The 70402-nt window shown below is 54.7% G+C and overlaps 2 protein-coding genes across 3 annotated transcripts; both read right to left on the reverse strand.

Moving 5' to 3' along the window:
- Window positions 1-29612: 29612 nt before the first annotated feature.
- On the reverse strand, window positions 29613-42555 carry IFITM10 (interferon induced transmembrane protein 10; the record flags this gene model as incomplete). Of its 2 annotated transcripts, none has more annotated exons than XM_079709041.1 (2): window positions 29613-29762; window positions 42403-42555. In XM_079709041.1, the coding sequence occupies 2 exons, from the start codon at window positions 42553-42555 to the stop codon at window positions 29613-29615; spliced, it is 303 nt and encodes a 100-aa protein (XP_079565167.1). The 2 variants fall into 2 exon arrangements, with proteins under 2 accessions (XP_079565167.1, XP_079565166.1); XM_079709040.1 differs by having other exon boundaries at window positions 42313-42555.
- Window positions 42556-47582: 5027 nt separating this feature from the next.
- Window positions 47583-57749, reverse strand: CTSD (cathepsin D). The gene is made up of 9 exons (XM_079708841.1): window positions 57630-57749; window positions 55374-55533; window positions 53261-53384; window positions 52655-52773; window positions 51046-51272; window positions 49261-49383; window positions 48767-48911; window positions 48572-48670; window positions 47583-48491 (listed from the first exon to the last, which is right to left on the reverse strand). Exons 1-9 carry the CDS (start codon window positions 57701-57703, stop codon window positions 48324-48326), a joined length of 1239 nt encoding a protein of 412 aa, XP_079564967.1. The 5' UTR covers window positions 57704-57749; the 3' UTR covers window positions 47583-48323.
- Window positions 57750-70402: the final 12653 nt, after the last annotated feature.

Raw genomic sequence — 70402 nt, forward strand, 5'->3', positions numbered from 1 at the left:
GCGTCTGCATTTCCCAGCGGCTGACTCCCAGGCACTGAGCGGGCACACCTGGGCGAGGCCCCAGGCACAGGTGGAGCAGGTGGGATTGTGACCCCTCTGTCCGCCTGTCTGTCCTGCCTGTGGCCACGACAGAACACCCAGCCAGCGCCGAGGGCCTCGGTTTATAAAAGGCGCCGGGAGGGCAGAAGAGGGACGGGGGCCTGGGGGACATGAATGCCCTCTGCTCTGGGGGTGGCGGGAGGTGACAACTCACAAATACCCTGGACGTCTCTCCATTTGGGGACCTAGATGGCGGGGAGGTGGCGGCACGGGGCGCCTGCCTGGGGCTCGTGTCCCTCCTGGGCTTACAGGACGTACAGGCTGGGCTCGGCCGGGAGGCTTCCTTCCTGGGCCCCATGGCCTCCAGGTGTGGGAAAGGTCAGGTCTCTGGAGACCATCAGACTTGGGCCTGGAGCCCCCACGCCTCTCCCGGGCTGGCTGCAGGCTCCCCGTCCTGCCCTTCCCGCTCAGTGAGGTTTCCGAGGCCTTGGGAGGGCCATGCCACAGGAAAGGCAGGCGTCCCCAGGGCTGTGGGGCTCCTTGGCCACTCACCAGGCCAGATGCCAGCGGCTTGCGGGCAGCCCCGGGCTGGACTTCAGGCCTACCGAAGCCACTGCGAATCTCAGCCACCCCACGAGGAGGTGGTACCAGAGGCCGCAGAGGACTGTGAGACTGTCTCCCCATATCCCCACTCGTCCGCCCCGACTGCCCTCCCCGTGTTTACCCAGAGCCCCCCGTCTCCTCTCGGGGCCCCGTTTAGCCCTGGGATCACCGGGATAAAGACCTGTGTCATCCCAGACCCCTCTTCGTCACAGCTTCTTCTCTCTGACCCCAGGCCCAGCAAAGGGCAGGCGAGGCTGGGACAGGCCCCCACAGGCCCCAGCGAGGACCTCGGCTGGCCAGTGGCACCTCCTCCCCAGGCCGCCCCTGACCCCCAGGGGTCAGTGGTTCCACGTCCCCGGGGACAATCCTTGGGAACCAGGAGGGCCTGGCGCCTTTTGGCCTGCGGTCCTCGGCCAGGAACGCTCCCTGCCAGCTGGAGGTGCCCACTGCTTTCAGGGCACTCAATCTAATTTAGTGCTTCCCTTAACAGGAAAACATGATTGAAAAATAATAATAATAGCTAACTTTTACTGAGTGTCATGTGCCACGTTAAATGTTAACCGAGTTAAACATTTTATATACCCTCATGTGCAAGCTTAAACGTTAACCAAGTTAAACGTTTTATATACTCTATCCTAAATGTATAATTAAAAAACAGGGGACCAAGAGGTAAAGGAATTTGCCCCAAGCCACAGAGCCAGTAAATCCAGAACCAGGGTCGAACCAGTGTCACTTTGTTCCCAAGGCCTGATGCTGCCCTCCTCCCTTGGATGCTGTTGACTTACCCAGAGGGCACAGATTATTTTACAGCAGAAGTTCAGCAAGAATACGACCTCCCAAAGGAAGGAAAGAGGAGAAGCACAGTGACCTTGCATCCAGGTCCAGGGAGATGAGAGCCGGAGAGCCCAGCTTTTGCTGTGAGCTCCCAGCTCCTTTCAAAAAGGGAAAGAGGAGTCTCACAGGCCTTGTCACCTGGGGGAGGGAGCAGAGCGGTTTGCAGAAGCAGCACCCCTGTCCTCTGCAGAGGGAAGACTTACGTGGGGTGATGGGCCCCAGAATAGAAGCTGCCCTCCGGGGCAGAGGGTCCCCGCGGCTGCCTCAGTGAGACTCAAGGGACCAGTTCTCAGACCTGATTGGGAGGTTCTGCTCACCAAGTGTAAAAGCTCAAGTAATTCACACACGGTCAGCAAATCTGAAGTTCATGTTCAGGGAAAGCGTGGCCGGTCCTGTGTGAAGCAAGGGTAGGGCTCATCACATCCCTGTCGGCGTGGCTGGGCCACGGTGCCCGGGTATTTGGGCAAACGTTATTCTGGATGTTTCTGTGAGGGTGTTTATGGATGAGATTTGCATTTAACTTGGTAGATTTTGAGCGAAGCAGATGGTGGCCCATGATGTGGGTGGACCTCATCCAATCAGTTGAAGGCCTGAGCAAAACAAAAGACTGACCTCCCCACGAGCAAGAGGAAATTCTGCCGGCGTATGGATGGTCTCTGGGGTCTGTCTGCAGCATTGGCTCCTGCTGCTTTGCCAGCAGACTGACTTCAAACTCAAACTGCAACCCTGTCCTGAGTCTCTGCGCCCGCTGCCCCCATTCGATTCTGGACCTGCCAAGCCTCCATGATGGCCCGAGTCAATGACTTAAAGTTAGCGTCCTTCTGCAGATGCATATCCTGTTGGTTCTGTCGCTCTGGAGAAGCTGAGCGGCACGCTGACCGCCGGCTGCGGGGACGCTGCCCGCAGATGCTCGTCCACACCTGGTAGTTCCAGGCCCTGCCGAGCCCCCTCAGCATGTTGCCATTTAGGACAACGGAGCCCAGAATTCAGAGAAGACCTCTGAATTAACCCATCCTGGGAAGATACCTCGCCATCAGAAAGGCTCCAGCATTGAACCGAAGCAAGTGCACACACGTCCTGGCCCCATGCCGGGGTCTGGGCCGGCCAAGCATGTTGCTGCGTGTGTGTCGGTTTCCTTCTTTGAGGACCAGGCCGCACAACCTGGGGGGGGGGGAGTAATAGATGCCATAAAACAGTAGAAAACCCACGTGAGCCGCTGCCCGCCACCTGACACGAAAGGGCAGGATGGGGCGGGGTGGGCGGGAGAGGGTGAGGGCCCCCCGCCTTGAGCATCCCGGGTCCTGCACGCGCTGGCCTGGCCGGGAGCCAGTCCTGTGAAGTCTGAGGGGGCGGCCCCTGCCGGCTCTCACCTGATGGGCTGTGTGGTTTCTGACCTTGAATTCATCCTTGGAGGCATTCCAGCTCCAGACATGCGAGAAGGTGCATGACCCGGAAAATTCCTCTGGCTGAAAAGAAATGGAATTATTGGGTAAAAGAAGGAAAGTCCTTTTCAATGTGTAGCTGACTAACAAACACCAGGCCGGCTGTCACAGGACTAGTGAGGGGGCCCTGGTGACCGCTGTGAAGGGCACTGGGCAGGGCTGCCCCACTCTTGCCCCCAGACTCCCAGCAGCTGCTTCTCCTTCCCGGGACACGTCGCACTGAAAGGAAACCACAGGAAAGGGGACACACGTGCACATAGACCTCAGTAACGGCACAAGCCGACCACCCTGCTACAACCAGCCCTCAGATCGAGACATAGAACATTCCGGCACCTGAGGGACGCCCACTTCTAGTTGCTGTCCCTCGCCGCCCCTGAGGCCCCACTCTCCTCAGCTCTCCAACCAAATGAGTCCTGTTACCAAGGGTCACACAAATGCCATCACACACTATGTAACCCTTGTGTCCTTTTGCTCCAGGGTCCTTTCAATCCAAGTGTGTTGGTGGGTTCTACCCACACTGTGCAGGTGACTGGGGTCCACTCACGGCTCTGCCACACCACACCCCATTGGGTGGATGTACCACCGTGTCCTCGTGCATTCTGGGACTTTGGTTCTACGAGCTAAGTGGGCGGTGGGGCCGCATGGTGGGTCGTTAGAGCTGAGACTCCTAAAGGCTGCATCCCCTCAGTGAGAGGGGCCCAGGGAAGCCCCCCCATCGTCTGAAGGAGGGAGCAAGGAAACATGCTTCCTGAGTCTGAGCAGTGGGTGATTAGAATGACTCCCCTGGAATTCCCTGGCAGTCCAGTGGTTAGGACTCTGCGCTTCTACTGCAGAGGGTGCCGGTTGGATCCCTGGTCAGGGAAGTTCCACATGCCACAAGGTGAGGCCAGAAAAAAAAAGAGAATGTCTCCCCCGAGAAGTGACAATCCAGGCTGCCCACCCCTTACAGAGTTTGAAGCTCAAATTGACATTAATTTTATGGTCCAGAAAACCACAGGCTGAGAAAGTCATGTGGAGCGGCCTTGGACGGGGAACAGCCAGGCAGAGGCAAAGCGAGACTTCAGAGAAGACACTGACTCTTCCGGGCCTTCGGGATTCCTGCCAGAGTCTGGGTGACCCCAGTCCACTGCAGAAAACCACAACACACGCGAGGAAGAAGGCACCACAAGTGAGAAGCAGCAGACGCGCCGGACGGATGCTCCCAGGAGGTCCCAAGAGAAAACACCACGGGAACATCTCACGCACGGGGGCTTTACCCACAGGCCTTCCTGCCAGGGAGGGCGCTTCCTTCCCTCAGGGTTTCAGGTAAACCCGGCAACACAGCTGCCTCTCTGCCCACACGTACCTTCAACAGCTAAAATGAAGTGGACCAGTTTCTGGATGGGTGAACCACCAAGCTCACTGGGGAAGAAATAGATTATCTGAATAGTCTTACATTTATCAAAGAAATTGAAATCATAGTGAAAAAAAAACCTGCCCTCACACACGAAAATACTCCACTCCAGATGGCGTCACTGGTGAATGAGACAAAAGCTTTAAGGAGAAATCGTGCAAATTTCATACACTAGTTTCCAAAAAATATGAGGACAGGGCACTTCCCAACTCTTTTGGGGGACCGGCATTCTACTGATACCAAAACACATTTCAAGAAGAAAACCACAGACCTGTGTTCATCACCTCAAACTCAACCAAGTATTAGCTCATCAAATCCAGCTGTTTTATATATATAAATATATATGTATATGTTTTATATAATTTTAGACACTATATATAATTATATATATTATAAATATAAATATATGTAAGTTGGTGTGTGTGTTTTGTGGTAGAACAGAGAGAGGGAAGTAGAGATTTTCATAGAAACTGAGTTAAAGATTAAATACAAGAATCCCCTTCAAATATATATATACACATCCATACATATATATAAAAATATATATTATGTAAAATATTTAAAATATAACATATAAATACATTTATGTGTAAAACATATACTTTAAGATTAAATACAGGGAATACCCTTCAAATATATATATAAAATATATGTTATGTATAATATTTAAAATCTAGCATATAAATATATTGATGTGTAAAACATACACTTCACACCTCTCATCCATCTATATCTGTGTACCTGCGTATCTATCTGTCGGTCCGTCCTCCAGCTACACCTGTCTATCTACCTGTCAGTCATCTACCTCCCGCCGGCCGTCAGCATCCGCCTCCCGGTGCCCCCGCACCAGGGCAGCACGCCCACTCCACAGCCCACCAACCAGAGCCGCAGTCCCACCACTGCCACCAGGTGGCGTCTGAGGGCCGGCCACCGTCCCTCTTCCTTAGGGCCACTGTTCCACTTTTTCTTCTGCTGTGTGACTCACCTTGTGGAGATTGTGGGGCATTTTGAGGTCTTTCTCTAACGCATATTTTGTTTCGTGCCCACGCCGGGCGCTGGGAACACCAGCAATCAGACTGGAGTGAAGCTTTGGGGGAAAATCCAAGAGGCACCCGGGCTGCCTTGCTTTGTTCCCTGGCTTTCGAGATGGTGCCCCGAGGGTGCTCATGTCCCTTAGGACAGGAGTTCGGGGGCCGGGGGGGGGACGCACCCCACCAGTGACTTCCTAAGAGCTCCCCGCATGCTGGGAGGAGGAGACAGGCCTCCGCCCACCCTCAATCTTCCTCCTGGGATGAGAAGCTGGCATGGGGGACACCCTTGGGAATGGGCTGCTCCTGGCCCGACCCTCAGAAGCGCCGGGGCTGGTGAAAACCTAGTTCCTTCAACAGGAGAATTTTATCCTGTTTCTTTTTTTTTTTTTTTTTTTTTTTTTGCGGTACGTGGGCCTCTCACTGTTGTGGCCTCTCCCGTTGCGGAGCACAGGCTCCGGACGCGCAGGCCCAGCAGCCATGGCTCACGGGCCCAGCCGCTCCGCGGCACGTGGGATCTTCCCGGACCGGGGCACGAACCCGTGTCCCCTGCATCGGCAGGCGGACTCTCAACCACTGCGCCACCAGGGAAGCCCTATCCTGTTTCTTTTGGTCGGTTGTTTGGAGACATTCTCGGATGTGGTTTTGTCAGTTACAATTTAAAGCTACTTTTTTTTTTTTTTCCAGAAAACAAAAACAAAAACAAAACATACAACACCAAGAGTGAACCCTAATGTACACTACGGACCTCGGGTCATGATGCCATGTGGATGAAGGTCCATCAGTTGTAACAAACACACCATCCGGTGAGGGTGTCAGCAGTGGGAGCCTGTACACACAGGGGGAGAGGGTCTATGGGGAATCTCTGCACTTTCCACCCAGTTTTACTGTGAACCTAAAACTGCTCTAAAAAATAAAAATCTACTTTAAAACAAATAAATAAATCAAGGCTATTTAAAAAAAATAGCCTCAGAAAATGAAATGTTTAGGAATAAGTTGAATAAAACACATACGGAACCTGTGTGCCAAAGCACTGATGAAGGAAACCAAGGAAGACTCAATAAACGCAGAGAGGGCATTCATGGATTGAAGAGTCAAAATAGCAAAGACTGGGCTTCCCTGGTGGCGCAGTGGTTGGGAGTCCGCCTGCCGATGCAAGGGACGCGGGTTCGTGCCCCGGTCTGGGAAGATCCCACATGCCGCGGAGCGGCTGGGCCCGTGGGCCATGGCCGCTGGGCCTGCGCGCCCGGAGCCTGTGCTCTGCAACCAATGGGAGAGGCCTCAACAGTGAGAGGCCCATGTACCGCAAAAAAAAAAAAAAAAAAGCAAAGAGATCAACTCTCCCAAAACTCATTTGCAAATTTAATGGGATTCCATTAAAAATCTTAGCAGGATTTTTTGATAGAGACAAAATGAAATTTTGTCTGTTTGTGAAATTGGAAAGGCAAAAAAATTAAAATGGCTGAAACAAATTTGAAAAAGAGAAATAAAGTTGGAAGCATGGTATTCCCTTACTGGAAGACTTATTGGCATATTATGTGACTTTTACCACAATAAAAAAAATTAAAAAAAAAAAAAGACTTATTGGAAGGCTCCTGTCGTCTGGACAGTGTGTTGTCAGCAGAGGACAGGCATGTAGCTCCGTGGAAAAGCGCTGCCTCTGGACGTAGGTGAATACAAAGAAGACCAACTGATTTCCGTGAAGGTGCAAAGGTAGCTAACTAGACAAGGGACAGTCTTTTTTTTTTTTTTTTTGCAGTATGCGGGCCTCTCACTGTTGTGGCCTCTCCCATTGAGGAGCACAGGCTCCGGACGCGCAGGCTCAGCGGCCACGGCTCACGGGCCCAGCCGCTCCGCGGCATGTGGGATCTTCCCAAACCGGGGCACGAACCCGCATCCCCTGCATCGGCAGGCGGACTCTCAACCACTGCGCCACCAGGGAAGCCCGGGACAGTCTTTTAAAATCACCAAAAATCACCAAAATTCAAAGACACTATTTAAACATCCACAAATAAAATATTTTATTTATTTTTCAACAAACGGTGTTGGAACAATTGAATAGTCATAGTTAAAAAAAAAAAAACCTTCACCTAATCCTCATACTTTGTACCAAATTAACTCTGGATCAATCAATCAAAATGCAAAATATGAAGCTACAAAACATTTAGAGTAAGCATAGGAGAAAGTCTCTGTGACCTTAAGTAATACAAACAAGTGTATATTAGAGGTAGATAATAATGTATTTATTACAGTTTGGATGTGCAGGGTAAGGTCATAAAATCCTGTTACACATGCCAAGAAGGGAAAGCTTGCCAGTGGGTAGTGGTCGATGGAGGAGAAGCAAGTGGAGGGTCCCTTTGGAAGGGACTTTTTTTTTTCTTGCGCCATTTTTCATCAAGTGTTTAGCCTTTGGGGGGCTCATGATAATCTTAATTCAAATTTCACTGCATTATAAAGCGACAGGGACATCCTGCTCTCAGCATGACAGCCAAGGAAGCTCTGCAGATCCACTCAAATGTGAAGCTGGAGAAAATCAGTTTTTAAAAACTGCAAATAGCCATTCTCTGGAAATGATCCTGAGCCATTTCACTGAAGAAACATTTATTCCGTAGAATCTACCAGAACTAGGTAAGAACTATGAGCGTCTGTGGTCTTTGAACAAAGGTGTGTGCCCTCCTTCCCCACTCTGGCTCAGTAGGGCAGAAGCCCACCCCAGGCTGGGGAGCCATGCACACAGGGACCCCCGCTCCCGGCATCCAGCTGCCGGGCCATCTTCCCGGGAGGGCAGCGTGTCAGCGTCTCTCATCCTGCTCCCCAGAGATCTGTGTTTGGGGCTAAATCCTGAGTGAGTGTGGCTGAGAGGTGGGGACTCCCTTCTCTGGCTCAGACCCCCTCGTGGGAGCAGGCTGCACGTTGGGCTTAGAACCCTGAGGATGCTGGTTCCCTGTTACCCTTGCTCTGGCTTGTGGCAGGTGGGGTGGTCCATGCAGAGACCTGGAGCTGCTGTCCCCCAACCCACCAATCACTCATCTTCTAAAGTGGGGGTGAGGGCTTCCCTGGTGGCGCAGTGATTGAGAGTCCGCCTGCCGATGCAGGGGACACGGGTTCGTGCCCCAGTCTGGGAAGATCCCACATGCCGCAGAGCGGCTGGGCCCGTGAGCCATGGCCGCTGAGCCTGCGCGTCCAGAGCCTGTGCTCCGCAACGGGAGAGGCCACAGCAGTGAGAAGCCCACGTAATGCAAAAAAATAAAAAAAATAAAATAAAATAAAATAAAATAAAGTGGGGGTGAGACGCTGCGAGCCCTGGTTCCTGCCCCCAGTATCAGGACTGTGGCTCAGAGAGCTTTCCTGGGGGAGAAGCAGGCTGTAGGACCCAGGGCTCCCAATTCTTCTGCAAAGGAACTGACTTCATTTGCAGCAGAGTGAAGTCAAGCCCAAGGGCGCTCTCAGGACCAGTGGGAGGAGACTGGGAGGAGACTGATAGATTCTTTAGAGACATAGGGTAAGAGATCCAGAAAGAGAGGCAGCTGTTAGGAGCCTTCCTGGGGTCAGAACAAATCTCAGACACCTGTCCCAGTAGCGGAGAATAATCAGTCCTGCACTCAGCATCTTCCCTTGGTGACTGATAGGACATGGATGGAAACTAAGCAAGGATGTAGAAGACTTAGGGTCCAAGGGCACCCACAGCACCTCCACCCGTGACAGATACACATTCATTTCAAGTACACGTGGACCGTTGACTAACCAAGACCACTTTCTGGGCCAGAACACAAGTCTCAACCAATTTTTAACGTTTCAAGTCATACAAAGTATGTTATCTGACCAGATGGAATTAAATTAGATATTAAGAGTAGAAAGAAATCTTTACGATACCCATGTATTCGGAAACAAAATACCAAACTGCTAAACAATCCACAGATCAAAAGGGAAGTTGGAAGGTAAATTAGAAATTATTTCCAAAGAAAGAAAGTGAAGCATGTCACTTTTTGAATCTGTGTTTTCACAATTTAGAACAGTAATGTCCATATTAGAAAAGAAGTTCTCAGTGAAGGACCTCAGTGTCCACCTTAAGTAATTAGAGAAAGAAGGAGTTAAAAACAGAAGAAAAATGTAAAAGAGCAGAGTGGAAATCAGTGAAAGAGAAAATAGAAAAGCAATAGGGAAAATCAATGAAAACAAAAGATGGTTCTTTGAGAAGAGGAATAGAATTGACGAACACTTAGCCAGACTGACAAGAAAAAGAGGGAAGACAGAAATTACCAGGATCACACATGACAAAACCATAATCACTACATATTCCACAGATCTTACAAGAACTGGAAGGGAAAAATATGAACAGCTTTATGTCAATACATTTGATAATTTAGATTAAATAGACAAAATCTATGAAGTACACAACCTCCCACAGATCACTCAAGAAGAAATAGAGAATTAAATAATTTTGTATTTATTACAGAAGTTAAATTTTGGCTTAAAAACAAAACAAAACGCATCAAAACAAAAAACTTCCCACAAAGAAAACTCCAGGCCCAGATGGCTTCATGGGTGAATTCTACCAAACACACAAAAAAGAAATAATACGAATTCTACACAAATACTTCCAGAAAATTGAAGAGGAAGGAAATACTAAAATAGACACAGAAATGAAAAAGGCCTGGATTAAACAAAATGACTTACGAAAAGAAGAGGACTTATACCACCTGACTTCAAGGCTTGTTATAAAGCTACAGAAATCACGGTAAACCTGTGGTTCTCTGCTGGGCATGATGTGTCCAGGAAGGACATTTGCATCTGGCTGAACTGTGTCCCAAATCCCTGCGTTAGAGTCCTGACCCCCAGCACCCCAGAATGTGGCTGCCTTTGGAGGTGGGGCCTTTAAAGAGGAGATGAAGGTAAAATGAGGCCACTAGGGTGGGTCCTAATCCCACAGGACTGGAGTCCTTGTAAGAAGAGGAGGTCAGGACACAGACACACACAGAGGGTTGGTCCACACGCCGGGGAGAGAGGCCTCAGGAGGGACCAGCCCTGCCCACACCTGGATCTTGGATTCCAGCCTCCAGGACTGGGGACAGTGATTGTCTGCTGTTTAAGCCCCCTGGTCTGTGGGCCTTTGTTATGCCGGCCCTAGAAAATGAAGACAGCAATGTCTCAAGATGGTTTTGGTTGTCACACGGGGGTGTGGGTGGGGATGCGGGTCTCTGGCACCCAGTGGTCTGAAGCAGGGATGCTGCTAACACTTTACAGTGCACGGGGAGCCCCCATGACAAAGAATTGTCTGGCCCCAAATGATAATGGTGTCAAGGCTGAGAAACTGTGAGATTGATAAATAAATCGGGGAAACGAAGTAGAGAGTCTAGAAATAGACCCACATACAAGTGGACGACTAATCTTATCTTCTCAACAGATGGAACGACTGGATATCCTCACCGAAACAGGGGACTTGATTCATACTTCACACAGCAATTACTGTGATTCACCATACACAGCAATTACTTCCAAATGGATCTTAGATCTAAATGTAAGATATAAGCGAAAATCTTTGTGACTTTGGGTTGGGCAAAAATGTCTTAGATATGACATCAATAAAAGAAAAAAATTGATAAGTTGGATTTCCTCAAAATTAAGAGATTCTGTATTCAGAAAGTCATTGTTAAGAGAATAAATGAGAAGATAATCCAAGGATGGGAAGAAAATATTTGAACGCACATGTCTGATCAATGACTAGTATCCAGAATGTATCAAGAATTCTCAAAGCCGGGCTTCCCTGGTGGCGCCGTGGTTGAGAGCCCACCTGCCGATGCAGGGGACACGGATTCGTGCCCCGGTCCGGGAGGATCCCACATGCCGCGGAGCGGCTAGGACCGTGAGCCATGGCCGCTGAGCCTGCGCGTCCGGAGCCTGTGCTCCGCAACGGGAGAGGCCACAACAGTGAGAGGCCCGCGTACCGCAAAAAAAAAAAAAAATAAAAATAAAATAAAAAGAATTCTCAAAGCTAAGAAAAGAACTAAATATCAAAAATGGACAAAAGATTGAAACAGACACTTCACCAAAGGATATATACAGACAGCAAGTAAGCACATGAAAAGATGCTCCACATCACACGTCATCAGGGAAATGCAAATTAAAACCTCAGTGAGATAACACTACGTACTTTTCAGAGTGGCTAGAATAAAAAAAATAACGGGCCGTCTCAGGTGCTGACAAAGATGGTAGCATCGGAAGCTTATACACTACTGGTTGCAATGTACAATGGGGCAGGCCCTTGGGGAGTGAGTTTGCTGATTTCTTTTTTTCTTTAAATTTATTTAATTTATTTATTTTTGGCTGTGTTGGGTCTTTGTTGCTGCGCACAGGCTTTCTCTAGTTGCAGCAAGTGGGGGCTACTCTTCCTTGAGGTGCGCGGGCTTCTCATTGCGGTGTCTTCTATTGTTGTGGAGCAAGGGCTCTAGGTGTGCAGGCTTCAGGAGTTGTGGCACGTGGGCTCAGTAGTTGTGGCTTGCGGGCTCTAGAGCGCAGGCTCAGTAGTTGTGGCGCACGGGCTTAGTTGCTCCGCAGCATGTGGAATCTTCCTGGACCAGGGCTTGAACCCATGTCCCTGCATTGGCAGGTGGATTCTTAACCACTGCGCCACCAGGGAAGTCCCTGGTGATTTCTTATAAATTAAGCATGAACTTACCATACAACTCAGCAATTCTACTCAAAGTCATCTACTCAAGTGAAATAAAAAATCTGTGTTCACACAGAAACCTGTAGGTAAATGTTTTTGTTTTTTGGTTTACCTGACCACGCGGCTTGTGGGGTCTTAGTTCCACAACCAGGGACTGAACCTGGGCCCCAGCAATGAAAGTGCCGAGTGCTAACCACTGGACCGCCAGGGAATTCCCTAAATGATTTTTTGTAATCGTGAAAAGCCAGAAACAGCCTAAACTGACCCTCATCTTGGGAATGGGCAAATGGGTATATCTACATATCGGAGCACTGCTTAACAATACAAAGAAGCAAACTCCCATACATGGAACAGTGTGAATGAATCTCAGACGCACCATTACCACTGAAAGAAGGTAGACTTGAAAGCATACATGTTATGCGATTCCATTTATGTGGCATTCTGGAAATAGCAATATCATGGGAACAGAAAAAAGATCAGTGGTTGCCAGGGCTCAGGGGGTGAAGAGAGAGTTTCATTGCAAAATCGCATGGGGGAATTTTATTGTGATGGTGGAACTGTTCTATATCTTGATCTTGGTGGAGGTTATATGACTATACATTTGTCAAAATTCAAAAAACTGTGAATTTTACTGCATCTTACTTATACCTCAATTTTTTGTTAATGGGGAAAAAAAAAGTCCAATCCCAAGGGCACTCCCCTGGCTCCTGCCAGGACCTGCCAGCTGGTTCTTGCAGTTCTGTAGGTGTGCAGTGTCTTTCCTGCCTTGGGCCCCATGTGTCCCAATTGGATTAGATTGGGCAAGGCCTTGGGGGAACCCTGCTGCTGCCTTCTTTGTGGGAGGAGGGCCAGGCCTCCCAGGACCTAGCCTGCCTGGGAATCCCAGTCATGGCTGAAGGCAGCCTGCAGCTTCAGGGCAAATGGGGTGTTGGATTTCAGAGCACAGCTGCTGGGGCCTTCGATCAATTACAGTCCCCCAAATGAAGCCAACAAGTACACACAAGATTTGACATCACAATGAAGAAATTTTACCTACAAGTCATATAAAGAGCCCGACACCGACACTGTAAAATAAATATTTTTTCAAGGACATATGCTACATTAACAAAAGATTGACCATAAAGTAAGCATGTAAACACTTCCAAAGATTGAAGTCGTATACAGAATATTCTCTGCCCACAGTTCAATTATGCTAGAACTCCATGAAAAAAATTTAATTAGAATATTCACTGATAGGATATTGAGAAACGTATTATAAATATACTATGGTGGATAAAAATACAATGTTATAGGGGAAGTATTTTTATCTGAAGCTAATAATGTTACTAATCCATTCGTAGGCTGAAAGTAGGAAATTACTAATATTTAGCTGTTTTTACCATGAAAGCAGCAATTTCAAATGGTTCAATGAAATAAAATGAAAACAAGACAAGGAGACTGATCAGTAAAGCACTGAAAGAAAAAAAAAAGTATGATTTAAATGCAAGAGTACCTGACCCAAGGAATTTTTTCCTGAAAATTCTGCCACTTGTGAAAAATCAGTAGACAAGATATTTCCATTAACTTTAATGTGAAAAACTATGATGTGTTTGGGTGTGGTATCATCACCCAAGATACCAAAACTACTTTAGGAAACTTGGTTTAATTGAACAATGTAAACAATTGGAAATGAATTCAGTTTGTGCATGAAATGTGATGAAGGTTCATGTTTTCCTGTATTTTTTCTGCACCGTTTTCTTCAGCAATTTTTCAACCAATTTGTCACAGTTATCCTGCACTCAAACTGCTATTAAAAATAAAATGATAGCCCAGGAAGAGAGCTGAAGGGCAAAATAGGAGCTAAACATGAGAGCATCTTTGAACATGTATATAATAGATGCGAGAGGAATAGAGCCTGCACCCAACCCTGTGCCTCCCTCCCGCCTGGTGATCTGTGCACAAAACAAAACAAAACATCGTGGGTTCATCCAAATGCGGTACATACTTCAAATTGTATGGCGATATTGTCTGATTAACACTGTGTGTGAGAGTTTTAAAAAAGTGTCTTCATCTGAAACCATAATGACGAAGTATCACTTCTTATATTTGTTTATTTAACATATTTGGGGAAGAAGAAGTCACTACACTGAATGAAAAGAAAAGGTTGTTCTAGAGGTCGTACAAACTCTCCATAGCCTTTATGGCAAAGCGTCACAAACTGAACGGTGGTTACATCTGTACTTGAAAACGAGAAAAGATAAAATAATAATAATAAAAAAAGAAAACGAGAAAAGATAAAAATTAACAAGTTAACACAGACACAGAAACAAACTTATGGTTACCAAAGGGGAAAGGGGGAGAGGGATTAATTAGGGGTTTGAGATGAACAGATACACATGACTGTATGTAAAATAGATAAAGAGGACCTACTGTACGGCACAGGGAACTATATTCAGTACTTATAATAGCCTGTAATGGAAAAGAATTTGAAAAAGAATATATGTATATATGTAACCGAATCACTTTGCTGTGCATCTGAAACTAGCACAACATTGCAAATCAACTATACTTCAATAAAAAAATTTTAAACTAAAATTAACAAGTTAAGCATTTAGTGTGAGATATTGGAGATAAGAACAAATAAATAAGGCAACAAATAAAATAGTAACTATTAAAGGAATTGAAAGGAAGCCTTCCTACTTAAAAAACTCTAGGGCCACGTGGCTTCAACAGCTGCCGGGCCACAAAGACGACACACACACACAAAAAAAACCTTGAAATAATTCAAGACTAACAGAGCTTTGCCACCCAAACCTAACAAGGATGGTGTGAGAAGGAGAACTTGCAAGTCTGTCATCCTCCTGAACATAAAGGCAAAGAAAAAAATCACGACAAGCAAAGCAGCATTTTAAAGTAATAACACAGAATGGACATCTTAGATTTATTCCAGGCAGGCAAGGCTGCTTTGCTATTGGGGGGAACATCAAATAAAGTAATTTGCAACATTAAGGTATTAAAGGAGGAAAATCACATAATCAAATCAAAGGAGAGGGCTTCCCTGGTGGCGCAGTGGTTAGGAATCCACCTGCCAATGCAGGGGACACGGGTTCAAGCCCTGGTCCGGGAAGATCCCACATGCCGCGGAGCAACTAAGCCCATGTGCCACAACTACTGAGCCCACGTGCCGCAATTATTGAAGCCTGCACTCCTAGAGCCTGTGCTCCGCAACAAGAGAAGCCACCGCAATGAGAAACCCATGCACCGCAACAAAGAGTAGCCCCAGCTCGCCGCAACTAGAGAAAGCCTGCGCACAGCAACGAAAACCCAATGCAGCCAAAAAAAAAATCAAAGGAGAAACATTATTCAATAACATTCAATATCAATGTAATAAATTTGAGCCATTTCTGTTACAATGTGGGTTCATAAAATGCAAATTAGCTCAAAAGCAATTAGTAAATAAAGAAATGTCAGTGTGGCACAAGAATAATGCTTATTTAGACCCATTTTCCCCAGCATAGTAATGATTTTAAATGATTGAGGTGGGCATTTTTTGTTACTGACCAAGGTTCTTGGCCTCCTTAATCAACAGAAATTGATCAGAAGCCAGACAAGAAATTCAGGCAAGGATTTATTGGGGCCCCTGCTGCAGCAGTGGGGAGAGAAAACAAGTAACAGCTTCCCTTGCTGGCTCACTCCCCTAGGTGGGGCGAGCTGGCTCCTCATATGGGAGGCGGGTAGGGGTGTGTCCTGGGGTCGGGCTGGAGGGGTGACTTAGGGGGTTCGCCCAGCCTTTTGGTGGTGTTCTGTGCAGGGGGCATGCACAGTACCCTGCTTTTGTTCAGGGCTCTTCAGAAGTGGCAGTTGGGGCCTTTGGTCTTTTTGTATCTTGTTGTCCAGAATATGCCCCAGCTGTGCATGCACACAGTTATTTTTAGTCTCTTATAGTTTCTTTGTATTTTGTTGCTCAAGGAGACATTTGTTCAGGTGCCAGCACTGCAGCAAATGGTCCCAGGTCCCAGCTCATCTCATTTTCACAATCATAGAGGAAGTCTTGGGAAATATGAAGGCCTGAAGGAAAAGCTGACAGCCCTGGAGGAGATTCTCCTAACACAGGAGCTGGCTGCCGAGAGCCAGTAAAGCGTCCACGGTGTTAAACTGTCCAGAGAAGCCAAAGCACAAATGAAAAATCTGGGAAGACGCTTTTCCCTGTGTTGAAAAATGGCTGAAAATGTCTGTGCTTTGGGCCAGGTGTTAGAATTTGCTGGAGATCTGGAGTGAATGCCTTTAAGGACCCAGTTGTTGAACTAAGTATACTGGGCCAAAGCTGACGGCTTCCAGGGGATAAGCAGCTGAGGCGCTGGGTGACAATGATGGTGGGCACTGGGCTTCGTGTTGTTCAGTCTTTGCTCGGGTCACAAGGCCCCACAGGTTTTGAGTTGTCTGCCCCCAGAATCCACTTTCCTGTTGGCTCGGTTATTCTAAAAGATATGCTTTTGCAGAGGGCAAAGTTGTTCATATTTATGGCATTATGGCAAAAATGTCAATATTAGCATATTTTGAATCACAGGGAAGTTCCTTCAACTAATAAAAGATTTCTACAAATACTGAGAGCAAATATCATCCAAAATTATACAGCCGGAAAGATTTATCTTTGAGATAAGGATTACAGAAGGAAATCCTGCCCTCAGAACCTCTATTTCACATTGTAAATGAAGTCCCAGAAAAATGTAGTAAGTCAATAAAAACAAATAGAATGTATGTGGATTAGAAAGGAAGAATTAAAACTGTAATTATTCAAATGATCACATGCTATGATTGTATATGTGGAAAACCCAGAACTTACAAAAATCTCATGAAAATAAAAACACTTATGGTAAGGATGTCCATCAGTCTTTAAAAGTTAATTGCAAAAACAAAAACACAAAAACAAAAGTCAACTGCATTTCTTTACATCAGCAATAAACACTTAGAAAAGAAACTATTTCAAGCTGTAACATATACAACAAAAATCAGTTACCTGGAAATAAATCTAACAAATTCTGTGTAAGACCTCTACACAGAAAACTATGGAGTTGGAGGCTTCCCTGGTGGCGCAGTGGTTAAGAGTCTGCCTGCCAATGCAGGGGACACAGGTTCGAGCCTTGGTCCGGGAAGATCCCACATGCCTCAAAGCAACTAAGCCCGTGTGCCACAGCTACTGAGCCTGTGCTCTAGAGCCCACAAGCCACAACTACTGAGTCCGCATGCCACAACTGCTGAAGCTCGCGTGCCTAGGGCCTGTGCTCCACAGCAAGAGAAGCCACCGCAATGAGAAGCCCGCATACCACAAGGAAGAATAGCCCCTGCTCGCTGCAACTAGAGAAAGAAAGCCCATGTGCAGCAACGAAGACCCAACGCAGCCAAATATAAATAAATAAATATATTAAAAAAAAAAAAAAAAACAAAGAGCAAATGTGCCCCAAAATCAAGCGATGACGGGCCAGGCACCGAAGCCAGGGCACTGGGAATGAACTAGGTGCGATCGCAGACACGTGTTAAAACAACTGCTGTAAACACGTGAGAGAGAACAGAGGAGGAGATGACGAAATGGACGAGAAGACAAAGAATCTCCCCAGAAAACTGGAATCCACAAAAAACCCAATAAACCTTCTTGAACTGAAAATACTATAACTGAAACAGAAAAAATACATTATATGTGCTGAATCGCAGCCTGGACACAACAGAAGACAGAATTCGTGACTTCCAAAAAGGTGAATAGAATATAGAAAAACAAGGCACTGAGAGAAAAATGTAAAAGTCAGAAAAGGGCAGACTGTAGAATTGGGAAGAAATCCGATGTTTAACATGCACGAGATTGAAGTCCCAGAACAGAGGGGAGTGAGATTGGGGCAGAGGCGAGATGGAGAGGAGGTGGTGGGTCTTTTCCAAAATGGATGAAAGACCTCAAACCACAGTGTCGAGACCCAAGAGGGAACCCGGCACCACGAATTTAAAGCCATAGCGGCAGCACCTCTGACAGCCAGAGCCTCAGGGTCAAACTGCTGAAAACTAGAATCTTAAATGTAGCCAGAAAAAAGGACATTCTTTCTGTATGGGAAGAAGCGCTCCCTTTGCCCCCGATGCAAGGGGGTCAGGGGAGGACCTCCAGGGAGTCCCGTGACCCCAGCCTCATACTGTCCACAGAGCTTAATTCAAGATGGATCCTAGACCCACAAGCAAAAGAAGAACACGAAGCTATTACAGCAAAACAAAGAGAACAACTTCAGGACTTTGGAGTGAAGAAAAAGTTAAAAATCAGCAGGACATTCATCACAGTAACAAAAACATTAATCCTACAAGAAAAAAGTTATAAATGGGACTTGAAAACTAATAACTTAGGTTTATCAGACATAAAGTTCAGAGGTTGACAAGGCAAGCTGCAAAGTGCGAATATTCATATCTGTTCCTTCCTTCTCCTGGCTCCTGAGTTTGGAACCGTTCCTCAGTCTTCTGTTACTCCCATGACCTTGATACTTCTGAAGGTCACAGGACAGCTACATTTTTAATGTCCTTCAATCTGGGTCTGCCTGGTGCTTGGTTATGTGTTTCTGGCGGTGTCTCAGTCAGCTCGGGCTGGCCCAGAGCTTCTGAAACCCTTGTGATTTCCTAAGAGATACAAGCCCAGGAGCTTCTTTTGTTCTAATATTTGTTTTTGACCCCATTACCAAGCTTCTAAATCCCTTGGGATTTCCTGGGGCGATAGGAGTGTCCTTTCTTGTAACAGGTGACTCTGGTGGGCTTCTGGGTGGCGCTGGTCACCAAAAGACCAAGCAGTGATTAGAAGCTTGGAGTTTGAAGAGGGGAGCAGTCTGGAGGCTGAGTTAATGATTGTTCATGCCACATGGTGAAGCCTCCCTAAAATCCCAGAAGTATGAGGTTTGGAGAGCTGCTGGGTTGGTGAACAGGTGGAGGTGCTCGTTGGGTGGTGCACGCATAGAGGGCATGGGGGCTCCACGACTCTTCCCCACAGCTTGCCTTGCTCAGCCCTCCCTGAGGAGGTTCGCCTGTATCCTTTATCACACCCTTTCATAATAAACTGGTAAGCAGAAAACTGGTTTCTTGGGTTACGGCGTGAGCCGCTCTAGCAAACTAACCGAACCCAAGGAGGGGGGTCATGGGAACCTCTGATTTGTAGCCAGTCGGTCAGAGGCAGAGACGACAACTGGAGTTTGCCATGGGTGTCTGAAGTGGGACAGCCTTGTGGGACTGAGCCCTTCATCTGTGGGATTGGTGCTGTCTCTGTGTAGACAGTGTCAGAAGTGAGTTAAAGTGTCGGACCCCCAGCCGGTGCCGCGCAATTGCTTCATGTGGCAAAAACGCCCACACGTCCCATGTCAGGAGTGTTGTGAGTGTGGGAATCGTATGAAAGCAAAGGGGACTCACAGGACCAGTGCAGGTTTTCTTTCCAGGCTGCAGTAGAAGAACACTGCAGAGCGGGCAGCTTAAACAGCGGACAATTATTCTCACGGTTCTGGAGGCTGGTGGTCTGGGATCAAGGTGCCGCCAGTTTGGTTGCTGGTGAAACCCTGTCCCACTGTGTCCTCACATGGAGGAGAGGGGGCCCTGCTCTCTTCCTTTTCTCATAAGGGCACTAGTCCCCCACGGGGTCCCACCCTCGGGACCTCATCTGACTCTCATCACGTTGGGGCATTTGAATTTGGGAGGCACAGGCACAGACAGTCCACGGCAGGAGGGATACACACGAGTGAGGCTGAGTTAGGCTGTTCCCGGTGCATGTTCACCGGGTCATTAGATCGAGTAGGACCTAGAGAGTCCTCCACCCGTGACATTACCCAGTTATCCCTCTGTAATTAGAATTATTCTTCAGGATGGTTCTTTGAGACCAAAGATCCCAGTGTCCATTAAACCTCCAGCTGATTTATTTACTAATCTCAGTATGGACTCATGGTTTCCTATTTTATTCCAAGGATTATAATTGTTACTAATATTGTCTACTTTGATCCTCAAATTGTCCTGGATTTGGGAGGGGGTCCTGCACATTTTGGACACCACCCCCCCCCCATCCTTTAGCCCTTCTTGCTTCCTGGTGCAAGCTGGTCCAGGTCAGCCCTGAGCGTTCCCTGGAATCAGCCGTTTCCCAGGGAGCCCTGGGTCTTGTAGGTCAGCGGTCCCCAACCTTTCTGGCACCAGGGACTGGTTTCGTGGCAGACAATTTTTCCACAGACTGGGGGTGGAGGTGTTTTCGGGATGATTCAAGCACATTACATTTATTGTGCACTTTATTTCTATTATTGTTACATTGTAATATACAATGAAATGATACAACTCACCGTAATGCAGCATCAGTGGGAGCCCTGAGCTTGTGTTCGCTTGCCACTCACTGATAGGGTTTTTTTGTTTGTTTTTTTTTTTTTTGCGGTACGCGGACCTCTCACTGTTGTGGCCTCTCCCGTTGCGGAGCACAGGCTCCGGACGCGCAGGCTCAGCGGCCATGGCTCACGGGCCCAGATGCTCCGCGGCATGTGGGATCCTCCCGGACCGGGGCACGAACCCGTGTCCCCTGCATCGGCAGGCGGACTCTCAACCACTGCGCGACCAGGGAAGTCCCACTGATAGGGTTTTGATATGAATCTGCAAACAGTTGATTTATTATGGTCTCTGTGCAGTCAAACCTCTCTGCTAATGATAACCTGTATTTGCAGCCACTCCCCGGCGCCAGCATCATCACCTCAGCTCCACCTCAGATCATCAGGCATTAGATCCTCACAAGGAACACGCAACCTAGATTCCTCGCATGCAGAGTGCACAGTAGGGTTTGCGCTCCTATGAGAATCTAATGCCACCGCTGATCTGACAGGCGGTAATGTGAGTGATGGGGAGCGGCTGTAAATACAGATGGAGCTTCGCTCACTCGCCTGCTGTGCGGCCTGGTTCCTAACAGGCCACGGACTTGTACCGGTCTGTGGCCTGGGGGTTGGGGACCCCTGTTGTAGGTGGTGAAGTGTCACTGGGCACTGGATGAGCTTTTGCTGTTGGGATGTTGCAGACCCTCTCAGCGGAGAGAGCCAGAGGACACACATCCTCCTCCAATGCCACCGAGTGCCTCGGGTGCACCCCCATTTTATCCCTTTCCACATCTCCCACCCTCCTCACCAACACCTGACTCTGGTCAGCTGTGATATATTTGCTAATTTGACCAGTTCCCTTGTCTGTCACCAACCTCCCGTCATCACTACTGTCCCTCCGCATGAAGATGCCCTTCTCAACCCCCCACGTGGTCCCTTCCTCACCCGCCTTGAAGCTGGGCCCCCTCCTCTCCAACACCCCACACCTGGGTGCCCCTCCTACTTCTCTCTCTGTGTTTTCATTCACAGTAAAAATGCACAATATCCTGCTCATGTGTTTCCCTTCCCACTATCATTTTCCTTCCAGAGACACTCTATTCTCTGCATTGTGGTTATTTATGAATAAATACAAGGATAAACTCCCCAGGGGAATTACTTGAGTCCAAAGCTGTGCACATTTATCCTTTTTATTTTCATATGTATATGAAAGTATATGTTAATAGACATTAATTTCCCACTGATGACATTTAGGAATAATACTGCTATAAATATACATTTCTATAAACACATATATACGTATAAATATTTATACAGAAAAAAATTTATGTATACTTATAAATAAATATATATATCATACAGAAAACTTCATAAGGCATAGTTGTACAATCTTTTATAAAGCACATACTTGTGTACCCACCACCAGCATCAAGAACTAGAACCTTAGGGGCTTCCCTGGTGGCGCAGTGGTTGAGAGTCCGCCTGCCGATACAGGGGACACGGGTTCCTGCCCCGGTCCGGGAAGATCCCACATGCTGCGGAGCGGCTAGGCCCGTGAACCATGGCCGCTGAGCCTGCGCGTCCGGAGCCTGTGCTCCACAACGGGAGAGACCACAACAGTGAGAGGCCCGCGTACCGCAAAAAAAAAAGAAAAAAAAAGAAATAGAAACTTATCAGCACGCAGATGTCACCCATGCGTGCCTTGACTTGTCGAATGTATCAAAGTGGGTTTCTTTCCAGTTTTATTGACACATAATTGCATACAGCACTCTATAATTTTAAGATGGACACTGTAATGATTTGACTTACATACATCATGAAATGATGACCACAAAAGTTTAGTCAACATCCATCATCTCATGTAGATACAGCATTAAAGAAATAGAAAAAGAAATTTTTCCTTGTGATGAGAACTCTTAGGATTTACTTCTTAACTTTTGTATATAAAGTACAGCAGTGTTCCTTATCTTTACATGTACATTACATCCCTAGGACTTATCTGTTTTATCACTGGAAGTTTGTACCTTTTGATTGCCAGCATCCAATTCCCCTCCCCCTCTCCCTGCCTCTGGTAGCCAATATCTGATCTCTTTTTCTATGAGCTTTTTTTTTTTTCTTTTTTTTTTTTTGCGGTACGCGGGCCTCTCACTGTTGTGGCCTCTCCCGTTGCGGAGCACAGGCTCTGGATGCGCAGGCTCAGCGGCCATGGCTCACGGGCCCAGCCGCTCCGCGGCATATGGGATCCTCCCAGACCGGGGCACGAACCCGTATCCCCTGCATCAGCAGGCGGACTCTCAACCACTGCGCCACCAGGGAGGCCCTCTATGAGCTTTTTTGTTTTTGAAGTATAATTGATTTACAACACTCTATTAGTTCTTTTTTTTTTTTTACATCTTTATTGGAGTATAATTGCTTTACAATGGTGTGTTAGTTTCTGCTTTATAACAAAGTGAATCAGTTATACATATACATATGTCCCCATATCTCTTCCCTCTTGCATCTCCCTCCCTCCCACCCTCCCTATCCCACCCCTCTAGGTGGTCACAAAGCACCGAGCTGATCTCCCTGTGCTATGCGGCTGCTTCCCACTAGCTATCTATTTTATGTTTGGTAGTGTATATATGTCCATGCCACTCTCTCACTTTGTCCCAGCTTACCCTTCCCCCTCCCTGTATCCTCAAGTCCATTCTCTAGTAGGTCTGTGTCTTTATTCCTGTCTTGCCCCTAGGTTCTTCAGAACTTTTAAAAATATTCCATATATGTGTGTTAGCATACGGTATTTGTTTTTCTCTTTCTGACTTACTTCACTCTGTATGACAGACTCTAGGTCCATCCACCTCACTACAAATAACTCAGTTTCATTTCTTTTTATGGCTGAGTAATATTCCATTGTATATATATATGACACATCTTTATCCATTCATCTGCTGATGGACACTTAGGTTGCTTCCATGTCCTGACTATTGTAAATAGAGCTGCAGTGAACATTTTGGTACATGACTCTTTTTGAATTATGGTTTTCTCAGGGTATATGCCCAGTAGTGGGATTGCTGGGTCGTATGGTAGTTCTATTTTTAGTTTTTTTAAGGAAATTCCATGCTGTTCTCCATAGTGGCTGTATCAATTTACATTCTCACCAACAGTACAAGAGGGTTCCCTTTTCTCCACTATATTAGTTCTTGATACACAACACAGTGATTTGATGTTACTGTACCCTTCACAATGATCACATGATAAGATACAAAGATATTACATAATTATTGACTATATTCCCCACACTGTACTTTTCGTACCCATGACATTTATTTTGTAACTAAAAGTTTGTACCTCTTAAGCTCCCTCACCTATTTGTCTCCTCTCCCACCCCCTCCCCTCTGGCTACCACCTGTTTGTTCTCTGTATCTGACTCTGTTTCTGTTTTGTTATGCTTGTTCATTTTTTTTTTTTTTTTTAGGTTCCACATGTAAGTGAAGTCATATGGTATTTGTCTTTCTCTGTCTGACTTATTTCACTTAGCATAATGCCCTCTAGGTCCATCCATGCTGTCACAAATGGCAAGATTTCATTCTTTTTTATGGCTGAGTAAAATTCCATTATATATAACGCCATACCAAAGAGTGTTCTGCCTATGTTTTCTTCTAGGTGTTTTATGGTTTCTGGTCTTACATTCAGGTACTTAATCCATTTTGAATGTATTTTTGTATATGGTGTGAGAAAATGTTCTAATTTCATTCTTTTACATGAAGCTGTCCAGTTTTCCCAACACCACTTATTGAAGAGACTATCTTTTCTCCATTGTATATTCTTGCCTCCTTTGTCGTAGATTAATTGACCATGCAAGTGTAGGTTTATTTGGGGGCTCCTTATTCTGTTCCATTGACTTTTGTGTCTGTTTTTGTGTCATTACCACATTGTTTTGATGACTATAGCTTTGTACTATAGTCTGAAGTCAGGGAGTGTGATTCCTCCAGCTCTGTTCTTTCTCAAGATTGTTTTGGCTATTCAGAGTCTTTTGTGTTTCCATACAAATTTTAAAATTATTTGTTCTAGTTCTGTGAAAAATGCCACTGTATTGAATCTGTAGATTGCCTTGGGTAGTATGGTCATTTTAACTGTATTAATTCTTACAATTTATGAGCATGGTATATCTTTCCATCTATTTGTGTAATCTTCAATTTCTGCCTTCAGTGTCTTATAGTTTTCTGAGTACAGGTCTTTTACCTCCTTAGGTAGGTTTATTCCTAGGTATTTTATTCTTTTTGACATGATGATAGTAAATTACAAGGCAGAACATTCTTTGACATAAATCATAGCAATATTTTTTTGGATCTATCTCCTCAGGCAAGGGAAACAAAAGCAAATTATTCCCTTAATTTCTCTTTCTGATCTTTCATTGTTAGTGTATAGAAATGCCACAGATTTCTGTATATTAATTTTGTACCTGCAACTTTACTGAATTCACTGATGAGCTCTAGCAGTTTTCTGGCAGCATCTTTAGGATTTTCTCTGTATAGCATCATGTCATCTGCAGACAATGACCGTTTTACTTCTTCCTTTCCAACTTGGACTCCTTTAATTTATTTTTCTTGTCTGATTGCTGTGTCTAAGTCTTCCAATACTATGTTGAATAAAAGTGGTGAGAGTGGGCATCCTTGTCTTGTTCCTGATCTTAGAGGGAAAGCTTTCAGCTTTCCACTATTGAATATGATGTTAGCTATGGTCTTGTCATATATGACCTTTATTATGTTGAGGTATGGTTCCTCTATACCTACTCTGTGGAGAGTTTTTATTATAAATGAATGTTGAATTTTGTCAAAAGCCTTTCCTGCATCTACTGAGGTGATCATATGATTTTTATCCTTTTCACTCTGTTAATGTGGTGTATCACATTGATTGATTTGAGGATATTGAAAAATCCTTGCATCCGTGGGATAAATCCCACCTGATTATGGTGTATGATCCTTTTACTTATTGTTGAATTCAGTTTGCTAATATTTTGTTGAGGATTTTTTTGTATCTATGTTAATCAGTGATATTGGCCTGTAATTTTCTCTTTTTTTGTGTGATCTCTTTGTCTGGTTTTGGTATCAGGGTGATGGTTGCCTCACAGAATGAGTTTGGGAATGTTACTTCCTTTGCAATTTTTTGGAGTAGTTTCAGAAGGATAGGTGTTAACTCTTCTCTAAATGTTTGATAGAATTTGCCTGTGAAGCTATCAGGTCCTAGACTTTTGTTTGTTGGGAGTTTTTAAATCACAGATTCCATTCAGTACTTGTGATTGGTCTATTCATATTTTCTGTTTCTTCCTGGTTCAGTCTTGGGAGATTGTACCTAAGAATTTGTCCATTTCTTTCAGGTTGTCCATTTTACTGGCATATAGTTCCTCTTAGCTGTCTCTTATGATGTTTTGTATTTCTGTGGTGTCGGTTATAACTTTTCCTTTTTCATTTCTTATTTTATTGATTTGCTACCCCTACTGTGATGTGTGGAGATTTGTCAGTATTTGGGCTTCAATGGTCTTGAATTTGTGGCCTAATTGATTCCATCTTCTTTTCTACAGGCCCCTCTGGCAGCCCTCTCAGGAGCACGTCTTTCTGTCCTGGAAATCAGCCTTGAGACTCCCCTTAGGGGTCCCAGCCTCATCAGGTGGCATTAGGTGGCAGGGGGTGGGGGAGGGGATGCTGTGCCTCTTCTGACTCAGAAAAACCCCCCATACCTGTCCCCGCTGTCCTCCCACCCACAGGTCATGTGCAGAGGACCAAGCCTCGTGGGCTTGGGGTTTGTGGCAGTCAGGGACTTGCTCCTCCCCTCGTGCTCCCATCGGAGCCGGTGGTCACTATTCTGTGGGAGGGGGAGCACTCGGGCGACACCCTGAGCTCTGCACCCCTGCGGGGGAGATGAGAGCACACGATTGAGAAAGAATATTCTGTGGGTTTCCAAAGTCTGCAGAGTCAGGCTGGAGCGGGCAGTGGCTTTGCAAGTGGATGGGCCCTGAGGAATTCTGGGCAGCTGTGGCCAAGGCAAGGGGCTGGGCTGGCTGCACAGCGGCACCCCACCCCAACACACACATGCCTGCAGGCAGAGGCACACACACACTCACACATGCAAACGTGCCCACATGTGCACACTCAAATGCATGCACACACGGCCAGTCTCACCCTTTAGACCCGCTCCCCATTCAGCAACTTGGTCCCGATCCTTTTAGATTGGACTCTGGGCTGGGGGGGTCACAAGGACAGTGGCCAGGCCAGCCAGGGCAGCACGAGGGAGAGGGGAGGGCAGGGAATGTCACCTGATGCCCCCAAAGATGCAGAAAACTAGGGGGCACGTCCAGGAGGGACGGGAAGAGAGGGAGCGAGGACGATTCATCCGTACGTATTTATTATTTACTGAAAACTGAAAACCAAATAAAAATGGGGAGGGGAGAGTGCAGGGGGCACAGGGCCGGAAGGAAGGTCAGGGAAGAGACCAGAGAGGCAAAGACACAGGCCTGGAAGCCAGAGACCAAGGCACAGCCCGTGCCGCCTGCTGCCTGTGAGGGCGAGGGGTCCACCTGACCCACCACGGTCGTGGTGCCGGGGATGCCCGCCCCTCTCCGGAGCCTGACGGTGCGAGGCCGGCACTTCTGGGGTGGCCGCGTGCTCCACGCTGCCCAGGACCGGATACGAGCATCCGTGAGCCTTTGCTGGCTGCAGGGCGACTGTGCAGTTTCTCCAACAGGAGCCCGACGCCTCCGCTGCACGGGCACCGCCGGGGAGAAGCTGGCGGAGGCGGACTTAATGTGGATGCCCTTCCTCCTGGGACACGTCCCCGGCAGCCAGCCAGCCGCGGGCATCGAAGGTGGAGGGAGGATGAGCAAAGGAAACATTTCCCCTCCACTTTCAGCACCCCCGCCAGGCACCATAGAGCGCTAGGACGCCAGGGTGGCCCAGGCTGACCTCACGAACAGCGGCTCCCGTGTCCCGCAGGTGCCTGGGGAGCCCGTTGCGGGGCGGGGCAGGGACTCTCTCCCACGGCCGGCCGCAGCCCCTCCCGTCACTCCTCGACCTATTGCCGGCTCCTTCAGGGACCCATGGGCTGTCGTGGGCGCCTACCTGGGCCTGACCGCGGAAGTGTTGAGAGCGCCCATGACTGAGATGCAGTGGTCTGTCATCGTGTCCGGTTGCTCAGCCCCACCGCCAACTGCCCTCCCGGCTCCAGCCCTCCATGGAGGCCACCTGGAAGGCTGGCTGCTCCCCTCCAAGGGGTGGCCGCAACTCAACTCCGTACGACCTTGCAGGGCCCCTGACTGCCCGTTCTACCCCCATCCACCACTGCCCAGGGCCAGGGGTCAGCAACACTGTGTCCCTGGCTTCTCCCCCGTCCTGGGGCCCCAGCACTCCTGCCTCTCCTTTGCAGGTGTCGGCTGAGGCCTGAGCTGGAGTCCCACTCACTCACCCCATCTCTGCCCCCATCCACCCAGGCTGCACCCGCTTTGCTTGAAGCTCCCAGACCCAGCTCGAGTCTCCACTCCGACCCCTGGGCCGTATCCACGGGGGTGCAGCCAACTCCCAGGTTCTTGACATTCTCACCTGGGAAATGCTTCTCCAGGCCCAGAGGTCGTAACACTCAGAACCGCTGCTCCTGTGCCCCGCCCTCCGCTTTGAGTCCCCATCCCTCCTGGCAGTGGACCCACCAGGATTCTAGTCCCTGAGCCCCTCAGCCTCCTCCTGTCCTCCCCAACAAAACACCAGCCTGTGTCCTGTTCCAACACCCACCTCCTGGACACCCCTCCCAGCCCCCTGCATGGGGGCTCCCTCTCTCTAGTCTGTGCGGCTGGGCGCTGCGTGAGAAGGCCACTGAGACCACGACTTGTGCCATTAGATGGGCAGCCACCCAACCCAGCTGGCCCACACCTCTCCAGAGACCCACGGCCCATCCCGAAGATTTGCCTTCCCAAAGGACTCCACGGGGAGGGCCTCTCTCTCCCAGGAGGTCCAAGGGGAGCCCCCAACTCCTGACCCCACAACCACACGACCACAACCATTGCCCCAGCGATGGAAGAGGTCTGTCTGCACACAACCTCCTCTGCTTCCTAGACCAGCTGCATCCCTCACGGTGAGGCCCTCACGGTGAGGCCTCGGCTGGCTCTGGGGTTCCTCCACCTGCCGCCCTCTCTGCAGCCCCTGGGCTGAATCGGGCCTCCTCCGTCACGTCCCACGGGGCCTGTGCGTCTCCTGTCCTAGGACTCTTCAGACTTGCTCTCAGAGGCTGACGTACCCTGCTGGGCTGTGAGCAGAGCCCACATCTGTAGGAGCATCGCTGCCTTGGTTCCCGGCACATGCTGCCTGCACTGATCTAGATCCTGAAACAGCAACCTCCAGCTGATGCCTCGTGTTCCCCTCTGGTGATCCTCATGGCACCCCTGAGAAATGGGAAAACCACATCCCCTACTTCGTGGATGAGGAAACGGAGGAAGCTGCCCAGGTCCCAGGTCCCCAAGATGGACCGGGATTGGCCAGGGCACTGCCATAGCTGCCTGGGGCTCCCTCCTGGTGCCCGCGCCCCTTCCCTCCTCTCCAAGGAGGCTGCCTGACCCTCGTGGGGACTCGTATTAAGAGCACACTCCACCAAAAGCCCCCTCAGTCCTGTATTGCACAGTGAACAGAAGACCACCTGGATTATGGAGCAAACTTCCCCTGGAAAAGTCAGCTGGATGCAGCACTCGGGGCCCAGGACCCCCAGGCAGTGACTGAATGGGGTTCCCAAAGCCTCCAAATCCTGCCCCCCGCACGCCCTCCACCCCGAGCCCTGCCCAAGCGGGGGACAGGAGGCTGCGCCAGAGCTGGGCAGGTATTTTATTGGAAGTTCACAGATACAAGATCTCTGAGCAGGGTCACAGCTTGGAGGAGGTGGCGTCAGGGAGGAGAGAGTCAGTCCCCAGATGCTGGCAGCCACCTGATCCTGGGAAGCTCCCACAAAAGCCCTTCTTGCTGGGTGTCAGGTCTGAGGGGCCCCAGGAGCCTGGGCGGGGGCACAGGCAGGTAGGGAGGGCAGCCACTGGAAGCCAAGGTGCAGCAGCACAGGAAGAAACCCACGGGCCCCCCCCCCCGAAACAGGCGGAGGGCCAGGAGGCAGAGAGGGTGGGCTGGCACGAAGCTCACTGTCCCCTTGCCTCGCTGCCGGGTTCCCAGCTTCAGGGGGCCTCCGGCTCCGCCCCCACCGCAGGGCATCCAGCTTTCGTCAGCCACGAAAATGAACCCATCTCAGAGCTTCATCTCCAGGCTGGTGGTGCCTGTTGGGGCCTCAGTAGTCGGTGAGCGGGTACCGCAGGAAGATGAAGACGAGGATGATGCAGGAGGCCGCCAGGGCAGAGCTGGTGATGTTGAACAGCCGAGCGGTCTTGGCGTCCTCCACTGCTCCGTTCAGGTCGTTGAGAAGTTTCTTGTCCCGAACCTGAAGCCAGAAGGAGGAGGTGAGACCAACAGCCGGTGCCGAGGGGTGGACACAGGCAGGGGCCAGGCGGGAGGGCATGAGGACAGAGGGCCCGTGACAGTGTAGCCCCAAGCCAGTGTCAGTTGCCGATTCCTGATTCCTGACAACCGTGCGGGGCTGCTGCACAACGATGTCCTTGCTGGGTGGAAACGTGCCCTGGATTATGGGGCATCAGGTCGGAAACTTACTTTCAAACAATTTACAAACTAAATAATAAGTATTTATAGAGAGAGAGAAGAAAAGGTGAATATGGTAAACTGTTAACATTGGGATGTCTGGGTGAAGGGTATATAGAAATTCTTTGTAGCTCTTTTTTTTTTTTTTGCAACTTTTCTATAAATCTAAAACTATATAAAATAAAATGGATTGTTAACACTGTACTATATACTTGAAAGTTGCTAAGAGAGTGGATCTTCAGTGTTCTTACCACCAAAAAAAAAAAAAGATAATTATGTAAGATGATAGTAACTAATCCCATTGTGGAAATCATTTCATGGTACACCTTAAGCATATACAATGTTGTAGGTTGATTATATCTCAATAAAGCTGGGAAAATAAATAAATAAAATAAAAGAGGAAGCCGGTCTCAGAGAGAGTTACGTGATTGGACGATGGGGCAATACACGTGTGTCCTAATCTGATTGGTCCCACCTCATTTAAAATTAACTGGGATTCCCTGAGAATACACACTATGCTTGGACAGGAGGCAGCCCTGGGGTCCCTGCAATGGGATATTAAAGTGAAGGGAGCGGTCGGAGCCCAGCAAGTCCTGGGGAGATGCTGGACAGCGGTGGACCAATTTCCAAGATCCTCTGGCTGTGAAGAGGTGTCCCTGGGGAGCATGTCCCCTCATCCAGGCTAGGTCTGAGGAGTCCCCTCTCCTCCGTCCCCTCTCCTTCCACAGAGTCCAGAGAAGTGCAGGTCTGAGCATGCTGCAAGCAGAAAGCAAAGCCGAGGAGGAGGAGGAGGAGGAGGAGGAAGCGGAGAGATGAGAGAGGCAGGGAGAGAAAGTCTCTGCATCAGCAGATCGGTGGATAAATGCATGTATGGACAAAAGGCAGGGGGCTGGGTTGGGCAGATAGAGAACACTGATGTCTGGCTGCCCTGAGGGTGGGTTACGCAGATGGACGGGAGAATAGATGGGTAGTTAACGCGGTGGGGACACAGATGCGGTGGGAGTGTGGCTCGGTGGATGGATGGAGGAGGCGAGTGGTGGAAGGAACAGAGGGAGAGGGGAGAAGAAAGAAGACAGAGGTGACTGTCTGGCAGTGGATGGAGGGGGTGAGGAAGGGAAGGAGGAGAAGGAGTGGAGTGGAGTTGGGGGACAAGCTGGAGAGACTGGGGAAGGCGTGGAAGCTTGGGTGACTTAAGGCAGATTGTATAGAATGGAGACGTAGAGGGAGGAAAAGAAGCTGGCCTTGAGGAAGTGGGGGAGGAGAAAAGAAGAAAGTCTGTGCCCTTGTGGAACTTGTATTCTAGTGGTTTTGGAGACAGCCCACATCTTCACTGAGTTTTATCTTCCATTGTGAGAACGTGATGTATCACCCACTTATTTAGGTCTTATTTGATGTCCTCATTAAAATAAAATTTTATAATTCTCTCCAGAAGAAAGAGCTATTATATCTTTTGTTAGATGTAGTCTGTTTATTTTGGTTGTCATTATATTGTAAGTGATGTCTAAGATTACACTGCTAACTGATTTTTGCTGGTGTATAAAAGTTCAACTTCTAGAGATTGATTTTGCATCCAGCTAAACTATCATATTAATTATGATAACAGGCCAAGTTTTCTATGTAATGAATCATATCTACTGTAAATAACAGTTCTATTTCCTCCTTCAAGTCTTTATTCTTAGACTCTGTAGCACAGTGGTTAAGAGTACAGATGCCTGGATTTGAATCCCAGTTTTGCCAATCACTGCATAATCTTAGCAAATATTCTCATCTGTAACAGGAAGATAACAATAGTACCCACGGCATAGGGTAGTTGAAAGGAATTAATGAGTTGGTGGACACAAAGTAGTAGCATAGTGTCTGGCCCAGAACAAGCTCTTATATAATGGAAGCAAAGGCTTCAGAACGATGCTGACTAGCAATGATGTAACAGGCAGCCTACTCTCAGCCTTAATTGTAAAGCTCATGACTTAAGAATGATGTTCATTGTATTATTAGAGGTAGATTGCTGTATTTTTAAAAATCCCCATGAGATAAACATATTTTTTCTCTAATTCATTAACTAGTAAATTATATTAATTGATTTTTTTCCTCATGTTGAAACAAGGCTGATTTATTTAAAAATAAACAATTGGTCATGACTTCCTTGTTGGATATTGGAATGAGGAAAGGAATGATAGAGATGGATGTTGAAAGTGGATGGCTGAGTAACCCATCCATTCAGTTGTAAAGGAGATCAGGGAAGAGGAGAACTGGACAGGTGATTTGATGATGGGAAGGCAGGTGGGTGATGACAAGGAGGGAGATATGAACGTCCCATGCTGGATGCATGGGACACACAGAGAAACGGACATAGGAATGGATGCTGGATGGAAGGGATGGTTGGATGGATACACGGATGTTTGCCAGAAGCGAAGGACTGGTACACAGATGGATACGTGAAACATGCTCAACAGGTAGGACAGGCAAGTAGATCAATGTCTGAGAATGGGTGCTGAATGGATGGAACAGGCTAGATGGACACATAAAGGTATGCCAGGTGGGCAGGAGAGGTAGACAGACGGATATACGAAATTACATTGCATGATGGGAACAGGTACCTAGGTGGTTATAGGAAGGTATACTGGATGGGCGGGACAGGCTGGTAGATGAATTTATGAATATACGCTGGATAATCTGGACAGGTGGATAGATGGATACATGAGTATATGTTGGACGGGTAGGACAGGTAGCTAGATGTGTTTAGAAATAAATGTTGAATTGTTGGGATAGGCAGATAAGATGGATGTGTGAATGTGCGCTGAAGTGGTGGGAAAGGTGCACATAGGGACGTATAAAAGTGTGTCAAATGGATGGAATGGAGGATAGATGGATATATGAATGTGTGTTGGGTGAATGGGATGGGTAGATAAATGGACAGGAGGGAGGGCTGTTGGGTAGATTATAGTATAGACCAATGCAGGGTAGGTGAATAGGTTCATTAACTCAATCAAGCAATATTCAGTGCCTGCTCTGTGTAGTTGCTCTTCTAGGCCCCAAGTGTACAGCAGGGAAAAAAACAAAGTCCCCTGTCCTCATGGAGCTTACATTTAAGGACACATTTAAGGGGGAGGACATGGAAAGTAAACACAATAAAAAAGTAAAATATATAGTGTGTTAAATGTGCTAAAAAGAAAACTGAGGGGCTTCCCTGGTGGCGCAGTGATTGAGAGTCCACCTGCCAATGCAGGGGACACGGGTTCGTGCCCCGGTCCAGGAAGATCCCACATGCCGCGGAGCAGCTGGGCCCGTGAGCCATGGCCGCTAAGCCTGCGCGTCTGGAGCCTGTGCTCCGCTGCGGGAGAGGCCACAGCAGTGAGAGGCCCGCATACTGCAAAAAAAAAAAAAAAAAAAAAGAAAAAAAGAAAAGAAAACTGAGGAGGACAGGGAGCGGAGAGCATTGTGGGAGGTATGATTCTAGCTGGGTGCTCAGGAAGGAGCACATGGGTATGGACATGTGAGTAAAGCCCAGAAGAGTGTGACAGACTCGGTCATGTGTTTATCTGCAGGGAAAGCACGTGTCAGAGCACGAAGCTCTGAGGTGGGGATGAACCTGTGCTCTGAGGAATAACCAGAGGCCAGTGTGGGGAGAGCAGAACCCAGAGGGGAAGGGGATTGAGACTTACGGTCAGAGAGGAAATTGTCAAGAAGCAGGTTGCGTGGGACGTCGTAGGTGCTTTTTAGCAGAAGAAACAACGGCAGGCTCTGGCGTGTTTTAACCTGGTAATTCTGGATGCTGTGTAGAGAATAGGTTGCAGGGGCAGAGGCTGGACAAAGCAGAGAAGAGGCTGACAGTCCAGGTGAGTGGTCAGGGTGGGTTGCGTCAGGGCAGTGGTTGTGAAGGTGGTAAGAACTGACCTTTTTCTGGATCTATTTTGAAGACACAGCTGACAGTATTTACTGGGATCGGATGTGGAGTGTGATAAAAAAAGAAAGGAATTTGAGATGATTTCAAGGCTCTTTGATTTGATCTACTGAAATACGGGAGCTGTAGGCGACTCCAGGAGGAGTAAGTTTGTGCGTGGTTCAGTAGTTTGATTTCCGACATGTTTCGCTAGAAATGTCTTCTAGACATAGAGCTGGACACTTTGAGCAGGTAGGTTTTATATGAGTCTAGAGTTCAGGGATGAGGTCTAGGGCAGAGATACAAATTGGAGAAGCATGAGCATAAAGATGCTCCTTAGAGCCATGAGGCTGGGTGAGAGCACCAAGGGCGAGAGTGTAGACAAGAGACGAAGAGGACCAGGGTCTGAGCCCCAGAGCATCCCAACGTTAAAAGATCTGGGAAGCAAGAGCATCCAGGAAAGGAGGCCAAGAAGAGCAGTCTAAAAAGCAGAAGGAAGGCAAAGGGAAGGAAAGGATGGTGGGTGGGTGAAATGATGTGAAAGGAGGAGGAATAAACATGGAGGAATGGAATGGATAAATGGATGCAGGGCAGGTGGGGGAAGAGGTGGATGGGTGATGTTGGGTGGAAAAAAAGGAAAAGGAGGAAGGCAGGTGAGTGAACAGACTGATGGTTGGACAGTTGGGTGAGTCACTCAAAGAAAGGAAAGGAAGAAAAATGGGAGGATGTGCAGATGGATACATGGATGGACAGTTCTTTTATGAATGTGTATCTTCATGGGATGATAGATTGATAGCGTGTGAAGGAAAGGGAGGGAGGATGGTCGATGGGTGTATAGATGAATTGATACCAGCTCAACACCTGATTACACGAATGGATATAATAAATAATTGGAAGAACGGGGTAGAGGAAAGAAAGGCAGGGATAATATATAAATGGATGAATGGACAACTTAATTTAGAGGTGAATGGAGGGGAAGCAGGAATAAATGAAAGGAAAAGATGGAGAGATGGAAATGTATTGATGGTTGACGGATGATTGGCTGGATGGCGGGTGGGTAGATACATGGTTGTGAGAAGGAGAAAGGAAAGAGAGAAGAAGGGCTGATGAATAGAAGTTTTAATGAATCATTGATTAGCTATATTGATAGAAGGAGTTGGTAGATAGAAGAATGGAGAATAGTACAAAGGAACGCTGTATGGTTGGGTGGATGAATGAATAAACCGAGAGATGGATAGAAAGTGCAGGAAGATGGACAGAGAGAGGAAGAGATGAGAGGATGAATAGACAGAAGGGTGATGACTACAGGAAGAAGAGTGTAGTGATTCAAAAAGGGTGCGAGAGGGCTTCCCTGGTGGCGCAGTGGTTGAGAGTCCGCCTGCTGATGCAGGGGACACGGGTTTGTGCCCCGGTCCAGGAAGATCCCACATGCTGCGGAGCGGCTGGGCCCGTGAGCCATGGCCGCTAGGCCTGCGCGTCCGGAGTCTGTGCTCCATGGCGGGAGAGACCACAGAAATGAGAGGCCCGCGTACTGCAAAAAAAAAAAAAAAAAAAAAGGGTGCGAGAAAGGCACCTGATGGTGGCCTTAAGGCAGTTACTTTGTATCACTGTGCCTCTGTTTCCTCATCTGTAAAACAAGGATATTAATTGCACCTATTCATAGGGTTTTGTTATCATTAAATAAAATGCTACATCTAATTAAATAATTAGAAGTTCTTAGAAAGGTGCCTAGAATATACTCAATAATTAATTAATTAATTAAGCGCTCAATAATTAATTGTTGTTTTATGGTTATTGTTATCTGCTGGCTTGTTGTTACTATCGCTATTACTATGAATGAGTAAGGGGGGAAACAGATGAATCCGGGGAGGAAAAAAAGACTAGATGGAGGGCTGGACAGATGAACAGAGTAATGGATGAGGTTGGTGGATAAACAGTGGAAGGAAAGGAAGAAAAAAAAGACAGATGATGAAACGAGTAGAAACATGAATTTAGTAAATAAGTGAGAGTGAATATAGGGATGGCTGACAGTATGGAAGTGAAATTCCGGAAGGAAAGAAGATGAACAGATGAATTTTTGGAGACAAAGTGGATGGGTAGGTAGCTGAAAGGGTGGAACCATGAGTGCATGCATTGGTGGGTGGACAAGGTGAGGGAGGGTCTTTTCCTCACAAACCCGCCCCTCCTACAGCCTCCTTCCTCATCTATAAATGGCACCTCCCTTCTTTCAACTGCTCAGATGAGTATCCTTGGAGTAATCTTTGGATCTTCTCTATTTTCCCTCACCTTATGTCCAATCCATCAGGATACTCTGTTGACTTTTCTTTCAAAATATAGGACCAGTTTTAATTCTCCACTCCCACCCTCTGAACCAAGACTTGACTCAGTGAACCGCTTTCAGTTTGGTCTCCCAGCTCCCTAACCCCTTGCATCTTTATAGTCTATTCTCCACTGGTAGCAAGAGCGATCTTTTAAAATGTAAGTCACATAGGGACTTCCCTGGAGGTCCAATGGTTAGGACTCCACGCTTCCACTGCAGGGGGCGTGGGTTCAACCCCTGGTTGGGGAACTAAGATCCCGCAGGCCGCATGGCATGGCCAAGAAAAAGAAGAAAAAAAGTAAGTCACATAATATTGACTCTTCGTTTAACATTCATCAAAGATTTCACTTAAAGCAAAACAAAACCCTAACTGAGGCAGACAAGATGTACGTGGTCTGGCCCCTCCACCACCTCTCTGGACCCATCTCCTATGCTCACCCCCATTCTAGCCACATTGGTCCCTGAACCTGACTTTGCCTCAGGGCTTTTGCAATATCTGATCCCTTTTCCTGGAATACGCTTTCTCAGAAAGATGCATTTATGGCTATTGCATGAATTAATTCAGCTTTACACTCAAATAGCATCTCAACAAAGAGGCCTTCCTTGCCTCTATATAAAAGAGCACCCCACATCTCCCTCACCATGCTTTATGTACTCTTCAGAGCTGACATGACCCTCTGACACGCATAAGTGTTACTTTTATGATTGTCTGACACTCCACCAAAATGTAAGCACCTCATGGGCAGGGGCCGTGTGTTGCTTGTCACTTACTAGGCATTAGACAATTATTTATTGCGTGTGAGACAAATGCGTGAAGAGTGGAAGGATGTTGGGAAGTTTGAATGAACTGAAGACTAGGTCACTGACTAGAGAGTTTAATGAGTAGATATGATGGTTATATACAAGGGAGGGACGGAAGGAGAGGAAGAGGCGACAGGCATGATAACCAAAGTGAGGGTAGACAATGAATATACAGACGGAGGGGAAACTGATGGATGGATGTGGGTGAGGAAAGACAGGAGGGAAGAAAAGAGGAGATTAAACAAATCCACAAAAGTGTGTGGGTAAACTAGATAGAAAGAGATGGATGGATGGATTCAGTGGATAGGTGTGTGGGAGGGGATAGCTGAAGGCACTGGGTTACAGAGTGTGGATAGAGGAATAGGACGCTAGAAGAATGTGTGGGGTGAGCAAATGGGTAGAAGAAAAGAAAAAAGGGAAAAGGAAAGGTGAGGATGTGTACGTATGGATGGATGGATGGATGCTTGGATGAACTAATTAGTAATGTACCTTGATGGGTAAAAGTGATGGAAGGAGGAATAATGAGTGGATACAAGGAGGAAACAGGGTATATGGGGTACATGGTGTAGGAGATAGACAGTGGGGTAAATGAGAAAAAGAATGAGAAAGTTGAGAAGAAGAGAGGGGAGATGAATTATTTTCATGAATCACTAGATTAATAAATTGATGGATGGGTAATTAAAGTGAGTAAGGGAATAAAGGAGGAGGGAACGGGAAATAGAAGGTGGGAAGATGGTTAGAGAGATGTACAACGGGAAAAGGATGGATGTTTAAATAAAGTTGGTGGATATGTGTATTGATGGACAGATGACTGGGTAAAATCATACACAGGGCAGGGGAATGGGGAGAAGTAACGGGAGGTAAGAATGGACATGGAGGATGGATGTAGGAAAGAACCGTAAAAATAATAAAAGAAGGGACTATGGGTACGGCGCTATGCTAACGGCTTTACACGGCATTAACTCAGCTAATCCCTCAACAACACTCTGAGGTAGGTACAACCCCATTTTTACGAGGAGGAAAATAAGGCACGGATAGATGTAATACCAACTTAAGGTCCCAGGACTCAAACCTATGCTGTAAACCAGAGCCACCATGAACACTGGGTGTATGGCTATGTGGTATACACAGAAGGTGGAAGAGGTGGGTAGGAGGGAGAGAAGATAGAAGAATGGATAAACAGAGTAGGTGGGTAGTTAGATGGATGAACCATTGGAGAGGAAATAATTGGAAGAAGAGGGGAGAAGGGAAGAAGGGAGGAAGAAGATATATATAAAAAGACCCGTGGGAGGGTGGAAAGACGAATGGGTAGGTGGATGTGTTGGGTATGGATGAATGACTTGGTGTATTGATGGACACTATTCTGGGATGACCTGAGAAAGTAAAGGGGATCAGGAGTGAGGGTGGGAGAAAAGTTAAGTGAATAAATGAATGGGAAATAGGTGAAAGTATGAATAGATTCATGGTGAGGAAATGGGTGTGTTAGCACATAGGTGGATGGATGAATGAAATCAATGGATAGAGTGAGCACAGATGGATAGATGAAAGGATGGGTGGATCGATGGATGGATGTGAGGATGAATGGATGGGTGGGTGGGTGAGTGGATGGATGGATGGATGGGTGGGTGGATGGATGGATGGATAGGAGGATGAGTGGATGGGTGGGTGGGTGGATGAGTGGGTGGGTGGGAGGGTGGATGGATGGATGGATGGGTGGGTGGGTGGATGGGTGGGGGGGTGGATGGATGGATGGATAGGAGGATGAGTGGATGAGTGGATGGGTGGGTGGATGATGGATGTATGGATAGATGTAGGCACATATGTATGAATGGAGGGATGGATGATATTCAGAAAGGAGGGAGTGGGCAAGTGTGCATATACAGAAGCAGACACTGCATCCTTCCCCCTCATCTATTCTTTCTGCCCCATCACCGAGAAGTCTCACAGCCTGTGTCCTCACTGCAATCTGCTGCTCCTCTCTGCCACCATCCCTGCCCTGGTTCAAGCCACGTGCCCTCTCGCCTGGACCACCACACCGGACCCTCACTCCTCCCTGCCTCTGGGCTTGTCTCGTCCCCTCCCTCCACCCTGGCTGCAGAGTTCACAGCCCTGACCACCTTTCCCTTCCATGTCCCCCATACCCTTCCCATGGAATTCCAAGTCTTTCACTGCACAGCCTCAGTCTGCCTTTCCTGGACCATCTTCTGCTCCCCACAGAGGATGGAGCCCTGCTGTTCCCGACTGCCCGACCCTTGTGCCTTAGTTTATGAACTCCTGTCCCCTCACCCACCCTTCAAGGCCCAGGGAAAATGCTGCCTCCCCCAGCAGTGTCCGGGGCTGACCCCAACCTCACGCCCGAGCTGGGAGTGAGGCGTTCTTCTCCTGAAACGTTTGGTGCGTATTCATCTTCCCATGCGCCCTCTGTCCACCCTCCCATTCCTCCAGCATCCTTTGCCCCCCAACTTGGTCAGCCCTGCCTTGGGTCAGGGGTGGGCAGCTGTGATCAGGGCGGGGGCTCTCTGATGGGGAGAAAGGTTCGGCCAGAGGGAGGCAGCAGAGCCTTTGGGGGTGGGGGCACCCCGGGCCTCACAAAGGCCTCAGGTTGGGGGTAGCCCGGCGCACCCAGGGAGCTCCCGGAACGGCAGGGGCCAGGGCGTTTGGTGAGCTTAGGGAAGGGGTTAAAAGTGGGTCATGCAGGGCCTTGAATGCCAAGATGAGGAGGCTGGACTTCTCCAGACCGAGAAAGGGGAACCCGGGGGGCATGGTGAGCAGCTCCTGCAGACTGCACAGATGGAGAACTGGCCTTCTGTGTCTGTGCCATCCCCAGACACCAGGCCAAGCCCACGAGGCCCCGATCTGCACTGAACGTGCCCCTGGGGGCGAGGCGTGCGGGGACAGACGGGGACAGCTAGGGACACAGCCCTTCTTTCTCACCCGCCGAAGGCCAGCCTCCGCCCTGCTCCTGTGCTTATTTGAATGTTGTTTTGTTTTGCTGTGTTTTGTGAACAGATGAGGAAATGGGCTCAGTGAAGCGAGATCACTGCTTTTAAGAGGCCACGCGGGGAATTAGCCAAGGCCTCCTGACCCCAAGGCCATCAGGTGCCCCTGGAAGTGCCCAGGATGGGCTGCAAACGAAGTAGGGTGCAGCAGCCCAGGAGACGTACAGCTGGAAGGACAGATGGACGAATTCCCAGGCGTGGGAGCCTGTGCCAGCCATGTCTGTCCTCCCCTCTGCCCGGGACAGAGGCAGCTCACCTTGCTCGCCCCTCCCAGGGAAGCCCCAAGCCTTTCTGCCCTCGCTAATGCCCAGGATGTACGTGAGGGAGCAGCTGGGCTGCAGGCACAGTGAACCCCCTTCTGTCTCTAGAAGCACCAACTTCCACCCCGCACTGCAGAGCGGATCCTGAACCATTCAGAAATCTGTGACCTACCTACAACCCGCAGCAGATGGGCCTGCCCTGTGCCAGCCAGCTGCCCACGGCAGCACACGCAGCCGGACCCAGGTCCACAGGCTACTCGTGGGGCCAGGCAAGAGGGCCCAGGGAGGCAGAGCTGAGGCTGGCCTGGGGGCTTCACCCCCAATTCCCAGGGACCCCTGCACACACACACAATACACACAATTACACACATGTACACTCACATCCACATACTCATGCACACACATACACAATGCATTCTCACACCTATATGCAGGCATATGCTCGTGCACACACATGCAACACACATATGCACACCTATGCATTCACACTCCCAATTACACACACATGCATGCTGACACCTATATGCATGCACACACAATACACACAATTATACACATGCACACCCACACCCCTATATGCATGCTCGCACACACACGTGCACTCACACCCACACCCACTCATAGTTACAAATGCACTCTCACGCCTACACAACTCACGCGCACACACACTTACACATGCATGCTCACACCTATATGCAGGCACACACGCACACAATGCAACACACTCATGCACACGTGCACACTCACACACGTGCCCACACTCACGCACACTCAATGGACACAGTGTCCATGTGGTGGAGCCCAGGGCTGGGTACACAGGCCTGGGTTTGAAGGCGGTGGGTGATCGTGACGCCAGTGATGAGTCAGGAGGACAAGAAGACCAGGTGGCCAGAGCGTGTGATGCCAGGGCAGGGGGCTCCGTGCTCAGAGATGCACAGAGGCAGAGCTGTCCCAGCACCTTCCCCCAGGCTAGCCTCTCGGGCCCAGCCCCTCCTCAGCCTCCAGCACCTCCCCCCACCCCCGCCCCGCCCCGTGTTCGGCCCCCGCCCCGCTGGGCAGCTGCAATCCGTGAAATGAGCCTGGCCTTGGACACTCAGATCAGGGCTCAGGAAAAGTGATGATCTGGCGAGACGTGAGCCAGGCCCTTCCGGGGTGGTGGGAAGGGAGCGAGTCTACCCCCCCTTCCTGCTGGTTGGGCTCCAGCAGCCCCAGGCTCCTGGGTCCTTACACATCTGCATGGATCTCCCGACCCCAAGTGCGAGTCAATCACAGCTCCCCTCCTGCCATCTCAGTCCATTTCTCTCCACTGTGCCCCCACCCCGGGGGGGATGGGGTCCTGTCTGCCTGGGACACTACTCCGCTCCCAGCCAGCTCCTCTCACAGCAGCAAGGGGCTTCTGGAAGCTGTATACACTCAGGGCGGGGGGTCAGGGTGTATGGGACACCCTCACACCTCCCTCCCCCGGGCTCCTGGCTCCCACACAGCCTCCCCCGGGGACGGGCCATCTAGAAACCGTGTGTGAGGGGAGGCGGAGCAGTGGCTGGGGGTCAGCGCCCCTGTCTGTCTGTCACGGCCTCCCTCTGAGTGCCTGCCTGGCATCAGGTTCCCTGCAAGGGGCTTGGACAAGAAGGTCTCCAGCAGTGACGTCACCCCTCCTCCTGTCAACAGGGGAAGGATTCCAAGGCCTCTTCATCTCCCTGCTGGCTCCATCCCTATGCCTAGGGGCAGCTTCACCCAGGCCTAATTCCCACGTCCACGAGTCCCAGGTCCCCACCCCACAGACCAAACTCGCTGTGCAGAGACTCTGGCCCTGAGGACCCCGAGCCCTGACAAGACACCCTGGAAGGTTCCCCAGCTCAGGACAGGATGGGCTGGCTCTCCCTGCCAGCCCCGAGCTGGCTGACATCCGTGTCTCGCTGGGTCCCCAACCATCCTTCTATCCCTCAGCCGCTCCGCTGCACCTGCTGCACCCATGGGCTTCTCTGCGAGGGGGCGGGGGCAGAGTGCTGCAGCCAGCACCCGCTTCTCCTGCCCCCCCTGCCCCGCTCCTCCATCCCCACCCCACCCCCGCTCACTTTGAGGGAGTAGGCCAGGGCGATGAAGCCCAGGCAGCAGAAGTTGAGGTAGACGAAGTTGAAGATGGACCACAGGTAGTAGTCGTTCACCTCCGTGGTGTCCGGGTAGACCTCGATGACTGTCGTGGGGTTCGTCATGGTCTTCTTCTCTGCTAGGTGCTTGCAGGGCTGGGGGGCGCTGGTGGCCCGCACGCTGTCTGTCTTGCTGCTCTTGGACTCCATGGGGAACAGGGTGGGTGCCATGGGGGGTGAGGCTGAGGGCTCAGGCCCGGGGGCCACTGGAGCCTGCAGGGCGGGGGGCTTGGACACGCAGGCGAAGCAGCCCTTGGGCGAACCTGCGGGGGGCCTCGGGATCCAGAAGGCCCCGTCCAGGGGAACTCGGGCTTCCTGGGTGCCGTCCGTGGTGCTGGCCGGGGCTCCCAGCGTGGCTGGGTACTGGCTGGAGCCCTGGGCCTGCAGGGAGGGGGAGACGAAGGATGAGCCGGGTCCGGATCACCCTATCGGGCCCACCCTGGCACCCTGCGGCGTCTCCCCTGCGGCCCCACAAAGAGCCCCCCAGGACAATCCCCACCCGCCGCAGATGCCAAAGCCCTCACAGCAGCCTTGGCAGGGACGTCGGGGGCTTTTCCTCACTTCGCCATCTGCGCACAGTCACCCACTGACACACAACGGCAGCGCTCCCCCCAGCATCCCGACTGGCACACTCTTGCAGTAAACAGAGCAACCAGCACCCCCAGACAGCCCGGCACACACAGGGCACGCAGACCCACAATGACACAGCCTCAGTCACTCTTTGGCAGAAGAAGCAGAGCTCCCCGGAGCACCTGCGCGCTGCCTCCCGCTGACACATCGGACAGAAACGCCAGCACCGCCACCCGGCTCCCCAGACCCCGGCACACGCCGAGCGCTCGGAGACGCCGCCAGGTAAACAACCCCGCACTGTGACACTCACACACACCGCGACACAGGCCCCGACACGATCCCCCGAGGATGAACACGGCGGCCGCTGGGGCTCCGAACCCGCGCGCATCGCCCCCGCACACCCCGGCCCCGAGCGGCGCCCGGACCCCAAGAGCGCGCACTCGCCGCGGGCCACTCGCCCAGTGCCGGGAACGGACGCACAATGACACTCTGCGAAACGAACACTCTCCGACGAGGCTCCCGCGCCCCGCGCCGCCCCGGGGGTCCGCAGCCGAGGCCCCGCGGCCCCGCAGGCCCCCAGCCTGACCCGGGTCTGCCGCAGCCGCCCGGACGGCGCGCCCTCACCTACTGGCGACTCCTCGGCGGCCTGGCCCGACCCAGCGCCGCGCTCCGCGCGTCCTTCCGCCGTCCCGCGGGTGTCTGGCTGTCCCGCCGCTCCGCGTCCCAGCGGCCCGACCTCGGCGCGGGAAGCGCGCGGGGTGGCGGCGGGGAGGGGCGCGGGGTGGCGGCGCTGCCTCCGCAGCGCCAGGCCGGCCGCCGGCTGCAGCCCAAGCCTGACTCACGTTGGCGGCGGCGGCGGGCGCAGCCACCTCCCCGCCCCCTCCCGCCCGCGGGGTGGGGGCAGCGGGCGCCGGCCGGAAGCGGCGACCCTCGGGGTGGCAGAGCCGACCAGGCACGGGTTCCGCTGCAGCGCCAGACCCCGGTGCCCGCGCCACCCGCGTCTCCCGGACACCGCCCCCTGCGCCCTCCCTCTTGCTGGGCCCCCAGCCCCTCGCTGAGTCCTCGCATCTGTCTCCCCAGGGGAGCGCCCCTTCCTCCTTCTGTGCTCCCCCTCCGCTCCCCCCGCAGCTCCCAGGACCGTGTCAGAGCCCCTTCCCCTTGGGCGCGGCCCCCTCGCCGCCTGTTGAGTTTCCTGCTCCCCCCGCCTCTGTCCGCACCTCAGTCCTGGCCCTCCACCCAACCCGCAGTCCCAGGCCCGGTGGGTGTCTGAGCCTCCCCAAGCCCCTCCACCCACAGAGCCCAGGTGCCTCCAGCCTGTCCTCACCAAGCGGGTCCTCGTGCCTAGCCCGGCCCCTGTCTGCTCTCCTGTCCCCGCACGACCCTAGACCCGATCCAAGCCCCCTCCAGGGGCCTCGGTCCTCCTTGAGTCTCTGGCCCCTCCCAGCCCCCGGGCCCCCAGCTGCAGTCTCTCCCTGAGCAGGGTGCACCTCCCCAGGCCCCCACCGGAGTGCCCAGCTCTGAGCAATCCCATCCCTGACTGAGGCCCCGCCCCCAGGCCGCCCTCACAGCCCTGTCCTTCCTGAGCCCACCCCCGTTGGAGTTCCTGCCCCCATATTTTCCCCAAATCGGACTCACGGGCGCCCAGCTCAGAGCCCCTGGGCTACACGCTCGATAACCTGGCTGCCCCCCAAAGTCCACTCTTGAAGACTGTGACCCCTCACCCGTTGGAACCCTTTGCCCCTGGGACCAGGTGTCCCTCTCCAAGCCCCTATGACACCGGTCTCCTTGGAGTCCAGGCCACTCACCTGCCCATGCCTCTCTGCAAGCCCGCCCGTCCCACCCTGTGGATGCTCTGTCGCCCAAGTCCGTCCCCCACCCCCGGCCTCAGCCTGCCAGCCCCCGTCTAGCCCACCTTGCTTTCATTATCTCTTTGACACTTGCCCCCAAGTGGCTTCCCCTTCCTGCAAGAGTCCCAAGGATACCCTCTGCCATGGAGAAACCCCAGCCCCCCTGCTGCGCCCTGAGTCCCCACTTCACTGTGCAGTGGCCCTCTCTGAGCTGGGTCCTCTTCACCCACCTGCCGGCCCCCATGGAGCCCAGACCCTCCAACCCCTCCACCCCCTGAAGCTGCCCTGCTGTGTGGCAGCCTGTTCCCTCCCTCGCCTCCCTCGAACCCCTGTTCTCCCCCGAGGCTGTGCTCTGAGCCCTTTCTCCCGGGAAGCCCGGCTCTGCTCTGACCCTCTCAACCGGCCTCCCTTCCCTCCACGACCCTCTCTCCTCCCAGCCTGGGTCCTTCTCAGGGACCCCTTCTCGGAGTGCTAGCCTGCCTGTGCCGGGCCCTCTCTGAACACCTCTCCCCAGTCTCTGTGCGCTCTGAGCCTGAGCCCTTCTCTGCAGCCCGGTCCCTGGACACGTCCCACCCCCCGCTCCAGGCCCCTCCCCTGCCCCGCCCCCACCCCCTGGCTGACCCTGGTACAGCCTCTTTGGGGGCTGGTCAGGAACCCCGCAGCGCAAGAGCTGGCTTTAAGGATGTTGATAAAACCGTCTTCAAGTGGGCGGGGTTCTCAAGCAAAGCTGGCCCCGCCCTGACCACGCCCTCAGCAGGGCCCAGGCCCGGGGCCCACAGGTCTCTGAGGGCAGATGGGGACTGCGGGGAACCAGGGCTCAGTCTCCCTCATCCAAACCCCACTGCCCGTTTCCTTAGGGCCTGGCCTGTGGGCACCAGACCCCAGGCAGGCTGAGTCTGACCTAAGGGACCCTCCCAGGCTTGTGAGTGGCCTGTGAACTAGGCCACCTGGTCTCCCTGGTGTCTGAGCTGGTGTCCCCTGGGCCAGGCGCTGCCCAGGCTGTACAGGCTGCTGTAAGGGGCCCACGGGCTGGTCTGCCCCTGCGTCCAGCTGGCCCTCAGGCAGCAGGAGAGGGCGCCCGGCCCACAGCAGCCTGCTGCAGGTCGCTGGGAAGGGGCTGGACTCAGGTGGGCTCCTGAGAGCTCAGCCCGAGGCTGGGTGTCCTCCAGGCGGGAAACGCCCACCGGAGCCCACTGGGCTGGTGCTGAGCAGGGCTGAGTCAGCCAGGACGAGAGCCAGTGTTTGGAGCGTCCGAACGCCAGGCCCTGTGCTGGGCTCCTCATCGTGTCCATCAGGCCCAGCGCGAAGAGTTCCCTGTTGTCACCCACCTTCCCTAGACAGAGACTCCAGGCTCAGGATCGGGTCACAGAAGCTGGATCTGAGCCCAGAGTCAGACTGCAGGGTCCGGAGAATCCCGGCCGGCTGAATAGGGCCCTCCGGGGGGCAGCGCAGGGCGGCTGCACTGGCCCAACTCTGGGCAGGACATCAATGCCCTGATGGTCTGGGGGCTAGGCCTGCACTAACCCACACAGTGTCCAGGGGTCTGAGGCATCCCGCCACGCTCGTCCCCGTGTTCCAGAAGGGAGGACGCTCCAGCCGAGGGTCGCAGTGAGCAGGGCGAGCAGAGCAGGGGCCCACGAGTTGGTGAGCCCCTGCTGGCCTCGGGTGGTGGGAGGCTGAGGGGGACAGAGAGTGGAGAGCAGGCCCGGGATGGTCAACGGACAGGGGGTGAGGGGAGGGGTGCGTCCTCCCTGGCAGCCCTGTCCTGCGGGCCTCCCAGGCACCGGCGTTGACGGGGCTCTCCAGAAACCCTGCAGCCCCGCAGAGCTCTGCCTGCTCCCAGCTCGAACTTCAGGTGCAGAGAACACCGGGCACGTGTTCCTGATCCTCGTAATTCTGGAAGGCGCTTGCTAGGGCTCAGCTCTAGGGTGCAGCCCCCGGGCCCTCTGGGGCCAGGTTAGTGACAGCCACAGCCCTGCTGGCTGAGAAGTCACCAGGATAGCGACAAATGTCACATCAGCCAGACCCCTACACCTGCAGGGGGTGGGTTCCAAGAAGTCGTCCAGAGTTACCCATTCCTGAAGAATCTGCCCCACCACCAAGTGTCCACAAACTCCTATTCATCCCTCAAAACCCCCTGGCTGTGCAGCTGCTTCTGACCACCCCCGCCTACCCCCACCAAACAGGCCAGACCAGCCAGGAAGTCACTGTGGCCCAAGGGGATTCCTAACTTGGATCCCTGCAACCCCAGGACCCCAGGCTGGCCTGCTCCAGCATCAGCATGGCTCACACACAGAGATACGGCTTCCAGAGGCTGGTGAGGAGGCCCAGATGAGACGCAGGCTGCCCAGGTGCCACCAGCCCCATCAGGCCTCTTTCCTAGGCCTGAATCATGTGTGCAGGGGGATCAGGGAACACTGTGGGGCCCCACTGCTGGCGGAACATTCTCCAAGGAAACATGGAGGACACTCACCTGGGCCGGAAAATCATGCCTCCATGAAGGCACTCACATAAGAAGCCCTGTGCTGGGCCCCACCCTGCTGATCACTGCTCCAGGCCCCCGTACAAGCCAGCCCCCCACCAGCGGCGTCTCGGCCATGAGGCTGGGCAGGGGGCGAAAGTCTTGGGGTCTGGGTCTGTGAGCCAGGCCCGGGACAACCCCAGAGGTGCACCTCAGGGTAGGTGGGTCAGCCCTCCCTCTGAAGTGACAGCAGGGCATCAGCCACACCAGCTCCTTCCCCACAACCCTCCCCACCAAGCACAAAACACGGTGACACACAGTAAGAGGCCTAAACAATTTTATTTTCATGCCAACTTTGCTCCCGGCAACTCAAGAAGGGGGCAGCTGCAGGGAAGGCCGGCACCAGCCCCCTCCCCTCCTACCCCACCCTCAGGCCAGCGAACGCCCTGAATGTCCTCCACGACGGAGTCAAGCCCCAGGATGACCCCACCAAGGTCTCACAGCACTAGCTTTTGTCCCCTGCCACCCCTGTCAGCTTCTTCCAGCTCATCCTCAGGCCTCAGCTGGTCCCTTCCTCGCTGGGTCTAGGGCAGACGGGTGGGGGCCGCAGTGCAGGGCGCCGGGCCCCAAGCTGCACGGAGCGGGGACTAAGAGGGCAGCCTGGCGCTGGGCAGTGCTGGGCGGCCAGGCCCCCGAGGCACAGGCTGGGGAAGGAACTACCCCGGGGCTGGGGGTCCTAGGATGCACAGCTGCCCAGCGGGCTGGGTCTTCCAAGTTAGAGAAAGGAGGCTGTGCACCACAGCCACCCACTGCCTCTGCCCCCAGCTGCCCCTCCAGCAGACAGACAGACAGACAAGCAGGCAGCTTTTCCAAAACCAGGGAGGGGAAAACCACAGAACGGAACCTGGGCGGGCTCCAGAGAGCTGTGCTGTGAGTGCAAGTGCAAGTGTGAGTGTGTGTGTGTGTGTGTGTGTGGCAGGGTGGCCGGGAGGGCAGGGGTGCGGCCTCCTCCTCCTCCTCCTCGACCCTCCTCCGGACTCTGCCAGCGGGAGGGGAGACAGCTATGGCCTGGCAGCCTCGGCCAAGCCCACCCGGTTCTGGTCACGGTCGAACACGGCATAGTAGCGGCCAATGAACACGTCGCCCAGGATCCAGAGCGGCCCGCCGGGCGGGGGGATGTCCATGCCCATGAAGCCACTCAGGCACATGGTCTTCCCAGCCTGCGACACCTGGGACAGCCAGCGAAGGTCACCACCCAAGCCGCACCCTTGAGTGTGCTCCGCCCCACACCCCCCCGTCCCCAGCTCACCTTGAGCGTGTAGTCCTCTGGGGACAGCTTGTAGTCTTTACCCCCCAGCTTCATGGTGACCTGGGGCAGGCTGCACACCTTCTCGCAGGGGATCATGTACTAAGGGGGGATGAGGAGACGCTGCATGTACGGTGGGGAGGGGCACGGCGGCCTGGGGTGCCCGTCCTCCCCGCCCGGCCCTGCCGGCCCGCTCACCTCGCCCTGGATCAGCGGCACGGCCCCGATGGCTTTCTGCAGCTCCCGCACCTCCTCCACGGGGCCCACGATGAGGGAGGTGCCCGTGTCCACGATGGCCTCACAGCCCCCCTTACACAAGGTCAGGCTGCTGCCCACGTCTACCCTGCAGCAGAGGTGGTGTGAGTCCCCTCCCTGGGCCACCTGGAGACCCCGCCCCCACTGCAGGACTCAGCCCGAGCAAGAGAGTCGGGTGGGAGGGGAGGCGGCTGGAGAAGCCAAGAGCAGGGTAACAGTCCCCTAGGCAACGTGTGGACGAGGGGACACTGGAGAGCTCGGCTGGGCACCAGAAGGTGGCCAGAGCACCTAGGGCTGGCGGGACACAGGGTCCAGGCCCACCCTGCCCGGCCCCCCTCCATCCCCACAAGGCCCTGCTGAGTGCGAGGCCGGGGGCGGGGTCCCCACAAGCCATGCCCCCTGGGGAGCTAAGGGAGGGGGCCCCACTTAGTACTCACTGGTCCATGTGGACCTGCCAGTAGGCCATGCGTGTGACGTTGTGGTAGATCAGCGAGCCTTTGTAGTACTTGGGGTCAGTGCCGCCCAGCATCAGCTCACCCCCGGGCTGCGCATTTGGGTCCCTGGCGGGGGAAGGAAGGACGGAGTCTGCTGCCCTGCCCACCCCTGCACCAGGCGTCCAGCCTGAGGACTGGGTGGATAGGCACAGGCTGGGACCAGGTCAGAAATCAGGGATGGGAGGATCGATCTCAGAAGGTGCCCCAGAGCAGGACTCTTCCTGGGCGGGCAGGGGTGGAAGTATCCAGAAGGGGGGAGGGGCTCTGATCCTACACCCAGGGTGGACCGCAGGCCAAGCCCCATCCTGAGCAGAAGAGATCCTGCTTGGGCCTCTGGACTCCTGGTCTGCCAGCTGAGGACGGCCAGGGTCAGGCCAGCAGGCAGATGGGGACACGAATGCTAACAGCTCCAGGAGCAGGGACCTTACCTGCCTGGAAGAAAAACCAAGGGCTTCCAGGAGGAGGTGCCGGCAACACTGAGAGAAGCTGAGCCAGCTGTTCCTGCCCCAGGCCCTTTGCACCTGCTGCTCCCGAGGATGTCCTCCATCCAGATCCTTCCATGACTCGCTCCCCCTTCGGATCTCAGCTTTCGACTCTCCCCACCTCTTATTTACACTTATATTAATACTCTGAGCTCAGCATCGTCTGCCTGTCCCCAGCACTCAGAAACGCCTTGCTGAACTTGTCCTTCCGCCACCACTGTGGCCTCCACCTCCTGTCACCTCCAAAACCCACTGTGTGGAAAGCAGATCACACCTCCAGTGCCCCTCCTCACCCTCAGCCCTGCCCCTGCAAGCCATCCACCCCCCACTTCCTGCCTCAGCCCATCACCCGGGGAGTCACAGCGCTGGGCCACCCATCCCCAGTCCCAGGCCTGGCTGATCTCCCGGGTCCGCTGCACCTCATCTGCCTCCTCTGGACCCAAGAACTCAGGGGGAAAGGCCCCACCTGTTCACCTGCACCCCAGCATCTAGCAGGTGGCTCGGCCCCAAGTAGCTACTGAGTATTTGCCACGGACCTAGCACGGGACAGAAGGCAGTTTCCACACAGAGGCCAGGCCGAGGGCTCTGGGCTGGAATTCCGCCAGAAATGCCCGGGGTCAGACTCCGGGGTGGGCGGGCACGTAGGGCTCAGTGACCAGGAGCAGCTCAGGGCAGCGGCCGCCCGGCTCACGCCCTGCCCACAGCCTCACCCTCAGCACAGCTGCAGCCCCCCTCCTGTCTGGGGCTCCCTCTCAAGGCCTGCAACACTGTCGTCCTGGGAGGAGGCCGGGAGCTGGAAGAGTGAGACCCCTTCCCAAGGACCACCCGCCGCCGGCAGCACCCCTGGGGAGGCCTCCCGCGTGACATCGCCCCAAGCCCTCCCCGAGGTCACCCCTGCAGGAAAACCCTGGCCCTCTTGCCTCCAGAACTCCTGTCACAGATTGAGGCTCGTGGCCTGGTCCCCTGTGGGCCGAAAATGACCCGGGGGCTAAGACCACATCTGCCCATCATCAGGCCCGGGAACGGTAGGCAGACTGGCGTGGGAGGGAACCCTGCCAAGACCCCGGCCCAGCTCTGGCTCTCCAAGATCCCAGACCCCGGGGAGACACAGCCTTCTGGAGGGGCTGCCTGTCCGTCTGTGAGAGGGCGCCAACCCATCCTGCAGTCAGAGGTCAGGAGCTGTGACCCAGTGCCCGGCAGGTGGGCACGGGAAGGGCCGGCATGACAGGGACTCGCCCTGCCCCACCTGTTCAGGTAGAAGGAGAAGATGTTCTTGTCCACCAGCTTCTGCTGCATCAGGTTGTCAAAGACAGGGACCACGTTGTTCACGGAGATGCGGGGGTAGGCCATGCCCAGGATGCCGTCAAACTTGGCTGCGATGAAGGTGATGCCCGGCTGCTTGGTGGCCTCCCCGAAGGTCTGCCTCTCCACCTTGATGCTGCCCAGGCTCAACAACCCTGATTTACAGGGCACCTGAGGGCCACGGCGGGGAGGAGGAGTCAGTGGGTCACGTGGACCGCCAAGCTCAACGCTGGGCCCTGGGCGGCCCATCACCTCCCGTCCCTGCGAGGGCGTCCCTGCGAGGGCAGCCACGGCTACAAAACCCAGCTCAGTCGGTGCCTGTCATGTAGCACACAGGAGACTCAAGAAGGGCAGAGGACCCAGGAGAAAGGGCTGGCGACCCCAGGCCGGACACAGGTGGGGACAACGGGGGTGTGGGGCCCACACTCTGCCGGGAATATTTCAAGGATAGATGCAACGGAGGGAGTAGGGAGGGTGGGGTTGTGAGCTCAGGCTTTCCCACCCACAGCTCTCCCTTCCGGCCTGTTCCTGCCCTTGGGGAACCCGTGACCCGACCCAGGACTCAAGGCTGCCCCCCCACCCCCCACCCCCGCCCACCAGGAGCTGCAGATAAAGACAGCACAGGATGTGGGAAGAAACGGCTGTTCGGGCTGAACCTAGGAGGGGAACGTGCTGGTTGACATCCCATCTCAGGCCCAGAGAGAACCTGGCGGAGGGGCCCCTGCACATAAACCTGGGCAGGCAGATAAGGAGGCGGAGGGGTGCCCCTGACCCTCCCCCCACGCCTCTGCCATTCCCCCATCCAAGTACTGCAGTTCGCTCTGCGGCCTTCCTGGGGCTGGGGGCTGGGAGGGGACCATCTTCTGCTTTGTTCCTCTTCCTCTACAACTCCCAACCCGGGCCCCTCCTGCGGTCTGGCGCCAGCAGCTCCACCCCAGAGCTCGTGAGAGGCGCAGGGGCACGGGCAGAGCCCACAAGGGCCCCTCAGCCCTCCCCGGGGGAGGCGGGCACATCCTGCGGGCGCCCCCTGCCCCCCAGCACCCCCGGCTGCTGCCTGCTCCCCGCCCAGCATCCTCTGCAGGTTCCCCTCTGCCAGCAGCTCCAGCTGCAGGAACCCCGGCCATGCCTGACCCCATCACCCAACGGCATCTCAAAGCCAACACGTCAGCACTGGACCCCATCTTCCCACCGGCTCTTCCACCCGGCTCCGTAGCCAGGGGCCTCACCACTAATCACCCGCGGGGGTCCTGGTCCCAGAGCCGCGCCTGGCGCTCTTACACCTGTGCCTCAGTGGTTCTCTGCCCGCTTTCCCTTCCAATCTCCCAGCTGTCGCCCAGCCCGTCCCCGTCCCACTACCACTTCCTCACCACCAAGCACACTGAGCTGCCCCACCTCTGGGCCTTTACTCAAGCTGAAGCCCCAGGCCCCTCGCTCAGCTGACCACTGCTTGCCTCCCGAACTAAAGAGCCCCTCTGGGGAGCTGGCACAGACCCCTGCCCTGGGGTTAGGAGGGCGAACCCCCTCCAAGGGTAGCAGCCCAGAGACGGACTCACCGACACGGTGTCCTGGCTCAGGTACCCGGAGAGGCTGCCTGAGCCGTAGTGGATGTCGAAGGAAGTGCCGTTCTTCACGTACGTGCTAGACTTGCCACTGTTGTACTTGTGGTGGGTCCCTGCACCAGCCAGAAGCTCGTCAGGCTGCCCGCTGGGCCACGACCAGACCCGCTGGGCACCCCCACCGCCTGCTGCAGCCCATCCACCAAGCCACCCTCCAGGGGCGGGCGGTCTGGCCCACAACTCGCTCCATCCTTGGCTCTCACGGTCCCAGCCCAGATGCGAGCAAGGGTGAAGACCCCAGGAAGGGAAGCCTGTCTGGTGTGGCCGAGAGGTGGGAGCTGCGAGTTGCCCAAGAGGTGCCAGGACAGGGCCACCAGAGGTCTGCGCCTATCCACCGCTACGCCCCAGAACTGGAGGAGGTGAGCTGAGGCTGGACAGCTGACCCCTAGTGCCCGCGGGGAGAGCACATGCGGGAGAGGGACGGAGGGCTGCATGCCCCTCCACAGGGCCCCTACCCTCCCGCGTCCATGGCAGGCAGTGGCTGGGCCCAGCCCTCAGTCTCCCTCTGGCCACCAGGGAGAGGCGTGGGACAGGCTGACTTACAGCAGGCGATGTCCAGCAGTTTGCAGTGGATAGATGGGACCCACAGATTGGAAGAGCCGGTGTCGAAGACCACCGTGAAGCACTGCGGGGGCGTCCCGATGCCGATCTCCCCGTAGTACTGGGCCTGGGTGGGAGGTAGGGTCTGTCAGGGCTAGGGCAAGGGGCGCCCTCACCTCCCCACGGGGCCCAGAGAAGGCCTGGGCCAGGGGAGGGGCCCAGGGTCAGACCCGCTGCCTCGGCTGCCCACCCCCACCTGCCCCTCCCGAGCCCTTGGTCCTGGTACCCATGGGCACTTCGGGTTCCAGGGACCCTGGGGACCACCCCACCCCTGCCTGACCATGTGAGCTGGGGGACGACCACCCCATGTGAAAGACCCAAAACCAGCAGTGGAGTCAGTGTCACGAGAGGGTTGAAATGCCTGCCTGAAGACCTTCTGTGATTCACGGGTCCAGGGCCCCAGGAGGGAAGGCCTCCTCCCAGCATAAGGGTCAAGTCAGGGCCCGACTCTGGGGCCTCAGGTTCCATGGGCCCTTGCCCCACGGGGCCAAGCCTGGAGGGCCCCCAGGCAGAGGGATTTAGGTGGCCGAGGGGAGAAGATCCACAGCAGAGGCCAAGGGCGCAGGCCGAGGCCCTCACTGCCAGCCATGCTGCCTTCACTGCTCTGGGCCTCAGTGTTCCCATCTGTATACACGGCAGCAGAGGCCGCCCCGGGGGAGGCCCAGGTGCTGACCAAGGGCTCAGGTGAGCATGAAGGGGGCACGTGACCCTTGGAGCCTCCAAGGGAAACCCCGACTTTGGCCCTCTCGCAGGTCAGAGAACATGGGCGTTTTTGTCTGGAGTCATCTGGACCTTGCCTCCTGGGCACTCCCTTCCCCAGGGAGGGAGGCTGGGCCACCAGTTGCTGCAGGATTCTGGCTCCGACCCCTCCAGTCATCTCTTGCCGGCCACTTTGGCAGCCGCTGACTCATGACCCGACAGAAGTGTCCAGACTTGGGGCGGGGGACAGGGGGGTCAGAGAATGACTCAGCAAATCTCCGTTTTGCGTGCGTGTGTGTGTGTGTGTGTGTGTGTATGTATGTATGTATGTATGTGTGTGTGTGTGTGCTGGGGGGACAGGAACTAGGAACTGGTCCGTCAGGCCCCAGGCAGATGGCCCTCTGACCAGACTGATCACATGCCTGTGAGGCCACAGCTTCCTAGCACGGCTGGGGCTCCAGCCAGGCAGGACAGAGAGCAAGCCCACCCGTCCCAACCCTAAGTGGACCAGAGGATGGATGGCAGCAAGGAGCTGGCCTCCCAAGACCCCGGGGGCAGGGGGTGCGAAGAGGATGTCACCTGGGCAGCCCCAGAGGTACCAGGCTGGGGCCCAGGACCTGACCCCAGGTTGCTGTGTAGCTTCCAGAATGTTCCACCTCTGAGCCTGTCTCCCCCTCAACGAGCAGTGGGCATAAGGGCTGGCCGCTGACCGAAGAGGAAGGTAGGGCCCAGGGACTAGGCCACAGGTTGCCCCAGGCCTTCCAGCAGAATAGGCAAGGGCACAGGAGCTCCAGGGCAGTTAGTGCCGCCTGGGCACACAGGCGATCCAAGCTCAGGGACCCCCAGGCCCCCGCCCAGACTCTCGGGCAGGCCTGGGCCCGATTCTGGGCTACTCCGTGCCGTGCCCAGCGCCTTCATCCGTAGAGGCCGATGCAGCTCCCCCCAGGCTGACCACCAGGGTGAAGACGCCGGCCCAGCTCTGAGCTGATGGGTGGCGGCACACTGGGAAGACGTCAGGGAGATGCCAGGGCCACTCCAGTCAACCCTCTCAGCCCCCGCGGAACGAGGACCAGGATGGGCAGGGGAGCTGGGGAGGACGCGGGAGGTCAGAGCCCTCAGTCTGGAGGGGGTTGTGGGCAGCGCCCATGGCGAAGGGCGTGGCTGAGCAGAAGCCCCTCCCCCATACCACGCAGCTGAAGCCCCCAAAACCACTGGGGGCTGAGAACACGAGTATTTCACCAAAATCCGCGCTGGCTCACAGAACTTGTCTTAAGAGCCAGCCCCTGCCTACAACTGTGTTCGCAGTCAACCCGCTGCCCCAGCCCCAGGCCGACCCCCCGCTCCCACCAAAACTCACATCCATGTAGTTCTTGAGAATCTCAGGAATGGGCCCCTGGGTCACAGTGGGCACCCCCTGGGAGTATTTTGAAATGGGGCCCTTGGCGATCAGGTCTTCCATGGGGCCCCCCATTTCCGACATGGTCCGGCGGATGGATGTGAACTTGTGCAGTGGAATCCTGTCAAGACAGGGGTCCGGGCTCGTCAGGGCCGGCTGGCTGCCACCCCACCTGGACGCTCCCACACCCACATCCAAGCTGGAGGCCCAACACGCCTGCTCCAACCGCCCCCCCCCCAAACACCTGCACCCCACTATCCCTACTCTGGGCCCGCTCTGGTCTCTTCTGACCAGTGCGGGCTATGAGGGTGTCAGTGGTCACCTGTCAAGTCTGCCCAAAGCCCTCCGTGGAGTCCCATTTGCCTGGCCCTCTGGCCAAACCTGCCACTCTCCACGCAGACCCCACGTTGAGATGGTCCCAGTTTACCCACCTGACTTATGGGGTGGCCACCTCCTGCCTGTCAGATGGGACTTCCAGGCCACCCCCTCCGAGAAGCCCTCCTTGCCCACCCCCCCGTCCCCCTCACATGACCCCGTTTCCTTGCAGTCCTCACCACAGGCCGCACTGAGCCCAGCGGCTCTCTCCCCACACAGGCCGAAGGAGGGCAAGGATGGCGCCTGGACCGTGGAGGCGGGGGCTTCCAGGCCTGCCTTCCTCCACGCAAGCCCCAGTGCCCCCGCCTGGAGCGCCCTACCCAGCACACACGCCAGCCTGGGTGGCCCACCCAGCAGGAGGGAGCAGGGGGTTCTGTCAGCAGGGAACAGAGTGAGGGGCCCTTCTCCATCCCCAGCTCCCCGGCTCCCCAGGGGTCTGAACCCGCCCCAGGAGGTGGAAGAAGAGAGCCACCGGACCAAACAGAGCTACTGGATGAAATGTCTTCCCAGCCCTGGGGATCTTCGAGTTCAAGGTCACAACTGGCTCTTCCTAGCAGGCCAAGGGTGTGCTCCAGGAAGATGGGACTTTGCCTCTTGCCTAAAAGCCGATAGGCTGGAAGAGCCTGAGGTTCTTGCCTGGGGGGAGGGAGGGACACGCCCTCCAGCAACTAAGGAAACAGGTGCCAGCGGTCCCATAGGATTGGGAGATGTGAAGGGCTGGGGTTCAGCTGCCCTGCCCCAAGAGGCCCCAGGCTTCCTTCCCCACCCGGGGGAGGGCCTGGGGGTGAGGCCAGGGCAGGCTCAGGCCTGCAGGAGCTCCGCCACAACTGCTCCAGCTGGGACTACTCGCCCCCAGGCCACAGCGCACAGAGGCGCCCACTCAGGAGCCCACACAAGCCAGCCCTTCGGCAAGGCTCGGTCCGCTCTGGCCCCAGCCAGCTCCTGCAGTCCTGAGACCTCACCCACCTGCCCACAGGCAAAGGCCCACAACAGAGGTGGAAGCACGCCTGCCCAGGCCGAGCACAAAGGCCCCGGGGGGCCAAGGGTAGGGGCAGGAAAGGGGGGGCCCACCGCACCCCTCCCCTGCTGGGCGAGCAGGCTGCCTTGCAAGGCCGGGAGGGTGGGGGGACCCTCCGCCTAGCTGACACAGCATGGCACAGCCCTGGACCAGGCCTGATAGTCCGTGGAGTCACTGGGCCCAGGGGAGCCCCCCAGGCCTGAGTAGGGCATGGTCCTTACTGGGGGCAGCTGGTGTTGCTGCGATAGAGCCCCAGCCCCAGGGTGGGGGGAGCCGCCCACAGACTGGTGCCAGCTGGGCCGTTCTCCCAGACCCACTCCTTAGGCCGACTCCCTCCGGACTCCGGGACGTGTGGGTCTCCTGGTGTCCAGAGGGTCTCCCAGCCGGCCCAGGACCTGTGGTAAGATCTCATGGGACAAACCAGGTGGGACCACAACCAGTTCACATCTAGTAAAGGGGACCCCAGGCAGGGAAATGACTTGCCCAGGTTCAGCGGGCTCCTGGGCCTACCCGTCGGTTTCCGAGAGCGGGCCCTAAGTACAGGCTCCCACCCTACCTGTCCTGGGGACGCTGTATCGGCTCCCAGTCACAGCCGCCCTCCCTCCTGCTTCCTCCGGTCCTCCCAAGGCCGACCCCACGGTGGTAGAGAGGAAGGGTCGCGGGGCCGGCGGGGGCTCTGGGCGAGCCCCGCACCTGCAGAGGTCTCCCCGCCCCGCCCGAGGGTGGACCCTGCAGGAGTCCACGGGGGCGGCAGAGCCGCATCCCGCGCGGGGCGCTCAGGGGGTGCCCGAGAGTCACCGGGGCGCGCGAGCTGCGGGGCTCACCTGACGAGCGCGGCGGCGGGCGCGGCCAGGAGGCCGAGGGCGAGCAGCAGCAGCAGCAGGCAGGGGTTCTGCATGGCGGCGGCGATCCGGTCAGAGCGGACAGCCCGGGAGGTCGCGTGCTTATAGCCGGGATGACGGCGCAGTCGGGCCGGGTCAGCTGACCGGCTTGTTTGCACCCGGCTGATCACGTGGGCCGCCGGCAGCGGCGCGGGGGCGGGACCGGGGCGGGGCGACCCTGGGCCCGTAACAGACTCTCCGGCTCGGGCCTACGCACGGCGGGCGGGGATACGCTCGCCGCCCGTCCCACTCGGGCCCCGCCCTGACCCCCCCCCCCCCCGAGATTGACCGAGACCCGGCCGGGGCAGAAGGGGACGGGGCCTGGAACCCGCCCCCCACCCCTGGACACCTTAGCCGGGCGAGGTCCCCGGAGCCGCGGCTCCTTCCCCGCCCCAGGCGCGCGGTTGTGCAGGGCTCCCTGCTCCATCCTCCCCCTCCTCCCTCTCGGGGCGCCCCTGTCCCTCCCACTCTTCCTTCACCCTGGGAGTCTCCCAGGTACCCCCTCTGGAGGCTCCAGCCACCCTCATCCTCCCTCTCCACGTGTCCACAACCCTCCCACCCCCCAGTACCCCTCCCCAGAGCAGCACCTGGCCTGGCCCTGCCCGGGTCACCCTGGGCCCTCCTTCCTGTGTAACCCGGCACCGGCACCATCCCCACCAGGCCCCAAATCTCAAAGGATGCTGGCGGGGGGGGGGGCGGGGGGGTGGGGAGGAGGTGGCGGGAAGGGAAGGAGGTCTCAGCTGCAGGCAGTCCTGATCAGTTTTTACGAGCCTCAGGGGTAGGAGAGTGAGTCCCTTGCTCTGGCCAGTGCTCAGCCCTGACTGAAGCCACAGTGACCCACCCGGTCAGCATCCATTCCTTCCTGCCCAGCCTGCTACCCAAGGAGAGGGCCAGATCCTCAGTCCCAGCCAGAGGAGGGGTGGGCGTTATAGACGAAAGGAATTTGGACAGGTCATTTCAGAGAAGGTCATGTTAAGAAGGAAATTAAGCAGGAGAATGTGCTAGGAAGTGACTGCTGTGGGGGGCAGGCCTCTCTGAGGAGGTGACATTTGTGCAGGATGTGAACAATGAGGAACCTTCACAAGGGGACTCGCCCAGGGCACTTTTTCATGAGTGGTCCTCCCAGCGCCCCCACTTAAAGGGGGGCAAACTGAGGGTCTGTGGCTCACAGAGGCAGGGTTAGAATTCCCGTCTTTTCTGTAACCACTAAATAAACCAGAACCCTGACCTCGGCCACCATCAACGCCTCCACGCCCGTCAGCCTGATGGCTCCAGGTGAGTGACCCCCGCCTCGCCCTACCTCCGTACCCAGCCATCACATAAATACTGGGTTCCCTGCTGTGGTTCTAGATATGAGGACTAGCCGGGAGCAAAGCAGGCACACATCCTTGCCCTCGGAATCTAGCCCCGGGCCCTCGGGGCTGTCCTCCGTGCAGGCCCAGAAGTGGGGCCCTTGCACCAGGCGTTATCCCCTCCTTCCCGGCAGGCCAGTATCTTGGAGAGGTCAGCCAGGCCCTGGGTGGGCTGGAGTCTGGCATACAGTGGAAGGGGTCCCAGCTGGTGTCCCCTGGGTCACCATGCTGGTCCTGATGTCCAGTGGGGACGTGATAGTGTGTACCTGTGGTGCTTAGAGGCAGACGTCTGAGAAAACACACGTTCAGAGTGTCTTCTTCTTCAGAGGCATTTCTGAGGCCCCTGCGGGGGTCTGGGCAGGAGGCAGTGTGGATGGTCGGGGGGGGCCAGAAGCTTGACACGGCAGCCAGTTGTGTCTGACCCGAGCTGGTGGGAGCCAAGCTGACATCCTTGGTTTTTCCCTGAAGGCAGCAGGGGGCTGCTGAGAAGGGACCCTCTGCTGGCCCAAAGGGTGGAGAGGCCCTCACCCCCTGCAGAGGCCATCTGTCCATTTATTACGGAGCAGAGATGCTCTCTGTGCTGGTCCCCAGCCCAACCCTTCATGCTCCAGGAGGGAGAGCCCAGGCCCAGATGTGTGTGTGGGCAGGGTGTCCTGCCCAGGTGAGTGGAGAAGAGTAACCCCTTCTGGGGGCTCCTCCCTTTGACCTCCACTTTGAGGTGGAGCAGCCCCTCCCTTTGACCTCCACTCGGCATCTCGTGGGTCAGCCCCTCTGGGACACCGTGCATCCGTTTTCCCCTCCCAACATGTGATTATGGAGCACCAACCGCATGCCAGGCAAGCTCTGGGTGCTGTGGAAATCATGGGAACAAAACAGGATTCCTGCCTTTGTGGAGTTTATACTCCAGGCAGGGGAGACAGACGGAAGATAAAAAGGCTGCTTCCACAGGTCACTGTAAGGAGATGATGAAGGGAAAGTCAGGGCAGGGGAGGGACAGCAAGTGACAGGAAGGGGGTGTCGCAATCGGAGAAGCCTCGTGCAAGCACGTCAAGTCAGCTGAGCACAGGCAGAGCGGGCCGAAGAGATGAGATCAGGGGTCAGAGCGGAGCTTCCCTGCCAGGTCACTTGGACGTCCAGTCACCGAGAGGACCCCGGGTGGGATGAGCTGGAGGGTTCTGAGCGGCACCACTCTGGCTGCCCTGCAGAGCAAGGGGAGGGAGGGAGGAAGGGCGACAGTAGACTAGCTGGGAGGCTGGGGCCACCATCCACGTGGGGGGCTCAGGTGGCCTGTACCGGGGCGGTGGCCAAGGAGGCTGTGAGAAGCAGCCAGATTCGGCAGGCACTTTTGAGGCAGAGCCTGTAGGATATCCTGATGGATCGGAAAAATGGTGTGCAGTGGAGAGATTAACACTGACTCAGGTGTGTCCAAAACAGCCAGAAGGATGGCATGTTATCAGCCAAGATGGGAACGGGTGCGGGAGGAGGGACCGGGGAGGAAGACGGGGAGCTCCGTTTCAGATGTTTGTGACATTGGCATGATGCCCGGGGGACACGCAGTGGCACTGCTGAGTGGCTGCAGCTACTGGGGTTGGGAGTTGAGGAGAGAGATCCAAGCTGAGACAGAAACTTGAGCGTCATCATCAACACTCAGCACTTTCTAAACAGTGAGATCAGATGCTAGGAGAGTTGCCTGAAGGCTCCCAGCTTTATGTGGTTAGAGAATTGAGGGGGAACCAGCAAAGGAGACAGCAGGAGCAGCTGGGGACAGGAGGAGTGCCTGGATGCCAAGTAAAAAGTACAAGGAGGGTTGTGGCCCACCTATGGGCCGGGTGCAGGATGGGACTCTGCACCGACCACGGGACTTAGTGACTCGGCCTGGAGGAGAGCAGTTTCACTGAAGTGGCAGCAGTGATGTTTAGGACAGAGCAGCTCTTGTAAAGACCCGGTGATCAAGACAGTGTGGTACTGATGCAAAGCCAGGCAAATCGATGGGGGAGCCGAAGGAGAGCCCTGCACTGAAGTGGCGGGGGGGGGAAGGCTCTCTTCTCAATGGACGTGCAGCGGGATGGGAGGGCCTCCATCCCTCCCTCACACCACACACAGCTGTCAAAATTCCAGGTGGGTTAGGAAGTTGGTAAATTCCTTAGGTCAGTTAGATTAGTGGTAAATGCATCAGGGGGAAAACGACAAAGGAGGCCGCCTTCATGATCTCGAAACCAACAAAGATTTGTTTTTTAAATAGGAAATGCACAAAACCCACCAAATCTGTAAAAAAGACAGACAGGATTAGGAGAATGAGAAGAGAAGGGCTGGCATCCAAAAGACGTGAAAACTCTTGAAACCCGACAATCAGCAAGTGCGCAAGATCAGACGCCCCACCAAAGGAGAAATCCAGAGGTCAGAGAAGCCCGTGGAGAGACATTCACGTCAGCAGGGAAATGCACGTTAAAATGGCAACCAGAGGGACTTCCCTGGTGGTCCAGTGGTTAAGAATCTGCCTTCAGATGCAGGGGACAGGTTCAGTCTCTGGTCCGGGAACTAAGATCTCACATGCTGCGACTAAGTCCGTGTGCTCTAGAGCCCACGCGCCACAACTAGAGAGAAACCCACGCGCTGCTACTAAGACCCGATGCAGCCAAATTAATTAATTAATTAAAAAAAAAACAAACAAAAAACCATCAACCAGATACCTCTACACACCACCAGAGTGGCCAAAACCTGGACACTGACACCACCAAGCACTGATGAGGATGTGGAACAACAGGAACTCGCATCCATCAGTGGTGGGAATGCCAATGGTGCAGCCATTTTAGAGGAAGACAGTTTGGCGGTTTCTTAAAAAACTAAACCTGCTCTTACTGTATGATCCAGCCGTTGCGCTCCTTGGTATTTACACAGAGGAGCTAAAAACTTCTGTCCACACAAAAACCCGCACACAGAGGTTTATAGCAGCTTTTTGCATAATTGCCAAATCGGGAAACAACCAAGATGCCCTTCAGTAGGGGGATGGATCAATACACTGTGGTCCATCCAGACTGGAATATTATTCAGCGCTAAAGAGAAATGAGCTATCAAGCCCTGAAAAGACGCAGAGGAAACATAGATGCCTATTTGTAAGTGAAAGGAGGTAATCTGAAAAGGCCACACACTCTGTGATTCCAACTGTATGACATTCTGGAAAAGGCAAAATCATGGAGACAGTAAAAGAATCAGTGATAAAAGAACCAGGGGTTGGAGGAGGGGAGGAGGATCAATGGGTAGACTTAGTACAGCCATTATTACAGCAGTTAAGGGACTCTGTGTATGAGACTTCAAGTGTAGATACAGGACATTATGGGTTTCTCAAAACCCATAGAATGTACAACACAGGGAGTGAACCTTAATGTCAACTATGGACTTTGGTTAATGATAATGTATCAATATTGGCTCATTGAGTCTAGCAAATGTATCACTAATGCAAGATATTAATAATAGCGGACACGTGTGTGTGTGTGTGTGCGTGTGTTTGGGGGAGGTGAGTTTATGGGAACTCTGTACTATCTGCCAATTTTTCTGTGTATGTAAAACTGTTCTAAAAAATAAAGTATTAATAGAAAAAAGGGCATCGATCTCTCTCAGGGGAAAAATGATAAATTAGTCTATATCAAGATTGATAACTTCTGTTTCTCAAAATACACCGTGTTAAGAGAGTGAAGAGGCAAGCCACAGAGAGGGAAACACTGTTTTCATTGCACAAATCTGATGAGCAACTAGTATCTGAAATATAAAAAGAGCAGCAAATCCATAAAAAGGCAACCTAACAGAGAAAAGAAAACCAGGAGAATGATTTGCTAGACCCTTCGCACACAGGCAAAGGGAACCAGGTGCCCAATAGACAGGAAAAGTGCTTATCTTCCTTTGTCATCAGGAAGGTGCCAGTCAGATCCCAGGTGGGGACCTTACACACCCTCCAGAGTGGCTCCAGTGGAAACACCGGATTAGCCAAGCGTGGCTGGGACATGGGGCAGACGGACGTGCCAGGGAGCGGGGACCGGCCCTTGGAGGGCCATGTAGTCCCGTCCACTGGAGCTGGTCCCCAGCTGTCCTGGTCAGCGGTGCACATCCTGGCTATCGAGGCAGGTGGAGAACGTGACACCATAGCCCCACGAGGAAAGCCCCGCGGCCCGTGGAAGCTTCGTCCCTGAGACTGGAGGGGTGGGCGCTCCGCGGCACACCTACACGCCCGGAGGCCACACAGCCTGCAGGGCGAATGGTAACCACAGGCCACTGCGGTGGACCCTGAAGATGCGGGGTGGGGCTGCGGCGGAGCCCCTGGTCCTGCTGTCCTCACCTCCCTCCCATCAGTTTGCAAGGTGAAGGGTGGGGGGCGCAGACGGCCAGTGGGCTCTCTCTGCCCTGGTCTCCCTGCCCTGGTCTCCCTGCCCCAGGCTCGGAGCCCCCAGCCCCGTGTGAAGCTCTGAGCCTGCGGCTCCCTGGCGCCTGGAGGGAAGGAGGGATGAGGCCCCCGCGAGCCTGGCGGTTGAGAGGGACGGTGAAGGGCAGAGCGGGCAAGGTGCTCACGGATGCGGCCAGAAGTGGTCTGTCCCCAGGTCCCCCCTGAGGTGGGCGGAGGTGCAGCTGGGCTGCTGGGTCACGCCTCTCCCTGTCCTCACTGCCCCGCCCACCTCTAGGGCCTGAGTCACCCTGCCCTCAGGCCCCCAGAGCCAGGCCACCCTGGCCCCAGGAGGAAGGGGAGGGTGCAGCCCCTGGGGCCCCAGCCATAGGCTCCGGCTAGTAGTGCTGCAGGGAGCCACGGGAGGGAATTAGCTTCAGGTCAGCGGCTCTTGGACAGGGACCCACTGGTGGGGTAAGGGTGGGAGCTGGGAGTGGCTGGCAGTTAGGGCAGAGGAGGGGGTACCTGGGCACAGGTGGAGGATGGGTGGGTACATGCTTGGGCATAGGTGCTCACATTTACCCCTGGTCCAGGGCCTAGGGATCCTGGGTGCCCTGCAGGGCAGGGACCTGGCATGGATGAAGTGCCCTCGTCCACCCTGACCCCTGGACAGGATCATTCAGTGCCTCCTGCCCTGGCCTCTGCCCCCTGCACCTTAGTCCAGTTCTCTGCACGATGGGGAGAAACAGCTTCCAGGGCCTACAGTGGCTAAACGTCACCCTGTGAGTCCCGTCCCAGTGGGCTCCTGCTACGGCCCGCACCCCAGCCATGAGCATCCCCCAGTTCTGAGCCCAGCACGGGGCCTGGTTCTAGACCAGCAAGGAGCTGTGGGCGGGGCCTGGCTGCGCGGGCAGGTGTCTTTGGGGCGTCCAGATGGGCCCGTGCTACCGAGGATCGTGCATGCATGAACACGAGTTGGTTGATTGTGCTGAGCTTTGCGAAACCCCAGATTCTGAGATGGAGACAATACCCAGTGGTCTCTCAGGGCCTCAGTCCAGGCACTGGTGAAAAGGAGACCAGGGTCCCAGTGGCTCACAAGACCTCTGGAGCAGGCATCCCAGCCCCAAGGGTTGAGCCCTGAGCCATGGCCTTCCTCCATCATGGTTTCTCTGGGGAGGTGGGATGGGGCGGGGGCTGGTAGCCACATGGGGCCCTTGGGACCCCAGGAGCCAACATGTCAGGGACCTGCCTGGGCAGAGTGCAGAGCCTGCTGTGGCCGGCGTCTGGAGTGACAGCACGCTGACTCACCTCCCCCGCGCCCCCCGCCCCGACCCCGTTTGGTCAGGGACCCCTCCCGTCTTTCTCTAACAGAACCCCCCTCACTCCCAGGTGCCAGCCTCTGAGCTGCACGCTGGGGACAAACGAGACAGAAGCAGACCTGCCTTCCTGGGGCAGCTAGACCCAAACCAAGTCCTCAAGCAATGCATGACCTGGTCACAGGCTGTGGCTTGTACTGAGGGGATGACTGGGGTAAGGTGAGAACCACCATATACCCTCCTGAACGGTGAACAGGAGTTGGACTGGAACAGTGTGGGCCGGGGGTGGGGGGAGGTAAGAGGGTCTTTGGAGCTTGGGGAGCAGCGTGTGCAAAGAGCCTGGGTGGGGGGCTTCCCTGGTGGCGCAATGGTTAAGAATCCGCCTGCCAATGCAGGGGACACGGGCTCGAGCCCTGGTCCGGGAGGATCCCACATGCCGCGGAGCAACTAAGCCCGTGCGCCACAACTACTGAGCCTGCGAGCCACAACTACTGAGCCCATGAGCCACAACTACTGAAGCCCGCACACCTAGAGCCTGTGCTCCACAACAAGAGAAGCCACCGCAATGAGAAGCCCGCGCACCGCAACTAAGAGTAGCCCCCGCTCGCCACAACTAGAGAAAAGCCCGCACGCAGCAGCAAAGGCCCAACATAGCAAAAAAAAAGAAAAAAAAAAAAAAAAAAAGCCTGGGTGGGATGGAGAGCAGTGAGCTCCAGGGATGCAGAGAAGCCCCCGATGGGAGGCGGGGAGAGTGGGGGTGTGGGCAGAGGGATGATGGGCTGCCTGGTCCGGCGGTGTTTCCAGTGGGGGCTCGGCCAGACCGTGGGAGGCCCCAGAGCGAGAGCCTTGCCTTCATTCACGGGGTGATGAGCACCCATGGAACGGTGGGAATCTGCCGTGCGGACCCCATGAGGCCGGCTCCCGGGACAGGCCTGAAGCCATGAGAGCACTGGGGACGTGCAAAGAGCAGAGGGCCCAGGAGTGACCTGACCACCACCTCCTGCATGTGACGGTGGCCTGCGGGTTCTCCAGGCGGAGGGGATGGGCCTGACTAGGATGGTGGCCTTAGGAATGGGACAAAGGGACTGACAACGGACACCGGGAGTGGTGGACACAGGAGGGTGAGGAATAGGGGGCAGGCTGCTCTGACTGTTGCCCTGTCGGCTCCTCCTGAAAATAAGGGCCCCCGGTTCTGGCGAGAGGCCCTGGGGAAGTGCTCCCTGTCAGCGTCCGGTGGCTGCTGTGACAGCCGCACAGATGGTAGTCATTCCCTACCGCTCGCAAGACCTGAAGTCTGAACTCAGCCACGTTGGGCGAAAGTCCGGGTGCCGCAGGGCTGGTTCCTTCTGGAGAATCCAGGGGAGAGTGTGTTCCTGCCTCTTCCAGCTTCTGGAGACGCCGCCTCCTGGGCTCGTGGTCCTTCCTCCATCCTCAGAGCCACTGGTGCAGCCTCTCCCGTCTCTCTCTTATAAAGACCCCCGTGATGACATTGGCCCACCTGGGGACCCCAGGACCATGTCCCGTCTCAAGATCTTCCACTTGCTCGCAACCTGCAGAGTCCCCTGTGCCGTGGAAGGTCACGCATTCCCAGGTTTGGGGGTTGGGACGTGGACGTCTTCGGGAGGGGGCGTTATTCTACCGCCAACACTGTCGTTTGTTGAAAAGGGGAACATTGGACTTCCCTGGTGGTCCAGTGGTTAAGGCTCCGCACTCCCAATGCAGGGGGTGCGGGTTTGATCCCTGGTCTGGGAACTAAGATCCCACAGGCCACGTGGTGGCTGAAAAAAAAAGAAGGAAGAGAGGAAGGAAGGAAGGAAGGAAACGGGAACGTTAAAGTGATGACGAGGAGTTCAGTTTGGGGCCCAGAGGGTGTGCGGTGCTGGTGGGCCGGTCCTGCTAGGACAGGTGTCCCCCAAGGCACGTGGACATGTGGGGCAAGTTCAGAGCAAGGCCGGGAGAGGCGTGGAGCTGTGGCAGTCAGCTGGCAGGGGGGCTGCTGGAGCAGGACAGTGAGAGTAAGTGGGCAGGTGAGGGGGGTGCGGGACGGATGCCCCGGAGAGGCTAAGTGGGCTGGGCGGGTGGCTGGACCTGGGAGGCTTGCAGGGCTGTGGGGCGGGTTGGTGCAGCTGGGATGGTGGTCGCACTGCTCTGCCCGAGTCTGCCGGGCCGAGCTGGGCCGGCCGGGTTGCTTGTTTGTCGGTGCCGGCTTTGTGAGTGTCGGGAAGAACTGAGCAACGTCTGCGGCTTCCCCGGAGTGCTCTCGGGCCCTCCACGTGGCCCGCAGAACAAAGGTGTGACTTGTGCCTCGGCAGCTGGAGGCCGATGGAGCAAAGGCGCACCACCCAAAACTCTGCGTTCACGTCCACCCCCAGATGTGGCCAGGGGCCCGCCGCCAGGCAGCTGGCCTCCACCTACAGCCACATGCTGGGCCAGCTGCTCCCAGGAAAGGCGCACTTCCCGACAAGAAGGGGGCCCAGGCCGTCTTGCCTCGATGCACCCCAATCCACCCCGAGATGTCCTTAGAGCAGAGCAAGGGGGGGTGCCCACATGGCTGTCCCCCTGAGGGCAGGGCCACAGTGACCCCATCATGACCTCCCAGGTGTGGGTGCACAGGTGGGTGGGAGCCCATCGCAGTGGAGCCCAGGCATCGGCTCACCCTCCAGTCCCAGGGCCGGTCCTTCTTCCGGAACAGACCTTATCGCTCTTCCTGCAGCTCCCAACCACCCTCCGCCCACAGCCGGCAGTGCAGGGCCGGTTCCCACGGGTGGGCAGGTGGCCGGCGGTCAATACCCGCCTGCTCTCGGGACACCCGCTTCTCTGCAGCACCCAGCCCCTCCCAGGCAGCCTGACAGACGGGTCTGGGGCTGCAACACCCACTGTCTTTGGAGCAGTGACTCAGCAGAGCAGGGAAAGTGGGGTGGGGGGAGGCCTGTGTCCTGTGAACAATGCCCTGATTCTTTTGAGACCCGGCTTGGATTCTGTCGAAGCCAGTGCACGAGCTGAGGGGTGGGAAGGGTGGGCCTCGGCCCACCTGGAGGCAAGTACTGAGGCCTCGACTTTCAATCCTGGAGGGACCGGGAGCCACGGACTCAGACACCCCCTGCCCGCCCCCCCCCCGACTCTGTGAGTGACCCAGCGTTGTCCCCTGCACTTCCCCCTTTCACTGCCAGCAGGGAGCACGGCCCTGGAGCAGACTTCTCCCCAGCGGCGAGCCCTCAGCCCTCTGGGGTGGGTTCTTCAGCTGTCCCATGCCTCAGTCTCTTGTCTGTAAGATGGGGTCATGCTGTGGAATCTCTCCTGCAGGGAGAGAGCACAGGGGCAGGTGTGTGGGGCCGGGCAGCCAGTGCTCAGTGCAACCCTCCCCCTCTCCGTCCCCTCTGGGCTGCTCAGCTGCCACGGCAGAAGCCCAGGGGCTTTGCCTTCTCTGGTCACAGACTCACAGGCTGAAGGAAGGACCACAGAGGTGGGAGAGGCGTGGGGCCTGGGCTGGAGTGCTCAGGGCCTCCGAGGCAGGGCTCCAGTGTTGTGGGGACTTCGCAGGGCCGAGAAGCAGAGGGGACTGGGTGCAGCCCAGTGGGGTCGGGGGGGGAGAGGAGGGAAGACGCTGGCATGGGGCTGGGAGGCAGCGGATGGGCTGGCCGAGGGGAGAGAGAGAAGGGGCCAAGGACACCTCCAAGGAGACGTGGCCACAAGAGGAGCACGTCCGAGGGGCAGGCTGAGACGCTGCTAGGGCCCCAGCGGGGGCTGGAGGGCAGCAGGATACAGGGTCTGGAAGCCAAGAGCAGGAGGCGGCCACCATGGAGCCGGCCGTTGGCCCGAGGGACGCTCTGGTGCCTCCAGAGGGTGAGGCTGGGAGCCTCCACCAGAGGCAGCCCTTGTGGCCCTGGGGACTTGCCATGGGCAGCTCGAGTGGTCCGGTGGGGAGAGGAGATGCCGAGGGTGTGGTCCATCCCGGGGAGATTGGCTACAAGGGAGGGGAGGGGGCAATGGCAAAGAAGTGTCCTCTGGGAGAGCCCTTCAGGGACGATGGCCTCAGGAGGGGGGCATGCAGAGCAGAGGCAGAGGAGACCCGGGTGCCTGCCTGGAGGGACCGCCCGGCGCTGCCGGCTTGGCCACAGGCAGCTGGAGGCCACTCCTCCCCCAGAGCCTGCACCGAGCGCCCTCGGGGCCCCAGGCCTGCTGACCCTGGGCACATGACGGTGGCGGGGGAGGCTTTTTGCACGAGGGTCGGCCCCGCCGGCAGCTTCCTTCCCTTTCTGGCTGGGTTCCTGCTGTCTGTGTTGGTAGCCACGGGAAGCTGCCTTGGCCTCAGGGTCCGTCCACTCCATCCCCAGGGGAGGCAGCCCCTCTTCTCAGTGCAACTGCCCACCCAGCACACAGGCCTGGTCTCTCAGGTGGACAGAGGCTCTCGGAGGCCCTTCCAAAGCGGCCACTGCCCGTGGGTCCTGCAGCTCTTGCCAGGCCCCCTGCCCTGCACGTGGTGCCCCTCCTCCCCCCTGCTTAGACCACGTCAGGGGCAGCACCTTGGCCTGGGGCGTCCCCCTCCTGGGGTGCAGACAGCACGTGGGCGCCCAGACACGGGAGCTGTTATTACCCTGCGGGGGGGGGGGGCAGCAGGCCAGTGGTTTCCCGGGGGTGGGACTCCTGCGGGGGACTCAGGCTGACAACACGGGAGGCCTGGGGGCAGGAGGGAGGGCGGTCAGGAGACCAACCTGAGATTGGGGTCCCAGCACACGATGGGGAGGTGCGGGGGTCCCAGAAGCATCTGCCTGCAGAGTGGTCTCCAGCACCACCAGCCCGCACATCCCTGCACCTGGCTTCACCCACAAGCCCTTCCTCACCCCCTCTCCTGCCTCGTCCTCACCCATGTCATGATGAGGACACCCGCAGAGGAAATTGCTCAAGGACCCCCCCCAACCCCGCTTCTGCAGAAGCCACTGTCCCCATCGGGGTGACAGTCTGGGTCACCCCTCAGAAACTGTAGACCCTCGTTGCCGTGTCCATGGGAAAAGAGCCCCCTCCTCTGTGGCCTGCACAGGGTCCCTGACGGGCAGAGGGCTTGGGTGCCCACTCCGAGCTCCCCGACGGCAGGATACTCTTCCAGCCCCCCCACCCCCACAACCAGCCAATGGCTCACATCTGGGCCGGGGAAGACCCCTCCCTCAGCTTCCAGGTCCGAGGCTGCAGGAACCCAAGCACACCATGGAGCCCTCAGCTACACACTGCTGACCCTTCCCCCTGCCCCCCAGGAGAAGAAGCACTTACCCCAAGCCCCGGACAGACCTGCCAGGTGGTGAGCGGAGCCCGGGCTTCGAGCTCCAGCGAGACTGCCGCCGTGCCCCGTCCCAGCTCTGGGGGCTCCGCCCCACCTCTCTCCCACCTTCCTCCGCCCCCTCCTGCCACTGAATCCCTTTATCCTCGTGCTAGGTTGAATAGTATCCCCCAGGGATATCCACGTCTGTGAGCGTTAATTTCATGTGTCAACTTGACTGGGCCATGGGGGTCCCAGATGTTCGGTCAAACACGAGTCTGGGTGTGTCTGGGAGGGTGTTTCTGGATGAGATGAACATCTGAATCAGTGGACTCGGTAAAGCAGATGGTCCTCCGCAGTGTGGGTGGGCCTCATCCAATCAGTTGAAGGCCTGAATAGCCCAGAAGCCTGAGCCTCCTGCCAGT

The sequence above is a fragment of the Hyperoodon ampullatus genome (assembly GCF_949752795.1).
Source record: "Hyperoodon ampullatus genome assembly, chromosome: 7".
NCBI lineage: Eukaryota > Metazoa > Chordata > Mammalia > Artiodactyla > Ziphiidae > Hyperoodon > Hyperoodon ampullatus.

Coding starts and splice junctions, on each gene's coding strand:
- CTSD (XM_079708841.1), bottom strand. CDS start 57,703: ATGCAGAACCCCTGCCTGCTGCTGCTGCTGCTCGCCCTCGGCCTCCTG. Junction 52,774..53,260: donor ACTGCTGGACATCGCCTGCT/GTAAGTCAGCCT, acceptor TGGCTGGTGCAG/GGACCCACCACAAGTACAAC. Junction 49,384..51,045: donor TTCTCCTTCTACCTGAACAG/GTGGGGCAGGGC, acceptor TTCCCCCGCCAG/GGACCCAAATGCGCAGCCCG.